This window comes from Ziziphus jujuba, chromosome 9 (genome assembly GCF_031755915.1).
Source record: "Ziziphus jujuba cultivar Dongzao chromosome 9, ASM3175591v1".
NCBI lineage: Eukaryota > Viridiplantae > Streptophyta > Magnoliopsida > Rosales > Rhamnaceae > Ziziphus > Ziziphus jujuba.
The window spans coordinates 27,910,477-27,982,565 of NC_083387.1; the positions used below are offsets into that span (position 1 = coordinate 27,910,477).

The window sequence follows — 72,089 nt, forward strand, 5'->3', positions numbered from 1 at the left end:
TTTTCAATAAGAAATCAAGCTTGAATTTTATATAGAAAATTATTTATGAGATTGAATTCTTTTTGTTCTTTTGAACACCTAAAACACCATTAGAGAATGAGTGTTTTAGTTTTGACTTATCAATAGGACATCCATCACCTATTGTGGTGTCTTCATTATATACCAAGGTTTCTAATCGCAGGTTGGTTAGGGATCAAGGTGACCATTAGAACTTGAACATAATTAGTTCCGGGCTAATATAACACGGGTTTAGGAGTAGGTCGTCCTAGGTTTGTATCACACGTTCTCTTTCTCCATGTAGAAGGTACACTATCATTGCCACCAATATTACAGAAAGCTTGAATGGTATTTTGTAGATGCTAGAGAGATGCCAATAGTAGCATTAATTGAGCACATACAGAATTTTCTACAAAGGTGGTTTTATGAGCGACGTACTGCAGGTGCAAAATTGACGAAGCTTGTGACTGACCATATGGAAGAGCAACTCAAACTATGAAATTTGGAGTCCATCGGACTACGTGTGAAAGCCATTAATATGCATGAATTTCTTGTGGAAGGTGGGAGTTTGAGGGATACAGTTAATCTCCAATCAAAAACATGCTCATGCAAAGTCTTCGATCTTGATCAATATCCTTGTGATCATTGTATTGCCGCTTGCAGAGACTGCAAAATTGCTCTTTATGGCATGTGTTCTCATTACTACACCGTGGATGCATATCGTGAAGCTTATACTGAGTCCATTTACCCTGTGTTAGATGAAAAACAGTGGCATGCCCCGGATGACATGGTAAGTCGTATTGTTCTTCCATCAAGATGGACACGTAGGCGAGCCGGTAGGCCGAGGATGCAATGCATACCATCCGAAGGTGAAGATGTTATTGGACATAGATGTAGCCGATGCGGTGGTGTTGGACATTATAGGCAGAGATGTACAAATCCATTATCTTATGCTTCTAATTAGAATGTTTTAATTTAGTGTTATGGTTTAATATGTTTTGATAATAATATGTTTTGATAATTAGTTCATATCTTGGATATTTTATTTTCTACTCCACGGTGGAAGATGTATTAGCAATTTTTTTTTTTTTTGAATTTAATCCCAAATGGAAAGAGGCTTTCTGGAGTTGATTTTAAATATTTAGTTTACATCTCATTTTATGAAATGTCCAAATGATTTTGAAAAGAAAAAAATATATATATCATTTTTTCTTTTCTTTAAAATGGTTATTAATTTTAAATGTGAATACATTTTTTGTTAAACCCATCTTCATCTTATATAATATTTATCTCCACTCTCAATTTTTTTACCCCACTATTGACTTAAATAATCTATTAGAAATTGATTTTCCAAATGGAGGAAATTAGTTTCTGATAGGAGTAAAAATTATTCAACGATTTCTGTTGGACGAAATTTTTTCCAACAGGAGGAAAATTTTTCCACTTAGAGGAAAATGATTTCCGCTTGGAGGAAAAATTTTCCACCTAGTGGAAAATTATCCAGAGGCTTCAATTGATCTCCATATGGGATTTCCGACTGGAGGAAAATTTTTCCTCCAGGAGGAAAAGTTTTCCGCCTAGAGGAAATATTTTTCGACAAGCGGAAATTTTTTTAGAATTTGCAATTGAGCTCGTAAGACGTTTGTGCATAATGGAATTCTAATAAATAAACATGGCATATTTTCTATAAAGTCAATTAGTTATCCTTACATCAATAACACATCGTTATCTTTGTTAAATGAACATCATAAGCCACCATTATCTTTACAATTAAAAGTCTAATATAATAAAGAATATGCATCTATAAACATGACAAAAGGAAAGAAAAATACATCACCACCCAGCTTATATGCTTAGTTCTTTGTTGTAAGCCTCATATGCATACTTCCTCCTAAAGAACTCCATGTCATCTTGTGTGAATGTCACTGGTAATCTAGCATGTAAAAACTCGATGGTCTTGAGTGTAAACATGCCAGTCACCACTACAAAAAAACAATTATTATAACATATATTAGTATTATTAGAACCATATTCAATAGTTAATATTTATTCAACAAACATGTACGTATTAAGGGGCTTTACCCGTTACTTTGCTGAGGGGACTTTTGTGCCAATTCACATGTAAACTCATCAATGGAGTCTACAAGATCCGTCCGCTGCTCATTAAAGGATGCAGACCGCAGTAAATAAGGTAACATAATGCATAATTTCTGGAAATAAATTTCTCCCCTGTTTCACTTGCCAGCCTTATCTGAGTCATATGCAGTCATATGAGGCTCTTTCAAGTCCACATGCCCTACAAGCCAATGTATGTTGCGCTTGTTTAGTGGAATCAACAACTGTTAATACATTACAGGATTTCAGTTATCATAACAAATAAAGGAAGGCACATGAATAAATGAATAGTTAACATTACACAATTTGGACATGTACATTGTACATGATTTACGCATTTCCATGGCTTCGACTCCTTCATTTGAATCCCTAATACATATTCTTGCATTGCATATGAGAATTGGAACTTAGATGGATTGGCGAGGAACTTTCCATAATACTGCTCAATGTATACCTACAACAAAATAAATTATTAGTTACCAAAAATCCCAATAGCCACATATAGGACACCTGGCCTTTAATATGTCTTTACTTACCCAAAATCCTCCATCTATCACCTCAAAACTAGGATAAAAAACATCAAGGAATCGATTGGTACATACACAAAATAAGTAAGGCAGAACTTCCATATGGTGCATTGAAAGACGAGTTAATTTTAAATTACATCCATGCAGTTGAACAACTATCTATGGAATTTATCAAATTATAAAATAGAAATCTTGATCGAAAAATGCTTACATTGTGATTCAACCACTTCTCACTGGTTATAAGCAACTGGAAAAAGTCTTTACCCGCAGACAAAATGTCCATATCAACCTTTGCTGCCCAACCGGACTTCATAAATTGGTCAAAATTTTTTACAAGTCGCATGGGTACTGATTTGTATAGGTCGAACTTCAAAGTAGAAGATGCACTGGGCAAAGTGTGATGTATTTTTTTTCGCAAGCCTCCAACACTGTAAGGAGTTGTAATAGCTGCTGCCGCCTTCCTATCCCACCTACCAATATCTATACTTTGCTTAGCAGCTACTACCTTTTTTGTAGGTCTCCCGGCTGGAAACTTTGATGGAGACACTTTCTCGATAATCGTAGCACTTAGTCCTGCATCGTCTACAATGGATGGACATGACTGTCTAGCAACGGGGGTCGCATCGGGACCAAACTCTTCTTTATTTTCATCCCCTTCAATGTCTGCTTCCATCCCATCTCCCAACCCATCAGCACCAACTCCCACTCCTTGGTGCTTCATTAACTTATCAAGCTTGGTCTCCAAAAGTGCAAACTCTCTAAGCATGGTGATTCTTAAATCCTTAACGTCTTGCCATACATTAGCCACTTCACCTTCAAGGATAGTTAATCTCTCTCTCAAAGGTACCTAAAAGAAACAATAATGATTAGTACTTGCAATAATAAAAACGATAAACATTCATACAATTTATTCAAACCTCATCATGGGATGGAGTCATTGGAGGTTGGGATGGAGTCGATGGTTTAACATGAACATGAGTAGCAACTCCTGCAGTCGATGATGAAGGCTAGTCTGTCGGCTTATCTCCCATTTCCCGCCTCCCTCCTTTACCCTTATTTTCCATAGATGCTTACTTCTTCCACTACTTGTAAGTGGAACACCTTCATCTTTTTCACCATGACTTCCCTGTGGTGGCTTGTCTCGAACAGTAGGTCCAACACTGTATGGAGTAGTGTCATGATGTACATCCCATGCAATTTTTCCAATATATGCACGCTTAAATTCACTTACATTCATGAAGCCATGAACGGGATACTACAAAAGACAAAAAGGATTATCATCAAGTGATTATTAAGTAATGCTAATATTACTACAAATACTGCAAAAGTCTATAAATAATATTACTATGTTGGAATATATATTTATATATATATATATATATTTGTACATATAAGTGGAAGAACTCATATGCTTACATCACGATGATCGAAGAGTTCAGTGGCCTTCTCAAATCTTGGCATTTGTGAAATATGCCAATTAAGAATTTGAGGGAATGCCATGTCCGGCAACTTCTTTCCAAATGCTTGACCTAACGAAGGAATTGTCTCAAAACCCCAAATCTGTCAAACAATTAATTAATAATGAATAAGTAAATAAATACAGACCATAAATACAAGTGTAACAAACTTTAAATAATAGTGTAATAAACTTACCATGAAAGCCAAAGGAAACCCACAAAGACTATAACTCTTTGACTTGTTTAAAGCCATGAACTTTTTATGCTCAAAAGCACTCTTCAAAGATCTAATGGTGGTGGTATATGATAAAGTACCCCATGGATAGTTATTGAAGTACTCTAAATCATCCACCATCTCCAAGTGATTATGGGGTGCGGTGGCCATGCTTTCTTTGCCTAGAAGAACCGTCTCTAGGAAATATAATAAAGCCAACTTCAATCTATCATCATCGTCTTGACACTGTGCGGTCATGAAAGCTTTGGTTATCTCAGAGTTAGTGACCTTTCGCTTTCCGCTAAAATACGTGTCACTAATACGAGTAAAGATGTTAACTCGCCTATTGGGTTCATAACCAAACCGTAGACCTGTAATTATGGTGAAGTCTCTCCACGTAAATCTAGCACCACGCCCTTCAAAATTGAATACCATAAAATCCTTGTCGTCGCAAACACACTGCCTATACAGCATGCTGTTGATGATGTGACCACTAAATTGTATCTCGTTGGCCTTCAAAAAGTGGCCAAAATAGCTATCCTCGAACTTCTTTATTTGGGCTGGAGTCAGCTTGAACTTAATATCCAACACGACTTTCCAGAAATTTGATCTACAATTAACCTTTGCCCTTGATATCTCCGAGTCCCAAAACCTTCGCTGGTAATCTGAATCCATTTATCTGCAAAGCAAATACAACAAAGCATAACATATGGAGGAAACATTTTTTCCAACACAAGGAAAGCCTAGAGGAAAACTTTTCCACTTGGAGGAAAAAATTTTCCGCCTGAAGGAAAAATTTTCAGTCTAGAGGAAAAAATTTTCCGCCTGGAGGAAAAAAATTTTCCGCTGGAGGAAAATTTTTCCACCAAGCAGAAAATTTTCCAGAACCTAAATGACATACACCTTATGGGATTTGTGCAAAAATATAATGAAAATGGCTAAAGAATGTTTTCGAACCAGCGCATATGTGGATTTAAAAGCTACAATATCTTCTATATATTAGTGTACATTATACATTAGGAAACGAACCAACCATGGGCATGTGACATTGCTTCCTAAGGATAACCTATAGTTCTAACACATATATTATGGTTTCACATTCAAACCTCCCATTAAATTCAAACAAAAACACAACTTCATAATAGTTTTAATTTCACATTTCACATTCTAACCATGCAACACAAACATTTCCGTCACACCAAATAACACAATATTATAAGCATAGCTCATAATGACAAAGGTTCAAAATTGAGCAATTTGTAAAGAGATGACTTATCATCTCTAAATTAATCCATTATGGAAATTATCAACAATTCTGAAAAACCATTCAATACAGCACAAACAAAGGTTCTCAGATTAGTTAGTTACACTAAAGTGAAATTAGTTTACAACATTTTTCCATTTTGTTCAGAGATGCAACTTACATTAATGGGGGACAAACCGCCACCAATGCTTCTCTATCTATTTATATATATATATATATATATCTTTCTCTATCTCTATAAGTGTGTGTGTAATTTTCTCAGCAAACACTTGTAACTCTAACGATGGCAAATTTTGTGCTTCAATTTTCTGCTCATTCCATCACTTGCTCCTCCAATGCTGAAAAATATAGAACATCAATATTAGTAAAGATCCCAACAAATCTTTCCTTCGACAACTACTAAAGATGAAAGGGAAATTCCAGCACCTAAAGACAAATTACAACAACCTCTATATAAGATCAACAGGGGTAGAAAAATAAATGTAATACACAATTCATACATATTTCCAGTTGAAAAAATGCATATGTGAAAATGAAATCCAACAAGTTATATGTTTTTCAAAGTATGCTCAATGAATCCCAGAAAAGTAGAGAAGGAAATGTGTAGGCTAGACCCAAGAGGTATTGACCATAACAATGACAAGCAAATTCAATGATATAATACACCTACAATTCACGAATTGAATTAGAACAGGTTACTAATTCAGAAAACCAATTAGAATTACAGGATCAACAATCCCATATACAAACTGTTTTTTAAGAGAAAAAACCATATTTGCAACTTATGTAACCTCTTTTTTCTATACATGTATTTTTAAACGAAATCTGAATTTAAGCCACAGAAACATAAAGAGGTTAATTTCTAAACGACATCCTGTTTACATAGCCTCTTAAGTTTATAAAAGACATGCATATTATAATTGCAGATACACAGCAAGAGGCTATTCAAAAAATCAGTAAACAACTAGATCTTCCTTGCATTGTTAAACTAGAAAGTTTACATGCTTAAGCAAGCAGAAATAATTTCCTATAAGATACTCTTATGGTGATTTTAGCAATCAAAATCTTCTCATTCTCAAGAAAATCTCATTAATAGCTACAGGTGTTTGCTTTGCCTCCCACAAAAATCAAGAAAAGGTTTCCTGGAACTAGAAATAAAGAAATCCATGGACCAAGAATAATATTATGCATATCAAGCTTTTAAAATCAAGTTATGGTATCTGCTAAGGGCCTGTAGAGAATAAAATAATAATTTCTTCACTTATATGCTTCAACTATAAATGATGAGTTGCACATCTAAAAACTTATTCAAGTACTTGGAGAAGAACATGCCAAATGCCTATAGAACACCTTAACCATTTCAATTTCACACTACTTCTGTAACAGCCCAGTCCACTCGTATGCGATATTGTCCGCTTTGGGCCCAGCCTTCACGATTTTGTCAAAACGCATCGCAAGGGAAAGATATCCACACCCTTTTTTAAGGCATGCTTCGTTGCCCTTTCCAACCGATGTGGGATCTCACAATCCTCCCCCCTTGAGGCCCAGCGTCCTCGCTGGCACACCGATCTGGGTACTGGCTCTGATACCATCTGTCTTAGTCGCTCCGTGCATGACAGGTCTTCGATGCCCTTTCGTAGCTCCAATGCGCGAAATACGTTACATACCTGTGTTAACTCTTCCAAAAATGCTAACTCGTACGCTACAAAACCAACTCTTTTGCTAACCTCCTAGAAATCAAGATAACAAGAATTTAGCTTTCTCTGTCAACCATACCGTACGACTCTCTTCTACGGAGATAATTTCAAGAAACTCAATCTCGGACTTCGAATTCAAGATCTTTTCCATATACGTCGGCTTAACTCATTTATCGATTCCTGAGGGGTCTTCAAACTCTCTTGGATGACCTTCACCTTATTCATAGTCATCCGTAGGTGTTCGCACCCAATTTAGGTTGGTCGTCGTATGGTGCTTCTCCTCACCTACTTCACTCCAAGTGTATCTGTTAACCTTCGTCATAGTCTTGAAGTAAAGCTTAAATCCATCAATTTGAATATACAAATTTTTCAATGGCATAAGGTCAAGCCATTAATATTTCAATGCATAAATATTTTTAAAACATAATAATTTAAATCCATATTTTTCTCAAATTCTCAAAAATCAATTTAAATCAGTAATATGAAAAGTATATAAATTCCATATATAATTAATTCATATAATTGTGCACAATAATTGAATAATAACCATAGCAATAATTAAAATAAATCAAAACCACAATTTCTTTAAATTCCCAAATATATTCTTTTGGAACCAAAAAATATATTAAAAACATTATAAATTGGCAATACAATTCTAGATAGAAATTCTCCTAATATTGAACAGATAAACATCTTTTTGAAATATTCCATTATGAAATATTCCAACTATGAAATTTGATAATAATTACCAAAATCTCAAATTCCTTAAAACCAAAATATTTTATAATGCACAAATATTTAATTCTATTCAATTTTGGCATCAAAATTCCAAATATAAATTTACTAAATATTCAACACATCAAACATATTTTTCAAATAACCAATTAACACAAAATATATATATTTTAACATCACAAAATAATTTTGAAGGTGGGTCACTCATTGAGATGATTAGCATCTCATATTTTTAAATTTCGTTCCCCTAGGTACAAGGATTGTGAGACATTGATCGTCCGGGGCGAACCTGACGTCTTAGTTCATTGCCGAAAGTTCAAGAAGCATTTCCTCACTGTTTCCTCTTCATCTTGTATTGCTTCTTTACCTGACATTGTATTAATTTAATATTTATTTGTATAATGCTCTGTATACTGATTGGACACATTTTATTAAATATTGCGTTAGTTCCCTGTTATTATTTTGAAGTGCTACAAATTTGTGGAAACAAACTGTAGTAAGATGGGAGGAATAAGGTGGCGTATATAGAAGTGTGTTTTCAGTGCAGGAAATTTGTGGTAAGTCCAACCCTTAGGCAAAGTTCTGCCGGATTTTCCATTGGAAGGTCCGGTAGGGTTTCCCTGGGATCAGGGCTTGTCTAGGGTTCTGATGAGGAATTTTAGATGGGTCCTAACAACTTCCCAAATATATATGCGTAACATTGATGAATTCCCTTCCTCAAATCATCACCATGTGGGCTAGACTAGAGAGAGTAATTGGCACCAACTTACACAATAAAATGAAATAGTCAACATCAAATATTTAGGCATGTTATCCAAAACAAAATGCCCTCAGAACCATATCAGACACAAAGACAACCACTCTCATCATCGTCTTCATCACCATCATCACCTCCACACCCACCACCACCTTCACCACCACCACCACCACCACCACCACTAATGCCGACACTGGAGATCTCCTTATCAAACATAGACATCAACGTCTATTTATCTATTATATGTAGAAAACTTTTTTTCCTTTTCAAACCTATAAAACCCCAAATAAAAATCGACCTAAAAAAAAAAAAAACCACTTTTTTGGTACATAATGTATAAAAATGAAGAGGGAATAATAAGGAAAACAAAAACCCAGTTGAGAAGCGGAATCAAATTGAAAGTTTTTACAGGGAATAGGTGGAGATGTTAAAGTGAAGGTAAAAAATAATAATAATAATAAGAGAGCAAAACTAACCTTTGAAGAAGTTGGACTGTACAGCATAAACAATGGGAAAGGAGGAAGATTTCTAGGTCCTGAGCTTCCTATTTTAGACTTGTGAAAGTAGAGGTTGCTTCTTCAACCTCAATAACAAATCGAAAAAAAGGAACTATGAGTAGAGTCGAATGGTGTGTTTTGAAAGGGAAAGGCTAAAAGAAAAAGGGAGCGAAACTAACCTTTGAAGAAGTTGGATTGTGCAGCATCAACAATAGAAAAGGAGGAAGATTTTTGGGTCCTTAGCTTCGTAGTTTGGACTTGTAAAAGCAAAGGTTGCTTCTTCAACCTCAATAATGGATAGGAGGAAAGGAATTGTGAGTAGGGTCAAATGGTCTATTTCAAAAGGGAAAGGAAAGCCCTAGCTGTGTTTGAATGATGTGTTTCGAACGGGAAAGGTAAAGTCCTAATGTGTTCGAAGGCCTTGCTGTGTTTCAAAAAGGAAAGGAAAAGGGAAAGCAGAGAAAATAAGTGTTTTGGTAAGGAAAAAAGATTAAAAAAAAAAATAGTAATAAAGGGTATTTTAGTCCGGATGTCCTAAAAAGTGGCTAGTTTTTTTTTTTTTTTTTTTTTTTTATTAAATTGCTATTCTTCAAAAAAACCATTAATGAGATGGCTATTTTTCAAAAAAACCCTATAAACTATGCCATGCAAACCACAAAACATGTATTGCTCATGCCTAGGAGGCCCATGACCAAGCCATAATGGGCTTACATATGACATGAGCCCATGGCACGACCATTCGCATGGATAATTTATGAATACATAAACTATATTAATATAGTTATACTTTTCATTGTTTTATTATTATTATTTTAAATTTATCAATGTAATACTTTATCAAATTCATAATATTTAAGATTTAAACTTTTTAACTGTTTACTATTATATTTTTGTTTATTTATATATATATATATATATATTGGCTTCAAAGTCATGCAATTAATTATGCAATTTTTTTCTTTTTTATGTAAATATTGATTGCCTACATATTGGAGTAAATTTAAGTTATTTGTTAGATATAATTTTTAAAATTTATTAATTTCAGTACATAAATACTTACAATGAATAAAAAAAAAAAATTCCATGAACAAAAAATTTAACCGACATAAACAGGAATATATTGGCATGGGTACCACAACATATGAAAAAAAAAAAACCCTTAAGAGCATGGCACGATCACAAATAGGTCAATGATTAAACCATTGTGCCTTGCTGACCCCTCTTGGGAACAATACCAATAGCATTTACTTTGACTTGTCTATTTTAGCACATCACAAAGTCACAATGCCTTGAAGAACAAATAATGCTCAGACATTTGGAGAAGCTTGTGCTAATAATTCAGTTGGTCCCTAAATTCGAAATAATCAAACACGCATTCATAGACCAAGCGCCATAATTTTCACTTTAGCAGAACTGTGGACTAGAAAAAGAAGCAAACTTTGCGCTTGATTTTAATGCGTGACAAAAGCGTTTCAAGTCGCCACCCAGTCATGCTGCCTTCGAGAACACTAGGCTATGAATATATTGGTACACCCTCTTTTATATTCAATCAATTTTTATTTTTTATTTTTTTGATTTCTCTGATCATTTCCTCTCTTATTCAAATCCTATTGTACCACTTTTCAAATAGTATATAGGATTAAAGACTATAATTGTCCCATTTTGATTTATAAATAAAATATTATGGGAGACCAAATTAAGCATATATAATGAAAAATATTTCCCATCACTACTCATATAATAATAATATATTATCATCATCATCATCATTGTTATTATCTTATAGAATAAGATGCAATCTTCATTTGATGATTTTAGCGTCTCTTTATGTACTTTAAATATATATATATATATATATATATAATAGCATTGACATGAATATTATATCTATAGAAGACACAAAAAGTTGATCATGAATGTCACCAATAGCATAAAATTATTCGATGAAAAATTACACAACGCTCAAAAGTTCCAGAATAGAATTAGCATGGTCCCTCTGCTATAGCGACTAATTGCTGAAAGCAATGTACATTTTATGTTTATTTTCATTTTTTGATATGGTCTATTGTAAATTTAATATTTCAAGAAAAATTTTTTACGTAAACATAACTGATACTTTAATTTTCAAACTTGTCTTAGTTTGTCAATTTTGTTTCCCCTAAAGCTTTTGCCAATTACTCTATCTGGACTTGCAACATTTCTACAGGTCAACAAAAGAGAGAGGAAAAAAATAAAAAAAGACAGGCAATATCCATATCTTTTCTACGTAAATTTCGGTAAATTATCTGTTCTCTAGGCAATACTGATTAGTGACTAAACATACTTGAGGTCAAGGGTCATGTCCGTGGAAATTTCTTATGGGTCCATATATTAGGGGAACTTTTGCCATTCTAATCTCAAGCTAGTAAATACATTTTTTTTAAAATTTTTTTTGATTATTTATAATAATTTTTCCATCTTAATATCTCTTGAATCCCCAACTTCCAACTTCGCAAATATAGGTGGGACTGAGTAAACCTGACTTGACAAGGTCCAGGTCATGTCCGTGTGGAAATTTCTATTGGGTCCACATGTTGGTAGAATTTTGTGTATATATATATATATATGTGTATATAAAATTTTTTGCCATTCCTCTAGGTGATACTGATTGGTGATTAAACATACTGAAGGTCAAGGGGTCATGTCGGTGCGGAAATTTCTTTTGGGTCCACATGTTGGTAGTATTTTATATATACATATATAAATTTTCTTATTGGTGATTTTTTCTATCAAAATTTTACTTATTAATTTTTAATTTTTTAAAAAAATTTTAAATATATAAATGAGATTTAAACTATATTTAAATTGATTTATTTTATCATTTTAGAATTTTAATCTGTTATTAAATTTATATAATCTATTAAAATATTTTTAAATTTTAATCTTTAAAATAATTTAAAAACTACTAATAACAACTTTAATAAAAAAAATCATCAAAACGTTTTAAAAGAAGATTAACTTATATATATATATATATAAAAGTTAAAATTTTTATATTTTATATATATGTAAGAAAAAAAAACAAAAATAAAAAAAAAGACTCAGAATATCCAATCCTTTCCATTTATAAGTCCTCTTTTTTTTCTTCTTTTCTTTTCTTTTTTCTTTTTTTTTTATTTTTTTTTTTTTTTGCTGAAACAATTATTGGTCCTCTAGGAAGGTCAAGGGGTCATGTCCATGGAAATTTCTTTTGGGTCCATATGTTGGAATTTTATGCCATTCCTAATTTAAAGCTAGAAAATAATAGAAGAAGCTAATTTTTTTACCAAAAGGATTAGGAAAAAAAAAAAAAGAAGAAAAAAAAAATCTTAGGTTGTCCTTCAATCTATATATATATATATATATATATTTTTAGGTGAACATTTCTAATATTATATACGCTTATATATATGTGTGTATATATATTTATATATATATATATCATATTTATAGCTTAATGCAGTAATAAATTACCTTCAATCAAGTATGATTTTCAATTTTAAGTGAATTATATTTTATTTTTTATATTGAGGATGGGGGATTCACTCGGTCGTTGACCAAGAAACCAGTTTTTTTTTTATAACTCGGTTGTTCCCTTAAGGACATTTAAAGTGAAATTTTGAAGAATGATAATTTGACAGGTTTACAGAAACAATACATGCACCCCAAATGTTTATAAAATGATACTTATTGTTAATATATTTAAATAATTAAATATGGATAAGTAAGTGCATAAAAACATAAATCAATTAAATTTTGTTATATCATTTGATACATAAATTTAATGAATATCTTTGTTGATTCTGGTATTACCAATTTTGAAAACCTATTTATGATTAACATACTAATTGAGCAAAAGACAATATTTAGTATTTGTCACATAATTAGATATCCAATATAAGGTGAGAATTAAGTTCTCAATAGGTCATATATATATATATATATATGTATACAACTAGACTTCTTTTAATCGATTTAATAGTTTTATCATCAAAACATTATTTTTTAATCTTTTAATCATTTCAAAAATAAATATTAAAAAAAAAAATTATGGTTATCTAGATCCTGATAATACCCACTTTATTTGAATAGGATTTTAGCTCTCAATATGATGCAATGACTAATAATAAAATATCTTATGCAAAAACCATTAAATTAAAAGCCAATAATAAAATGTCTATGTTAAAATTGTCATATTGACTTAACATGGGCTAACTCTTTCTATATATAAATATAATCTTTCCCTTATTAGGTATAGTTGAGGATACGCTGCTAGACGAATTTGTCCCTGATGTGTATAATATACTGAGTAAAAATTGAGGCCGATTTATTGTTTATTTATTTTTATAATAAAAACAACCAACACCTAAGAGCATCCCAACCTATTCCTCAAAATAAAAAGCGAAACATTCAACAATACCCATTTTTAACGGTTGGCATTGGATTTGTGGGTTGCGAATACAGTCCATGAAATGAATGGACTCAATCGTCGGGGCCATGTTTTCTGGTTTCCTTTTTTATTTTTATTTTATTTTATATTTTTTTTTAAGGGTAATAGTAGATGCGGCCACTCTTTAATAGCGAGAACCTTTTTTTCTTTTGGTAAAATTTAATAGTGAGAACCTTGTTCAATGCAACACAATAACATATACATATATATATATATATATAATCAAAATAAAGTGGACAAATTGAAATTTTCCCTAGAAATTTAACTATATAAATTGTCATAACCTTCATATGTTCCAAATCTCTCATTCCTGTCATTTCATCTTCATTATCACTCATAAAATATTTTGTGCCAAAAAAAAAAAAAAAAAAAAACAAAAAATGAGGGCGTATGAATTCCTCTTATTTTATTTCGTCCTGGTCATCTCATCACCCTGTTTCTTGTTTGTTTCTCCACACTCTTCAAATTCCTTTTCGGTCATGAGTTTCTATTGCCTCCCTCACCAATCCTCCATTTTACTTGAGCTAAAGCAAGAATTTAAACTCGATGAACCAGATGGAACTTTTGATTCTGGATATCCAAAGATGAGAGATTGGAAAGCAGGCACCGATTGCTGTTTCTGGCGTGGAGTCTCATGCGATATGGCAACAGGACATGTTGTAAGCCTTGACCTTAGCAGCAGCTTGCTTGGGGGCCCTTTGCATTCTAACAGCAGCCTTTTCAGCTTACTTCATCTTCAAAACCTCAACCTTGCCTACAACTACTTCAGTTCAAGCCCAATTCCTTCGGAGTTTGGCCAACTTTCCAGGTTAACCCATCTCAACCTCTCTGGCTCTTGGTTTTCTGGTCCTATACCATCTGAAATCTTGAGGCTGACGAATTTGATTTCGATTGATCTTTCTTGCTATTTTGGAGCTCCTTTTCCTTGTTATGAGGATTTAGGAGATTATTATCCAAATATTCAGGATCCTGAACTGCTGCGAAGGCTTGCTGAAAACATTACGAGTTTAAGAAAACTTGATCTTGGTGGGTTAAACTTTTCTTCCAAAGTACCGGACTCGTTAGGAAATTTATCTTCCCTAACGCATCTCTTTCTTTATGGATGCAATTTACATGGTGATTTTCCAAAAGCAATATTCCGATTGCCTAACCTACAATCAGTTAACCTGCGGGATAATCATGATGTCACCGGTTCTCTTTCGGAATTTCATTCTGGCCGCAATCTTTTGTCGTTGGAACTTTCGAGTACAAACTTTGGAGGGAAATTGCCATATTCAATTGGCAACCTTACGTCCGTGAATGTTTTGGATCTCAGAAATTGTAAGTTTTCAGGGCCTGTTCCTAATTCTCTTGGGAACCTTGCAAATATCATTCAACTTCACCTGGATAGTAATGAATTTAGCAGTGAAATTCCTTCCTCACTTGGAAATCTGACACAGCTAATCGATCTGGTTCTTTCAAATAACTTTTTCCACGGAAGCTTGCCAATATCACTTCCATATCTTCTGGACAATATCGACTTCAGAAACAATAGTTTCACAGGTCCAGTCCCATTCCAAACTTTTAGTAACTTGACGTTGCTTCGGACTCTTGATTTGTCAAGCAATTTGCTGAATGGAGTCATCCCTTCATCTTTACTTTCATCGGCTTCTTTGCATGACCTATTTCTGGACGACAACCAGTTTACAGACCTTGAGAGTCTCAGCTCTATTTCAACCCAATTGGAATGTCTGTCTTTATATCGAAATAAATTAGAGGGGAGTATTCCAAGTTCCATCTTCAAACTGAAAAACCTGACATCACTGTTCCTTGGTTCAAACAGTTTCAGTGGTAGGGTTGATTTGGGCATCTTCTCAGAGCTGAGCGAGCTTCGGGATCTTGATCTCTCATATAATGCATTATCTCTAACAACAAATGTAAGTACGAATATTTCTGCTCTTCCCAAGTTTCGCAATTTAGTTTTGTCCTCATGCAACATAACTGAATTTCCTGATTTCCTAAAAGCACAAAATGAATTAGAGACATTAGATCTTTCTCACAATATACTTGGAGGCCCAATACCTAAATGGTTCTTGGACATGTCCATCATGAGCTTGAATTCGCTGAGTCTTTCTCACAACTTCATTAGCGGTTGGCAAGAAACTCCAGCTGTTCTTCCATGGATAGTATTGAGTTATCTTGATCTTAGTTCAAACATGTTGCAGGGACCACTTGTTCCTCCAATGTCCACCTCTTATTTCTTCGTCTCAAATAATAACTTGACTGGACCAATTGATCTGTTGTTCTGTAATATAAGTTTTGAAGTATTTGATGCGTCAAATAATCATCTGGGAGGCACTATTCCGCAATGTTTTGATAATTTGGATGGTTATCTTACTGTGCTCAATCTCCGAAGAAATAACTTCCAGGGGAATATTCCTCAGTTCTGCAGAACTTCAGACCGTTTAATCACATTGGATTTGAGTCACAACCAATTATATGGGAATATTCCACGGTCATTAATCAAATGCAAAGATTTACAAGTTCTAAATCTTGGACACAATCAAATAAGTGATACATTCCCATTTTGGCTACAGAATTTGCAACAGCTCCGTGTTCTCATTTTATGCTCTAACAAATTTCAAGGTCCAATATGCTGTGCTCATGATTTTGTTGGCTTTATGACATTGAAAATTCTTGATCTTTCTCATAATGGTTTTTTTGGAAACTTACCATCAGATTATTTTAGAAATTGGACGTCCATGATCTTAAGTGCTAATGCTTCCAAAAATCCATTTGAGTTAGAACAAGAGCCTTACAATGTCTCAGTGAGCATTATAAATAAGGGACTAGAAATGGAGTTGGTCAAGATCACTTTGATGGCGTTCATATCTATTGATCTCTCCAACAATAAATTTGATGGAGAAATTCCAAGTTCACTATGGTGTCTTCGATCTATAGTTATGCTCAATTTGTCAAGCAACAATTTTAGTGGACACATTCCATCATCTTTGGGAAATCTAATTGAGCTTGAATCATTGGACCTATCTAACAACGAGCTTTCTGGTAAAATCCCTCAGCAATTGACAGCTCTCACTTTTCTTGGATATTTAAACTTTTCTCAGAATCAACTTGTGGGCCCAATACCACAAGGAGGACAAGTTCAGACATTTCCAGATTCTTTTGAGGGTAATATGGGGTTGTGTGGTCTTCCATTGTCCAGAAAATGTGAAACTCCCACACCATCTTCTAATGATCACTACAATGAGAAATCAGATTTCATTTCTGGTTTTGGATGGAAAGCTGTAGTGATAGGATATGGATGTGGACTTCTGATTGGAATGGTGGCTGGACATGTAATCAGCTCAAGGAGGCCAGATTTGTTTTTCAAAGTTTTTAGGGTGAGACTGCAGAGGGGCAACTGAAATGAATTGAAGCATAGGTGGATGCACTTGCGGTTGTGGCAAGAGCGTGCAATAAGCTTTTTCTTTTATACTAGGTATGAGCCACGTGCGATGCAGGTGGACCATGGTTTAATAGTGTTAGATATACTTTTTTTTTATTTAAAATATAATTTTAATTTGTAATGTTAATTTTGCGTTTTGAATTTTATAGAAGTTATGTCATAATTATTATTTTAAAAAATATATGGAATAACTTAAAAGAAAATATCCTTAAAATATCCTCATTGTAATGAAAATGGTTGTTATATATATAAATATAAATATATATGAATATATGCAATTTAAAAGTAAATGTAATTATGATATTTATATAAGAATGAAGATGGCCATCATAAAACAAGTTATGTTTTATTTTACAATTTCTATATCTCATATAAGCATACAAATGATTGAATAAAAATGACAAAAAATTATTATATTTTCCAATTAAACTGAATTTAGAATACAATAAAAATTGACAACATAAAAAATAATAATAAAAAAAAAGGACTTCATCCATATTGAAATCCTTAACATTTATATCAACATATGAAATATAAACATATTACGGTTAAGTTGAAACTTTAATATTTAACTAACCAAATACTTTGAATCCACTCTTGTAAAAGGGAAGCCCACTCAAATAGTTTCCTTTGTAGGATGCAGTAATTGAGGAAGATTCAAATCCTAACATTTGAATAGAATTATAATATCAAATGTAAATTTCATTTAAATGAAAAAAACAACAAAACAAAAATAAAACAAACAAACAAACATACAGTAATCTACAACATTTTAAATAAGATAGAAACGTTGGAAGATACGGTAGGCCTGATGCTTTTTTTGGCTCGTAAACATGACATTTATGTTGCAATAAAAATAGATTAAAAGGTATAGTTTATTTTACCATCAAATTGTTCTGTTAGCTTTGATTAATATATTGAAGTTAACAACAATAAAAAACACACCAAGAAAATTTCCAAATTTATATAAACATATATATATATATATATATATTTACAATTTTTGGAAGAAAAAAAAAAAGAAAGGAGAAAGTTTTAAAAATATTGCAATTCATGAACACATCATTAATTATATAGTAGTATAGGCTTTTTTCTTTCCAATAAAAAATATTTCTGAAACAACAATAAAAGATATTAATAGTGTTAATTTCCCATCAACTTCCAAAACTTCTTAGGTCGTTAAAGAGTGTGTCTAACTATGAATTTAAGCTAACATATATTTTCATTTATCACCTCCTTCACGTTTGTAAAATAACGGATAGAGTCTTGCACAATATAGATAATTAAATGTTAAGTTACTATCAAACAAATCTTTAAATATGACTTTTCTCATGAAACTGAAAAGTTTTGCTTTTTGCCTTGGTCAGCCTGCTGGCGCGGGTCGTATTATTATATTCTATTATATTCTTATCTATAGTTCCAGAAACAAAAATAAAAAACTTTGATAAGAAAAAATAACAGTGTTGTTGTTTGAATTTCAGTTTGGCACTTTGATAAATAAAATAATAAATAGTTAATTACATCCTATAACATGTTTTGCAATTTACCACAATATTATAAAAATTTTAACATTGTCTCAATAACTTCTGTTCTTCTTATCAGATTTACTTAAAAATATGCATATTTAACATAAAATAAAAGATGTAACTAATAAGATGAATATAAAGTAAAATAAAAGGGAAGAGAATAATATATAAACAAAGTAACTGTAATATGAGTTATGTATGGTTAACTTGTGTGTGTGTGTGTGTTTTTTTTTTTTAAATCTAAAGTAAAGTTACATGGACTAAATTGTTAACGGTGACTAAATCGGAAGTAAAATAATATCAAATTCATTTCTAGTGTTTATATACTTATTCTTTTTAATATGACATAAAACATAACAAAAATATGAAAAATTATTTTCCTACAGTAATTTATTATTATGAAAATCAATTTTGACTATTCTAAAACTAAACCCAAAAAAAAAAATTGTGTACTAAGTTAGCTTTTTCTAAATGGAATCAAATTTTTCACTTATTCATTAACTGTTCAAAATAAATAAATAAAAAAAGTATGCCAAAAATAAAATTCCATAGCAACCTAATTTTAATTGTCCAAACCTACTATCAAACCCCCATAAATCCAAAAAATGCCTCTTTCTTGGTTTTTTATTTATTCATTTTTGTATGGTTTTGCTTGTCCAAAACCTGCTATCCAAAACCAGCAAACAATTTCTTCATTTTTTATTTTTCATTTTTTATTTTTCTATTTGATCCTTTGGTCATTTTTTTTAGAATCCTTCAAAGAATCTAACTCACTTTTTATCTATAATTGCCAAAAAAAATAAAATTGAAAGGAACAACCAAACATTAGAAACACGAAAATAATAATTAGACCATTAAAGATAAAATTAGAAAATAACAAAAGAAAACTAAAATAGTAAGAAAAAAGGAAAGAATGTGATAGAAAACATTAAAAAAAAAAGCCCAAATTCGGTCAAATGCCAAATCTTACTTTCTCTGTCTATGAGTAACCCAAAAAAAATAAAAAAATAAAAAAATAAATTGTGAAAAAACAACCAAACATCAAAAACATAATTAGAATATTGAAAATAAAAAAGGAAAAAATAGAAAAAATATAACACAATTAAGTCAGAAGCCAAATATACCAGCAAAGACAATCTAAAAGCCACAAATGCAATAGAAATTGAAAATCAAAATTTCAAAGAAGAACAAAGACATACACAAACCAGGCTCAGGGAATTCTTTTCTTCTGTTCCAGAAAAGCAACGGAAGCAAAAAACTAGGTTCAGAGAATTCTTTTCTTCTGTTCCAGAAAAGCAATGGAAGCAAAAGAAGAAATGCAATAAAAAAAAAAAAGTACAAATTCAATCCCAAAATTTCATGGCAATAGATAAATCCATTTGAGCAGAAACCGTGCCTCACTGTAGACTAGACTGTTCAGTTTCCCTTTATTGCTAGCCTCCGTGCCTCTCTCTCTCTCTCTCTCTCTCTCTCTCTCTCTCTCTCTCTCTCGGTTTCTCTTTGCCAAAAATATATATATATATAAACTGCAAATGGAAAATAGAGAGGGAAAGTAGGAATAGAACTTGTAAATTTTCAAGGGAACTGTGGGTGATTGGCCTTCAAAACCACCACAACATAAAGAGAGAGAGAGAGAGAGAGAGAGAGAGGGGCGTTGTCTAGGTTGAAATGACATTTCTGAAATGAGCGCAATATAGAAATTTCTTATAAGCTATTGCTAATCTACGCCACAGACACGCAGCGCACTGAAAGTTTATCTTTTGGGCACCATACGATCTAGGCATTTGGCTTTGAAATTTGATGGCTGCCCATTAGCTCAAGCGGGGGCAAAATGGTAAGAGAGGGGCATCTAAGGTGTATAGAATTGATACCCAAAAAAAGTGTTATCCACTTCCAAGATTCAACTATCCAAGTGCTAGCGATTGTGGGACCACCATTTCGTTTAAATATCATAAAATATGATGGAGCTGATTGGCCTTTTTTTGGGCTTTTTGGAAAAACAAAAAATGAGGAAATACATGCACATAAAAGCCTCTACTTGTCTCCCGAACGAAATAATGCTGTCAGTCTCACCCGCACAAGTAACAGTAAGAAACTGAATTTTGTTTCCCCCTTTTTTTAATATTTTTTTCAATTTCCTTGACTCATTGAATAGATACATTTGTCCTATCTCTCTAACCCTCCATGAAAAGCATCGATTTCTCCTTCGTGTAGGTCAGCCTAAGCAAATTTTTTTTTTCTTTTCTTCAACTTGATATTTCGATTTTGTTTCTTTCTATTGCCTCAGTTTTCCATTTTATTTTTTTATTTTTTTATTTTTTTATTTCCCTAGCCTTCAATAGTTCCACTATCGATATTTTCTTTCTTTCTTTAACAGACCTTTTTTTCTATTTTCACCAAATTATTGTGTTTCTTCATTTTATTTTTTGAAGTATTATAACTTAAAAGAAATTTTTCAAAGGCACTCATGGACGTCTATGTATGCTAACAAAGTACAGAGTGTAAAATTATCTTTTTCCAATACAAAGCATAAAGGAGTGTCCCATCATACACAGTATTATAAAAATAAAAAATTTATTTTACATATATGGGAGAGTCCCATCATATACAGTATTATAAAAATAAAAAATTTATTTTACATATATGGCCAAAAAACCCAAGAAAAGAGAGAAAGTAGAGAGCAAGAGTGTGTGTTCAGTCTTTTTCTTCATTTTCATAGAGAAGCACACATCGAGAGAGAGAGAGAGAGAGAGAGAGAGAGAGAGAGAGTTCGTTTTCACGGATAAGATACATACACCTTAAGCAAAAGAGATAATAATGCGAATACACAAGTGATGGGTATTTTGGTAATTTTAGGGGTTCAAAAATTTGTAATGGTACCCCTTGCAAAATAGTGTTAAAATAACGTAATTTGAGAAGAAAAAAAGGCATGTTCGTATTTTCAAGGGGATCTAAAAATTGGAACAGTATTTGGCATTTCTGCTTATAGATATTATGTGTCTTTTTTGTATTAATTGTCTTTTAATATGTAAAAGTTGTGATTGTAGCAAAAGTTTGCAGTATGTTTAATACGTAACTGCTGTGTTTGTGGCAAAGTTGTGTAATCTTCATTTGGTTGTGATAAGTGTCTTTTATGCAGCGTTTACTATTTTGCATTGACACACACACACACGCACATATATATATATATATATATATAGTGCATCTATAATGCGGTAAAACCACACTCTACCCATCTGGACAAAAAAAGTTCTTTAATTTCACAGTCGTTGGATTTGAATTTTGGATCTGGAGGGCTGAGATTGAAAGTGAGCTCACGTGTGAAATTCTTGGCAAATCTCCCCTTCCCGCTCGCAAAACACCACACCAGGCCGCAAATCTTCACTCGCACCAGCTCTCTGATTCCCTACACCAGCTTGCACAAAATCCAGTTCCTTTCCCCTACTTGCGAAACTCAGACCACCATCTCTTCTCCCCGTTTTGATTCCCACACGAGCATAGGCCAACTTTCATCACTATCACTATTAGCTTAGAATGTTGGTATGGCTTTCTTTTTTCTTTTTTATTTATTTTTTATTTTAATTATTTTCATTATGTTTTGATAGAGAAACAATAGGAATTTAGTTCTTAATCTCTAATACCCCATTTTCTGTTTTTCCATAGTTGTGTATAGAACCAGGGGTCAAGCATTTCAAGGTTTGGCCAATCCTAATGTATGCATCCAAACAAGGCTTCCAAATGTTTAGCACCAATATTATTGGTTAGAATATGGTCAAAGATATTACAGGTATGTAATTGATGGTTCAATAATATCTTTTGTCATAGGAAGTATTTAGATTTAGATATTGATGTTCCACTTTCACTTCCAAGGCATTATTAATATGCTATTTAGATTTTCTCGAAATTTTGGGTGTGCTTGAATAATATTTGATTAATTCCTTTTTTGTGCATAAAAAACATTTATAAATAAATATAAAAGTCCTTTTTATTTTTATTTTTAATGCATTATGTTTAAATGTTATGCATACAAGCTAATTCTGTACATAATCTTTTTTTTATCTAAAATACTGATGCTATGCTCATAGAAGTACTTGAGATGGTTTCTAATATGCTTGAAGATATTGAGTGTGGGCTCTATGTGAAAAGAAGAGATAAGAGATTGTCCTTTCATCTAAAACCTCCGTTTTACTGCTTCAAGAAATAATTTTGGATGATTGCAGATAAGATTATGGGGTCCACAATGTGATTGGCCTATTATAGAAGTGGAGAGAAATATGATTAATAGAAAACTTATTTACTCTTTTTATTTGAGGGAGTGGGGAACAAGGTATTTGTCTTTTTACTAATCTATAGTTTTAATAGTCAATATGCCTTCAGGAAGTGGTTGTGGACCACAAACTTGTCTAATTAGGTACAAAAAAAGATGATTAATGAATAATTAGAGTATGGGGAGGTCTTTGTTTGTGGTGTCTAATACTTGTAAAGGCTATGTTCCCTGCAGTCATTTATGGGGTCAGAAAAATTGTTGATCTTTGTTCCAACACATTTTACTTTTTCCCACTCAAAGTAAAAAAAAAAAAAAAAAAAAAAAAAAAAAAAAAGTGGGAAAAGAAATACCTTTCTCTACTTTGGAGTTATTCTTATTAGGAATTTTATGGCCTCTGCTTAGGTGTGTTTGTCAATGGATAGATTGGCATCTCAAAAAAAGACCTGAAAAGTCTTAAGCTAGATGAAGCACACAGAAATATCCTATGGGACATTGATAATCAAAAAGAAAAAAGAAAGTGCTCTAAGGAATAGGATGCTTAATGCTATGGTAAATTCTGCAGAAACCAAAAAGTTGATATTTTGTTCGTTGGTTTTGTAGAAAACTAGATTATTTTCCTGGGATTCTATCTTTGCTTGGTATATTTGTTAACTAGGACAAAAAAGCCATAGTACAAACTAACACAGAAAAACTTAAGAAAGCAACCTTCAAAGAAGCAGGTATGCATAGGCTTAATACTCATAAAAACACCAAAAAATAAAAATTGCCCAACAATTCGAAATGTCAACTAAGTGGGGAAGAAAAATGCAAAAATTTATCCAACTCCTGCAACCACATCAGTATAGGCTTCAACCTATGTATTCATATTACTTATTAACATGCACTCTCAGAAAGTGAATTTAGAAAAAGCATGGATGTATGCATGTTGTTTTTTTTTTTCTTGGTGTATAAATACCACTGTTTAGGCATACTGTTTATGATTAATGTTCATGTGAACTGTTTACCTGTGCTTAAATGTCTTTTTTTTTTTTTTGGCTAAAATACTTGTGTATAAACATCAATCTCAATAAACAATCTGCACTCTTACTGAACTTCTGTTATTCTTCAAAATCCCCTCAATTAGAGTACTTTTCAATGTCCTAATACAGTAATATATTGTAATGAGCATTTATATGTTTATATATATTGCAATTTCTTTCCTAATCTGATATGTCTGTAACATCCCACATCGGTTGGAAAGGGGAACGAAGCATGGCTTATAAGTGTGTAGATACATTTCCCTTCAAGAGGCCTTTTCCTGTGACCCACCGTTGTACTGGGGTCGGGAAGAGCAAAACCGTGTAGGCCGGGCCCAAAGCGGACAATATCTTGATGCGGGTGGTCTGGGCTGTTACATGTCAATTTATCTTGTAGATTTCAAAACAGTGGCTGGTGACAGAAAGGGCAAAAGCATAGTTGGAAAAGATGAATGTAGAACAGTTAGCAGCAAATTCTGATCCTATAGGAGTTGAAGATATTTCCCTACTGTCATGTTCAAAATCTGTTGATGATGTTTACATTCCCTAAGTGTCTGAAAACTGCAAACCAAAAGTTGGACAAGAGTTTGAATTGGTAGATGAGGCACATAAGTTTTACATTAAGTATGCAAAAGAGGCTGGATTTAGTGTTCGTAGCAATTCTAGTAAGAGATGTAAAGATACAAATGAAGTTGTAAGGAAAGAATTTATATATTATAAGGAAGGAGTATCTTCTATAAAGGAAGGTAAGAAAAAAAGGTGTCGGAGGAAGACAAGAGAAAATTATAAAGCAAAACTTGCCATGGTTATATCCAAGTTTGGGAAATCTATCATAAGTTTATTTGCTGAAGAACATAGTCATCCATTATCAACCCCTCGAAGAGTGTATTTATTGAGGACACATCGTAATGTATCTGAAGCCAAGAAATCACTAGCCTTGCAGTTTTCAGCAGCAAATATGCCAACTCACCAATAAATAAGTATTCTTGAATTTGAAGCTGGAGGTATAGAGAATATTGGATTTACGAATAAGGATATCTATAGCCAGGAAGCTAAGTTGCGTAATGAAATGAGAGGACAAGATGCAGAACTATTGAAGGAATACTTCCTAACTGAGCAAGAAAATGATCCATCATTAATTTTTGAAATAGATGTAGATGATAATTGTCAATTGAAGTGCTGTTTTTGAGCTGATTTGGTTTCCAAAAGAGCTTATGGATGTTTTGATGACGTAATTGTATTTAATACAACTTACAACGCTAATTAGTATGGTATGATTTTTGCCACCTTGGTTAGGATTAACAATCATGGTCAAACAGTGGTATTTGCATGTGCATTTTTAAGTGATGAGAAAACTGAATTGTTTGTTTAGTTGTTTGACGTATTAAAGAAAAGCATGCCTATTAACAACCTAAAGATAATTATCACCAATCAAGATCATGCAGTGGCGAAGGCTATAGCACACAGCTTACCAAATACATTTTATAGGTATTATAGTTGGCACATACTCGAGAAGTTTTCTACACATTTGAATGCAATTACTTACAAAGATTTTTATAAGGAATTTCTACAATGTATTTGGGAATCAAAATGTCCCAAATAGTTTGAAAGAAAATAGGTGACTATCATTGAGAAGGCGAGCCTATATGATAATAATTGGTTAAGGTCAATATTTGAAATACATAATAGATGGGTGCCTGCATATGTGAATCATATATTCTCAGCTGGAATGTCAAGTAGCCAACGTGCAGAAAGCTCCCATGCATTCTTGAAGAAATATGTTTCGAAGAAGAACTTACTGATGGATTTCATACTTCGATTTAATAGGGCCTTTGCACATCAACGTCACGAAGAGTTAGCTACTAATCACGTTGATATTAATGAGAAGCTTGTTTTAAAATTGCCATTGGAAATGGAAAAGCAAATGGCTGAGATTTAGACACGCAAGATTTTTCTTAAGTTTTAAGATGAGTTATGGAAAAGCTTATTATTAATGCCACAACTTGTGCATGAAAATGATACCCATAAAATATATACGGTCAAGAGCGATCCTCATGAAAGTGCTCGTAGAGCTCAAGAAATTGTTTATGACAAAGGTTTGAACTATGCATCTTGTAGTTGTAAGAAGTTTAAGAGTCAAGGAATTTCATGTAGTCATATTTTGGCATTTTTACGACTCTTTAATAATATTCCTTTGCCAAATAAATATATAATGAAAAGGTGGACTAGAGTTGTAAAATCTCAAATGATATCCGATAAGCAAGGTGTAAATATAAGTGGAAAAGATACTTCAATGTTGATGTGGCGAGCTAAACTATTCCAACTAGCTTCAGAAGTCATTGACAAAGCTCTTACAAATGAGGAGTCAAGTGTAATTTTGAATGATAGTCTTCAAGGTTTGCTTGAGAAGTTTAACTCTGTAGGTGGCAGCATGAAGAGTGGAGGCATGTCTGTAAAAGGTAATAATGTTCATGACACAACTTTGAAAGATCCATCTCAAGTAAGGGCAAAAGGATGTGGACAAAGATTAAAAAGGGGGAAAGAGATAGCAACAAAAATAGCAAAGTATAGAGGTCGACGTTGCAATGAATATGGAAAAATTGGAGAATCATATGACAAAAAAAACTGTCCAATCCTCAACAATCGGTAAGAAATTTATACATTCATTATCTCTTATTTTTATGCAACTGAAATGATCATACCATATGCAAACTATTATTATTTCTATGTAGGCCCTCACAAATTGGGGATATTCCTTAACAAGAATGGAAATTTTCATCACAATGTGACAATTTTACTTCTATGGGTATGAACGAGGTGTCTTGCTTTGTTTTAAATTATCCACATTACGAATCAGGGATAATCCTCATCTAATAACTTGCTTCGTTTTTAGCAAGTCAACATTAGAAAACTAAGGGATGACCCTCAGGTGTGACCAGCTATCATGCAATAGCTTTGTGGAAATATAACTTCTCTTAGTCTCCAATGCTTGTTATCCTAGTTTTTGTCTTTTTTTTTTTTTTTTGTTTTGTTTTGTCATATTGCAATAACTATCATATATTTGAAACTAAAAGAGAGTTGAGTTATGATAATAGACTCCTTAAATTGCCATGTATTGGAAACGTGAAGTCTTGTTTGATTATTTGACTGAATGTATACTAGTTTTCCGTTTATTTTACCAATGTGGTTTACTTCAGTTAGTAGGAAGGAGAAGCTGGAGAAGTCATCCTCACTTTGAACAGTCTCAATTTCTATTCTCCTTGTTTGACAACTTTATAGTCATATTGATATAGGAAAAACATATTAGGCCATCAATTTGCACTAGGCCACATGATGAAGTAAAGAATAATTGATATTTTGTTTATTGACATTGATGTTTATACACAGGTATTTTAGCAAAAGAAAAAAAAATATTGAAAAAAAAAAGATTTTTAAACATAGGTAAACAGTTCACGTAAATAGTACATGTGAATAGTCATATGAACAGTGGTATTTATACACCAAGAAAGAAAAACAAGATGCATACATCCATGCTTTTTCTGAACTCACTTTCCGGGAGTGCATGTTAATAAGTAATATGAATACATAGGTTGAAGCCTATACTAATGTGGTTGCAGGAGTTGGATAATTTTTTGCATTTTTCTTCCCCACTCAGTTGACATTTCGGGTTGTTGGGCAATTTTGAATTTTTTTGATTTTGGTGTTTTTATGAGTATTAGAGATCGATTACTACCAAATAAATTAAGGATATCTATAGTTTCAAAGAAGCAGTATTTGAGAGTTTTTTTGCTACTCAATTTAACAATATAAGCGTGAACAGTCACATAAACAATGGTATCTATACACTTGGAAAGAAAAATAACATGCATACATCCATGCTTTTTTTTAATTCACTTTCTGAAAGTGCATGTTAATAAGCAGTATGAATACATAGGTTGAAGCCTATACTGATGTGGTTGCAGGAGTTAGATAAATTTTTGCATTTTTCTTCCGCACTCAGTTGACATTTCGGGTTGTTGGGCAATTTTGATTTTTTTTTTTCATTTTTTGGTTTTTTTTAGTATTAGAGACCGATCACTAGCAAATAAATTAAGGATATCTATAGTTTCAAAGAAGCAGTATTTGAGCATTTTTTTGCTACTTAATTTAACAATATAAATTCAACAAAATGTTACTAGCATCTTTTATTACAATTACTCATTTAGTACATTTCCATGTTACTTTCATCAGCCTCCAACTTCATATAGCTACAAACCGAAACCAGTGTTTTCATACAAAACAAAGTTTGAAATGTAGATACATATATCATACATGTTACTTTCATAAATTACCAACTGAACAAACACATATATTACTTGACTACATCACTAGGCAAACATTTTAAAGAAAATAAATAATAAAAGTACAAGCACTATAACAGTCTTAATGTCATATTGGTTGCTCATCTTAGTATTTTTTTGAATTGCTTCAAGAATATTATTAGATTTCTCCACTTGCAAAGATAAACGCCGAATTTCACCGATAAGAACATCTATTTTGTCAAGTTTAGCCTCCCTTTTCTTTGCCCAAATAAATTTACCACATCTTTTTTCCTGTGTCAAGTAAACACTGTGAAATCCCACATCGATTGGAAAGGGGAACAAAACATGCCTTATAAGAGGGTGTGGATACCTTTCCCTTGAGAGGCCTTCTTGTGAGGAAGCAAAACCGTGAGGAGTAGGATTAGGCTCACCACCTAGCTTCCAAAGCGGACAATATCTCGGTTGGGCCTGGGAGGCCTGAGCCAGTGGGACTGGCAGGTATAAGGGTTGGAAGAGGATTCCCCCTAACTACTGAGAGGACTTTTAAAGTTGTGCGGGCTGGGTCCAAAGCGGACAATATCTCATGCGGGTGGACTGGGCTGTTACAGATGGTATCAGAGCCGGATCCGGATCGATGTGCCAGTGAGGACACTGAGCCCCAAGGGGGGTGGATTGTGAGATCCCACATCGATTGGAAAGGGGAACGAAGCATGCATTATAAGAGGGTGTGGATACCTTTCCCTTGAGAGGCCTTCCTGTGAGGAAGCAAAACCGTGAGGGGTAGGATTGGGCTCACCACCTAGCTTCCAAAGTAGACAATATCTCGGTTGGGCCTGAGAGGCCCGAGCCAGTGGGACTAGCAGGTATAGGGGTTGGAAGAGGATTCCCCCTAACCATTGAGATGCCTTTTAAAGCTATGCGGGCTGGGCCCAAAGCGGATAATATCTCATGCGGGTGGACTGGGCTGTTACAAACACGTTCAATGTTAATTATTTTATAAGCAAAAAGAAATGAAAACTCAATGCATTAACAATTATATGCAACCTGTTCTCCATCTAAGCATTTCCAGAATTAACGATTTGGATTCTTATCAATCCTTGATGTTTTTAAATGCATATATTAGCCACACGAGCACATCTTAATTGGCTAACCATCACTACTACTTGTTGACATGCTTACACAACTAGTTTCCAGCTTCACTTCCAAAGAAGATAAGGCAAGATTTAATAACCTATAGAAAGGCAAAATACATATATAATAAACTCTAGTTCTCAAACAGTCAGGCTACTTTCAGATGTCATGAGAGATGTACACAATACAACATTAACACTACTAAGCAATAACTTGTAAAGTCACAACAAAAGAACTCCATATGATGTAGCTCAGCCTAAAAAATCTTGTAACTCTGATAAAGAAATATTTATTTTATGCGCTATTGCTTCACTGTTCCTTTTGTTCCAACTAAAACAATGCAAAGAAATTGGATTCCCACTTTCAAACATTTAACCCCTGCCACCCAAATGATCAACTATACAAACCAAATGGAGGTAACGAAGGGATAGTGGGACATAATAACAATCAAAAAGGCATAGGGAGACATTTTTTTCCCTCTATAATGGAAATATACCATCGCTGTCCACAAAAGTAAACAAGCAGAATCAATTGGAACTACATATATGGTGATAGACAACAAATTTATCTAGCAAAACAAAATCCAGCAACTAAATTATTTCTTTTGTAACCAATAACATAGAAAATAAACAATGTGTGTCAAAAAAAAAGGTATACATTTCCAAAAGAAAAAAATTGACAAATCAATTGGGAAAACATAGATTTTAACCGATGTAAACTTATAGAAAGAGTGCACGGGAAATAAATAAGAGATGTAAAGCATGATTTAAATCTAACATGTCAAAGAAGCATAAGACAAAAAAGCGAATAGAAAATGAGAGCGGATGATCTTTTGGTGCAGCACATAAATCTAAAAACAGAGGATGTACAAGTCAACCCAAAAAGCTATAGGAGAAAGCATCTGCTTCTATTGGATTGGATGATGTGGTGTGGTCAGACCTGATAGTAGACAGTTTGTGCAGCTAGAAATCTATCAACATCTTACAATAAATAAAGATGGAAGAAAAGCATACCATTCAGATTAGACAATGCAACATCAATAGTTCCTCTAACTATTCATATAATTTAATGAAGTAACAAAGAACATCCAGTAATTGAAGAGAAAGGAGAAATCGAGAGAGATGAATTCATAGAAAACTAGAAGTTATTCTCTCTATGAGGATAGTACACTCCAAAATGAGAGTACAGCAAATGCCAATGAAAACAAATGCTTCACAAAATAACCTTTGGTTTTCTCCAAATTCACCCAAAGATTGAGTTGTTACTCTTGGGTTTATAATTATGTACGTTGCAAAAGCCTTATAGTCCTCCAAATACTTAACCAGACAATTCAACTGGATTCTAACATTATATGAAATATCAATGCCAAAAGGATAAGTGGTAAAATAAAAAAAAAAAAAAAAAAACGCCTTTCATAAAGTATTAATGTGACCAGCAACCTACAATATACCAGTACCCTCATCACGAGTAACATGCATAGAAAGTTTAGGGGTTCAGCAGAAGCCCTGCTATGGAACTTAAACCCCCAACTAAAAATTCCACCTTTTAATCACCATCTTCTTCTTTTTTACTACAATTTGGTATCAAAATTGTGCACGCAAGGATTCAATTCAAAAAAAAAAAAAATTCATCTTGCCCTAACTCCAACAAATGGGGCTAAGAATTTTACTTTCACAGAAGCCCTATCTATTTCTCACATCCCATTGAAATTCAAGGAGCATGAATCAAAACATTCATATATACTAGCCTTAAATCCATAGTCAAAGAACCAAAATCTAAACAAAAAGTTTCAATTTAAAGCCAAATAAGAAAATAATAATAAAAAAATCATCATGTTAATTACACGAGCATATAGTTAGAAAAACACATTAGAAAAAAAAAAGCGAAGAACAGATCAGAGGCAACGAAAACAGTACAAATTATTGGCAATCCAAAAAAAAAACTAAGAAGTAAAATTGGCGGAAACAAAAACAATCAAAACAAAGGGGTAAAAGAAGAGGAGGAAGAACAACAAACCTGAATGGATCGGCTTCAGGAATCAGTATGAGATTGGACTTTTTGTTTTAGGAATGTGATATTTGATTGGGTCGAGAAAATCAATGGACCGGCATGGCAATAAAAATAAATGAGGGAGCTGGTGTGGGGAATTAGAGAGCTGGTGCAAGTGAAGATTTGCGGCCTGGTGTGGTGTTTTGCGAGGGGGAAGGAGAAAGTGCACGGGAAGGGGAGATTTGCCAAGAATTTCACACATGAGCCCACCTTCAATCTCAGTCTTCCAGGCCCAAAATTCAAATCCAACAGCTGTGAAATTAAAGAACATTTTTGGTCTACATGGGTAGAGTGCATTGTAGACGCACTGTATATATATATAATACATATATCAAACAGATAACATGTAAACTTACCATGAATTTCACCCATATCAAGAAAATAGCCGATGAAAAGATACAAAACCTTCAAAAGTTTATGTGTTTAGGAGCTTGAATCCCTTGATCTTTCCTATAAAAAGGAGAGATCCCTCCTTCCTCCTTCGGGACGAGATTTAGGGTTGATTGGCTAGCATTTTTGCTAGGATATGCTAGTGCACTAGAAATTGAGCCCCCAAAAAGATAGAAATAAAAGAAAAATCAAGTGCACACCATTAACAATAATCTAAGATCACAAGAAATCCATCGCCCAGATGAGTTTGATCTGAGGTCAATTTATCGAACGGTGGGGGTTGATTGCCAGACGCAAATGTGTGCGATTGATAGCTCCTAACATCGACCAAGTGATCTCATGGAAATGCGAAGACAGAAACTCACGTGATCAGTGTGTGGGACCATATAGAAGGAAAAGTCAGACCCTGAGCTGTATGCCTTTCGTGGTAGATACTTTAAATGTAAAAACGAACCAGGTAGAACTCAGGTGCACACTTTTCCCACTTTGTCATCCAATCAAGTGGAGCCTACTGCCATCATCATAAATCACTGATTAAAAAAAAAATGCAGTAAAAAAATAAAGATGTGGGTCCTTTTGGAATTTTTAACACGTGTCCAGATTCTGAATGGTAAACGAAGGAAGGTAGTTTTTTTTTTTTTTGGTGCCTTTTTCCAAAAAAGGAAAAAAAAAAAGAAATTCCCTGAAAAAGTTTTAGAGAGAGAAAGAGAGTAAGAGATAGAGTGTGGCCAAGTGGTAGTTCAAGCAGAGGATCTGGGAGGACGTGATCACCTTCAACCTTTTTTATTTATTTAATTTATTTGAATTATTATTAATTTTTAATGGAAATTATTATTATTATTTTTTAATATGTCATATTGTTGTTGAGAAAAATCAATACTTGTTTTTGAAGATTTTCTGGTTTTGGCAGCTAAAAAGGAGAATTAGAATAAGGAGGGAGTTTGAAACTTGAGTTTATACAATATGCAGCATACTCCTGACCGTGTTACCAGCTATGTGGCTTCCTTCCCCCTCTTAATTTATTTTATTATTATTATTTTTTATGTTTTTGTTTTGTTATATTCTTTCTAAGATTTTCCTTCCACATGTTCATCACAACATAACAGTTTTAATGTTATGTCTAACATACAATTATTCAATGGATCTCTGCTGCAGCTTTTAATTACTGAAAACGATAATGTTTAGATATATTTTCCTTTCTTGATCAATTCAAAATTTTATATATTAAGATAAATTTATTGTGTATATATAACTGATACTTTAATCTTCAATCTTGTCTTTTTCTTATCATTTTTTTTAACCTGAATTATATTCATAGCTTAGCTTTTGCAGATTACTCTATTTTAAAAGGACTTGGAATAGTTTTACGAGTTTCTATTCCCTTCTTCAATTGCTCTATCTTGCAATACTTGTTTTGATCTCTATCTCTGTTTCCGTTTCTTTATTGTGCCCTGTTTTTGCACCTCTTTGTTTATCTTCATTTTAAATGAGATTGGAATTTAAAATTTGTATTTCCATGCCATGAGCTTGACTAACTTAATTGTTTCATGGACCCATGCTTGTTCATTCATAATCAAATTAACAACCTACGGTATTGATAAGGTTTTCTATAAAACCCTTTTTTTTTCTTTTTTTTTTTTTGTGATTGATTTCTCAAGCAATAGGTTTAAAGGAATAGATTCTAGAATGCATTGGGAGTTTACGAGGGCTTTGAATTCTTAAACTTTCCAAAAACATTCTCGTTGGAAGTATGCCATCAGCATTATGTAAAATATCTGAGCTTCAATGTAACAACCCAGACCATCCGCGTGAGATATTGTCCTCTTTGGGTTTAGGAAATCCTTTTATAACTTAGCCCCTCAAAGTTTTAAAAGGCCTTTCAAGGGAAAGATATTCACAGTCCCTTATGTTCCCCTTTCTAACCGATGTGGGATCTCACAATTCAACCCCCTTAGGGTCCAGCGTCCTCCCTGGCACACCGACCCGAGTACCGGCTCTGATACCATCTGTAACAGCCTAGACTACCCGCATGAGATATTGTCCGCTTTGCAAGCTAGGTGGTGAGCCAATCCTACCCCTCACGGTTTATAAGGCATGCTTCGTTTCCTTTTCCAACCGATATGGGATCTCACAATCCAACCCCCTTAGGGTCCAGCGTCCTCTCTGGCACACCGATCCGAGTACCGGCTCTGATACCATCTGTAACAGCCCAGACTACCTGCAAGAGATATTGTCCGCTTTGGAAGCTAGGTGGTGAGCCCAATCCTACCCCTCACGGTTTTACATTCCCTGTTAGGAAAGCCTTTCCGGGCTCTTTTGGGGAAGGCCTCTCAGTGGTTAGGGGTCCCACCCCTTCATACCCCTTCACCTCAAGGTTTTAAAAGGCCTTTCAAGGGAAAGATATCTACAGTCCCTTATGTTCCCATTTCCAACTGATATGGGATCTCACAATCCAACCCCCTTAGGGTCCAGCGTCCTCCCTAGCACACCGATCCGAGTACCGGCTCTGATACCATCTGTAACAGTCTAGACTACTCGCATGAGATATTGTCCGCTTTGCAAGCTAGGTGGTGAGCCCAATCCTACCCCTCACGGTTTATAAGGCATGCTTCGTTCCCTTTTCCAACCGATGTGGGATCTCACAATCCAACCCCCTTAGGGTCCAGCGTCCTCCCTGGCACACCGATTCGAGTACCGGCTCTGATACCATCCGTAACAGCCCAGACTACCTGCAAGAGATATTGTCCGCTTTGGAAGCTAGGTGGTGAGCCCAATCCTACCCCTCACGGTTTTACGTTCCCTGTTAAGAAGGCCTTTCTGGGCTCCTTTGGGGAAGGCCTCTCAGTGGTTAGGGGTCCCACCCCTTCATACCCCTTCACCTGCCAGTTCCACTGGCCCGGGTAACTAGCTCTGATACCATCTGTAACAGCCTGCATGAGATATTGTCTGCTTTGGAAGCTAGGTGGTGAGCCCAATCCTACCCCTCATGGTTTTATGTTCCCTGTCAGGAAGGCCTCTCTAGGCTCCTTTGGGGAAGGCCTCTCAGTGGTTAGAGGTCCCAGCCTTTCACTTGCCAGTTCCACTTGCCCGAGTAACTAGCTCTGATACCATCAGTAACAGCCCAGACTACCCGCATGAGATATTGTCCTCTTTGGACCTGGATAATCCTGTTATAACCCAGCCATTAAGTCTTAAAAGGCCTTTCAAGGGAAAGGTATTCACAGTTCCTTATAAGGCATGCTTCGTTTTCCTTTCCAACTGATGTGGGATCTCACATTCAATCCCCTTGATTTTTCCCAAAACAGATTTCATGGAAAGATTTCTCATCAACTGAAGCAACTTTCTTGCATACTTCATAGAAAACTCAAGGAATCTAGCTTGCTTCCATCTCTGTCTGTCTCCGTTTCTTAATTTGTAGCCCTGTTTTCCCATCTCTGTTTTCTTTGTTATCCCATCTCTGTTTCTTAACCTTCTTATTCCCACCTCAATCTCAGTTTAGATATGGTCAATCTTTTATGAGCAACTGATGTTGAGGAACTTGTCATCCCATTTGCTACATGGGAAACAATTTTCAATAAAAATTTAAAATATATTCAAACAACCACTTTGGATAATTATTAGTTTTTCTTAAAACATCATTACACAACAGATTAGAAAGCAGCATGGGACTGTCCACTTAGCATACTGAACAAGAAGTAGAATCGAAGCCATAATGTATAAGTGCATGAGCAACCGAATTTGTAGTACGAGGATGGAAAACACATTCAAAATCTGGTAGCTCACCACCTTCAATTTTTACTTCATATCCGTTTTAGAGGTAATAAACTGATTTTCTAATCAAACTTCAAAAGATAGGCTCGGTCCAATTAAACAAAGAAAATGCAACAGTTGTGATTAGTGATATCAGTATACCATTATCAGGTCGTTCTAATTACAGACATTTTTTTTGGGGGGGGGGGGGCGAATTCTAATAAGTTAGAAACAAAAATTCTAGACGATGCAGCATTAACCCAATAAGAGACTTGTTGTATATATAGTTAGAAACATCAAACAACAATTCTAGACGATGAAGCATTAATAACCCATAGTAATTGCCATGGCATTTGAAAAAAATTTGGTTTTGAAATCTTTAGAAACTTTCATACTAATTAAGTAGATACAAAAATAAATTAATCAATAAAATTTCTACCAAAATAAGGGAAAAAAATTAAAGCAATTAAGAGAAAAACACCTTGGAACTTTTCTCCAACAAAATTTAAAATGCACGAGCAACTCTATTATAACTTGTTGGAAAACTATATAGGATTAAAAGTATGAAATAGCTGGCTTGACTCAAGAGTCAACAATGTGTCAATGTCACCTCATAAATCCTTTCCATTTCGTTGAGTCTATCTTTTTCGTGTGAGTCCAATCCAGATTAGAAGAGTACTCTTATGCTTTAGTAGGTAGGTTTATTTTTCCCTCGTTCCTTATACATAAATCTTAGTTTAGTTCTTTAATGTTATCGTAGTTGCTTATTTTTCCCATCATTGTTTTTTCTCTTTTTCTTTTTTTATTTTTTATCATTGTTCTTGATGTTATCATAAAAACAAAAATCATTGTTCTTAATGTTATTTTAATTTGTTAAAGTGACTTTAATATTGAGGAGTACAGCTGTTAGCTAGATTTTATTTGCACAATTTATTTATTTATTATTTTGTTTCTTTGTGCTTTCTAAAGACCGGTGCTTTTTAAATTTGTTAACATTGAGTAGGTTATTTCCCCTTTGTTTACATGCAAAGTTCATGTGTAGTCTTTTCCTGTATAATGTATTCATTCCCTTGAACGTGGAAAGACCTCTTTTAAGTCGTTCACTTTTTCTTTTGTAAACTTACCATTTCATGGACCCTCGTATTAACTTTCACTTTATTGTTCTGCCTACGAAACATTTCAATTTTTTTTTTTTTTAAATTTTTTGAGAACCGGTCCTCATACAGTATAACAGATACACCATTTGATCCTGGATCACTTTCAATTATTAAGTGTAGTGGTGTAAACCAAACAATCTATAATTATGTACGATCAAATAAAACATGTGGGCGATCTAAAATAATTGTTAAATGTTCAATAATTAGTTACTTGTGATACCATATAGAAGTACAACTTAATAAACATTTCTTACCGCACCTTTGTGTCCAATTGTACTAGAAGAAAAGTCTCGACATTTCCAAAAATTTTCTTTACAAGTTTTGACAGCAAAAGGTTTAAAAGTTTAACAACTATTAATCCATTGCCACCAGCAGTTTCATAACAAGCCAAAACACATTAAGCTACTAACCAACAAATCCGTTATTAACTTTCCCAATTTAGATTTTTTGTTTAAAAACCAAAACATAATTAAATACATCAAGTTAATGCTTGTAATCTTAGTAACGAATTCTACTCGTATTCATCACCAGGGGCACAACATAGCAACGACTACCATGATACTTGAAAAAAAAATGGTTTTGAAATCTTTAGCATTTTCCAGAGTAATTAATTTGTTATTAAGTTAATTTAGTCTATAAAATTTCTACCAAAAGAAAGGAAAAAAAATAAAAAAAATGGATCCTGCTAGTGTTCATCATTAAGGGCACAACATAATACTTACCAAGACATCAAAATATTTCCAAAGTTAATTTGATCTATTAAATTTTAAAGACAAAATGCTTTGGGACCTTCCTTCGACAAATTAATTAAATAGCATGTGCAACTCAATTATTTTAATTTTAATTTTTTATTTTTTAATCAAGAATTACAATGTATTCTAAATTAAATGGGGAATTTATGGCCTACGTCTTAGTTAAAAATCAGATTTGGTGGTATACTACCAATGATTTTACCACTAGGCCAAGCCTATGAATACAATTTAATTATAATTTGTTGGATCATAAATGAAATATAGGTTTATAAACTGCCTTCTCAATATATTATGTCAAGTTTTTTGTTTTATGCCTTCACAAATATACAAATTGTTATTTACTTTTTCAATCGTTTTTGTGCTATTTTAATTTGTTAAATTACGTTAACTTGGAGGCCTTCAACTGTTAGATTTTATTTCCATATTTTTTTTCTTTTAATTATTTTGTGCAAAGTGCTATACATATAAGTAGGTCATTTCCCTTTTCTTTACATATATGTTCCATTTTCCAGTATTTTCTTATAGGACTTATTGAAGAGTACAAAAGGTTTACTAATGTATGTACCAAAATAATACATTGTGCAAAATTTATATGGAAAGATTGGTTATTCAGTCTTTTTTTTTTTTTCCTCTTTATATATATATATATATATATAATATAAATTTTAACTTTTATATATATATATATATATATATAAGTCAATGAACCTTTTTTAGTGGCTTTTAAATTATTTTAAATGTTAAAATTTAAAAATATTTTGATAAATTTTATGAATTTAATGACCGATTAAAATCCTAAGAGGAAAAAATAAACCTATTTAAGATATCATTTAAACTTTAATCATATGTTTAAATTTTTAATTTTGAAGCAATCTAAAAATTAATAAATAAAATTTTAATAGAAAACCTAATAAAATATCTTTATAAAAGATTTTTTTATGTGTGTATATATATATATATATATAATGAGGAAGAAGCTAAGATGTACAGTCCGTCTATGGTGCAGACAGTTCTCATGCGGACCACACTATTAGTGACGGTTTTTCATAGTATTGGTGACGATTTTCTAAGAAACCGTCGTTAATACTATGAAAAACCGTCACTAATACTGCAGTCCTCATGCGTACCGTCCTCACCATAGAATTTCCGCTAAGATGTATATATATATATATTTTTTTTTTGCCCCCCAATCCTTTTGGTCAATAAATTAGCTTCCTACGGTATTTGCTAGCTTTAAACTAGAAATGGCAAAAAATTCCAACATGTGGACCCCAAAGAATTTCCCACACGGACATGACCCCTTGACCTCCACTATGTTAAATCACTAATCAGTATCACCTAGAGGAGCAATAATTGACCAAAATTTATATTAGAAGGATCTGGATCCTATCAATTCAGGTTTACTCACTCACACCCATCAAAATATTGCGATGAAAAAATTATTCTAAGTGATAAAAATAATAAAAAAATTTTGTATTTACTAGTATTTTAAAAAGCGAAAAAAGGCACCGTCTAGGCATATTTAGGGGTGATGTTTTTAGATGATACTTCGTATAGTAACAAGGTTTAGAAAAAGATGGTCAATGCTATGTTGACCGCCTGATGCACGCCTAGGCACTAAAAGGTGCAAACCTTTCTGTTTAAATTTTTTTTTCTAAGATTATTTTTTAAAAAATGTTAAAAAACAATTAATAAGAAATTAAAATATATATATATATATATATATTGTTATAAGATGGAAACTTTTTTAAGATTAAGTTTTTTTTTTCTTAAACAAAAAAAAAATGAAAATGATGAATAAGAAAAAGAAGAGTAATAAATTAGAGACTCTACTAGTAAGTGATGCTAGTAATGCACAATCATGGATTGCCGAAGGTTGTAATGATGATGAAAATGATGATGAGATGGAGAATGATATGTTACAACCTTAAAAATATTCTAGAAATGCTCAAGTTGAAATTAGGGAGCTCAAAGGAAATAGTTTTGTATCGAATGGCACGAAAAATGAATTGGATGAAGATGTAGATATTGAATTGGAGTCAAATAAAGAATTAAATAAGAGGTAGATTATGGTTAAAGTATATATTAATCTAGGAATTATTAGATATTTGTAGGTTTGTAATGTATATGTTTTGAAATTAATATGTTATTGGAAAGTAGGAAAACATGAATTTTCATAAATCTAATATGATTAATTACATACTAATTCATATTTATTGTACATACAAAAGTAATATAGACTCATATATATTTTGACATTTAAAATATGAATTATTTTGTTTATTTAGTAGTCTTATAATAATTAAAATAATAATATAGTAGTAAAACATCTTTTCACGTCTAGGCATATCTAGGTTCGTTAGGCTTAAGGCTTGACCTTGCCACTTTATAATGACTTATGCCTTTTAAAACATTGGTATTTACTAGCTTTAAATTAGGAATGGCAAAAGTTCCCCCAGTATATGGTCCCAAGAGAAATTTCCACGGACATGACCCTTGACCTCAAGTATGCTTAATCACTAAGAGTATTGCTACTCTAGGAAACAAATAATTTGCCAAAATTTATATAGAAAGGATCTGGTTCTGTGTCTTTTATATATATATATATATATATAGACCTGTATATATGGATATATATATATATATATATATTAGTTAATCTCCTATCAAAATATGAGAAATAATAGGAATTGATATATCTTCATCATTCTTTTCTTTTTCTTTTTTTTTTTAATTCTTTTCACAAAATATATTATGAGTGTAATGAAGATGAAATGATAGGAATGAGTGACATATGAATCTGGTAGGTTCAAACATGTGAAGGTTATAACACTTTATAAAGATAGTTCCATGCCTCATTTGTAAAATAATGGAGGGGTGAGGGAATGAAGTATTGAAGAGCATCCATTTATAGTGTAAATCAAGGAACGAAAGTCTTGAGGATAATATTGGTGTAAAATGGTGTAGTCAATTATACATCAGAATGGTACCAATACGATACGGCGAATCAGGTACGATGCACAAAGAAACGAAATGGGTTTGAATCTTTTTGTACTTGTATGAAACAGTAGGGAGTATGTACGTGTAGAAATACTAATGTGTTCCTGGTCCTCAGCTCTGCTCTCAGACTTTGCTAGCATTTTAGTCAATGGGGGGTAATGTCACTCAACAATGACTGAAAATAGACAAGTCAAGTCAAGTCGACGCTGAATGTATTCACCAAAAAAAATAATAATAATAAAAATAAATGAATAAATTCTAAGGCTGTATGTATTGTTCCCACTGTAGATTGCACTCCACTGAGTCATCGGGTTTTTCTACATTCTAACATCATATTTGATCTCGACAAGTTAGGATGATATTGGGAAAATCAAATAAATATCATGCAACCAAAAAAACAGAAATCTATATATATATATAATCTAAATTTCCCTAAATTAAATTTATCTATACGACCCTTAAATTGTATTTACCACATGTATTCTCAAATTAAGATGCCATCCAAGCACAAGATTATTTATAAGCAACAAAATATAATATAATAGTTGGAGAGCCTATTGCAAACAACAAAGCCTCACTTCTTTGGGCTTCTTCAACCCTCCTCCTATTTTCTTGGAGCATCCTTTCTAGCTCTTTTTTTTGCTCTTTGAGCTTGTTCTATCAACCAAAAATCAACACTGCCAACAATTCTCATGACAGCCCAACAAAATAAACTGTTTTTTTATTTTTATTATTATTATTTTTTAATCACTTGAATTGATTTAAACGCTTGATTAGAGAGATGAAGAACAATGAATAAGTTTCTGAATATAAATGCCTATATCTTCAAAAAATAAGGGTGGGATTGTAATGCGAACCTTGTTTTCTCACAACATCTCCTACCTCATTTTAAGCCAAGTTGAAAACAGAGGTGGGAAAACAGGGAACAAATTAACAATCAGAGATTTATGTATGAAAAATTATCCCATCATGGTGGTTTATGATTTTCAGAAAAAAGATTATAATCTGACTTTACCCATCATTCTTGTCTTTTTTTTTTTTTTTTTTTTCCCCCTTAAACTATTTTCACACCTCAACTCTTGCCAATTACTCTATTTCAAATAGACTTGACAATTTTACAGGTTTCTATTCCCTTCAAGTGCTCAATGATACAAGACGAGTACAAACATGTCCCTTGAGGTCGTGGGTTCGAAAAAAGTGCTTTGCTATGCAAGACCACTTTATTTGTTAATTTATTTTGTGGTCGCCTATAGGGTCAATTGCTTGTCATTCCCGAGTTTTCACTCTACATCTCTATCTCTGTTCTATTAGTTCGGTTAAGGACCTAATTTTTTTCCGATATGGTATTGAACAAAATGACGGATGTTCAAAAATTAACAATAACCCAAGATGAAAAAGTAAGTAAAAATCATTTCAAAAATTGAATTTTGTAAATTACTTTGATGGCTTTTTTTTTTTTTTTTAAATCACATTTACTAATTTATATATTGATTTAATGTATAAGGAAAAAGAGAAGAAAAGGAAGCAGAGAAATGAAACGATGGTTAAGTCATGAAGTTCTGTTGATCCACAATGTTTTGAGATTAAGAACAGCATAGAAACAAAAGTATCTTTATATTTAACTCTTCTTACTATTTTATGTCTCATCTTTAGTTATACATGTTACTCTAGTTTACTGGGCAAACAGCAATCTAAGTTAGGGAAAGGAAAAATAGTTTTATGACATGGTAACATAGTTCTTGAGATTTAATATGAAGATTCGGACAGCAAAGGTAATCCTTATTTGTCACCCCTCAAATCTGTTACGATTATCAATGTGATAACTTGTATTTTGAAACGTTTTCATTAAGAACCTAATAATTATTATATAAATTCAAGCAATGGTTGTGAAGTCCTACATTGGTTGGAAAGGAAAATGAAACACTCCATATGTGGGTGTGGATATCTTTCTCTTGCGAGGTCTTTTAAAATCTTGGGGGCCAAAAATGACAGTATCGCATGCAGGTGGTTGGTGTGCTAACTAGGATGCTAGGCCCTAAAGGGGGAGGATTGTGAAGTCCCAGTCCCACATCGGTTGGAAAGGGGAACGAAACACTCGATGTGGATACCTTTCCCCTAAGGGGGGAGGATTGTGAAGTCCCAATCCCACATCGGTTGGAAAGGGAAATAAAACACTCCATATATGTGGGTGTGGATACCTTTCCCTTGCGAGACTTTTTAAAACCTTTAGGGCTGGATTGTAAGAGGATTCCCCAAGCCCAAAAAGGACAGTATCGCAATGGAAATTAATATTTAACAACAGAGATTAACAAAATTGATCGAAGAATATCGTATGCAACTTGTCTCTTTTTCCAAGATCTAAGCAGTTAGTCTCCGGAAACAGTTAGTCTCCACATGTTCATGCAATAAACAATTGTAAGTAGGATCATTTCCTTTTTTTTTTTTGTGTTGCTAATAGAGTGAACGAATTAAACACCTTTTCGTTGACTTTATGTTAATTGGTTTAGTAATTAAGGTAATAAAATCGATGACCCCAAAACAAAAAAGACAATGTTATTAAAAAAATATGGTAACGAACAAACGAGTAAGTTCAAAAGAACTATAATACATGGAAAAAAAATGAGATTTTTGTAAATTGCTTTGAAGACATTTGTTATAGGTATCATGTGAGATCCCACATCGGTTGGAAATAGAAACGAAGCATGCCTTAAAAGAGGGTGTGGATACCTTTCCCTTGTGATACGAACCTAGGACAACCTGCTCCTAAACCCATATTATATTAGCCCGCATCCTAAGTTCAAGTTCTAATGGAATGGACCTCAACCCCTAACCAACCTGTGGTTAGAAACCTTGGTATAATGTAGACGCCACAATAGGGGATGGAAAACCTATTGATAAGTCAAGCCAAAACAACCAATTCTCTAATGGTGTTTTAGATGTTCTCAAAGAACAAAGAGATAATTAATCTCATAAGTATTTTCTTAATCAAATCAAAGTTGTATTCTTATTGAAAAATAAGCCTTTAAATAGGCTACAAAGCCATGAAATAAAACCCTAGAAACAAAGGGAAAACCGGCCATACAAAGTAGTTTCCTATGGTGGCCGAAATTCTCACTCCTTTCCTAATCTAATTTGGATTAATTAATTCCTTTATTTTGAATTAGGAATTAATTAATTTTCAATGAAAATAATAAAATAATACTTTCCTAAACTTATTCTTCCAGAAAAAAAATAAATAAAAACTAAAAAGTAATGGTAGTTTCCTAAAACAAAAAGTAAAAACAAATTAGGAAACTAAAAATGCTAGCCTTTTGATCAAGTTGACTTTGATTAATCTTTGACCTCTTTGAGCTCCAAATAAGCTTCTAGATGCTTTGTAGGATGCCAAATAAGCTGTATATGAAGTCCCACACGTTTCCCATGCTTGGAAAAAGAAGAAAAGGCTAATACAGTAAAATACAGTAAAGCCAGCAAGCAATACAGCAAATTCGGCCAAATTGTTGATGCTATCCGTACAAGCCCTTTTTGATTGCATTTGAGGCTGCTTTAAATTGATTCCATGACCTCTTAGGCATATGTATTGAACTCATAAAGCATTGGAACCATTTCATGCTTCCCGGACTCCAAAAATGTACCAAAACCGTCACCCGGGCCCGTTTTGGCTTCTAATGCTTGTATGAGTAAAACAGGCCTTGGTTCTTTAGATATGGTCAACTCCTCTTGACTATGAATTATTCCTCATATAAAGACAGCAAGATTGTCTTTAAACTTCTTGGCTAGGGCTCTAGTGATCGATCCCACCTTCATCCGTAACGGATCGGCACCCCAGCGGGTTGTCGGTTGTATGGGTTCGGGAGGATTTGCATCACCTTGCGATGCGTTTTGACAAAACCGTGTGGGTTAGGCCCAAAGCGAACAATATCGCATGCTAGTGGACTGGGCTATTACAGATGGTATCAGAGCCAGTACCCGGATCGATGTGCCAGCGAGGATGCTGGGCCCCAAAAGGGGAGGATTGTGAGATCCCACATCGGTTGGAAAGGGGAACGAAGCATGCCTTAAAAGAGGTTGTGGATATCTTTCCCTTGAGACGCGTTTTGACAAAACCGTACGGGCTGGGTCCAAAGCGGACAATATCGTATGCAGGTGGACTAGACTGTTACATATCACACAACTAGTTTATATGGAAGAAGCAGAGTAGCGGAAGCAAAGGAAACCGAGGAAGAAGAGAAACCGAATGATGGGTCAAGTCATGTACTGAAATTAAGTACTTCATGGATTTCAGTTTAAGAAAAATAAGTTAAACCAAAATAAAATGCATTGATGACATCGAATGGTAAAATGAAATGTATTCAATTATCATTTTTGCTTTTAATTTATTTGTGTTTCATGTCCTCAAAATTCATGAATTATAACATGCCCAAAACCATAATCACCTACTTCCCCACTACCATTCTTTACCATGTCTCTCTATCTCACTCTCGCTTTCGTAATTCATTATTTGCAGGTCAAATAATCGAACTGTACTATCTCTCCCTTTGTGAAGTCCCACATCGGTTGGAAAGGAGAACGAAGCATGGCTTATAAGGTGGTGTGGATACTTTTCCCTTGAGATGCATTTTGACAAAACCGTGCGGGCTGGGCCCAAAGCAGACAATATCTCATGTGGGTGGTCTGGGCTGTCAATGATGGTATTATAGCTGAACCCGAATCAGTGTGCCAGCAAGGACGCTAGGCCCCAAAGAGGGGAGAATTGTGAAGTCCCACATCGATTGGAAAGAGGAACAAAGCATGGCTTATAAGGTGGTGTGGATACCTTTCCCTTGAGATGCATTTTGACAAAACCGTGCGAGCTGAACCCAAAGCGTACAATATCTCATGCGGATGGTTTGGGTTGTCACACCCTTCCTCCTCCAATTTCATACCTTATATAAATGTGTATATGCATAGTAATAAGCAGTTGTACTTAAGTTTAATAAAGAACTGGTACGCTAGTAGCTAAAATTTGTAATAACTAAGCTTTTTATTTTATTAAATAAGATGTAATCATTCATTAGATGAATATTTTTAGTGTCTTTTATGCAGCTTTTGATTTTTATTTTGCATTGAATTATATATATATGTATATATATATTAAACAAGAGAACACAAAAAGTTGATCATGAAAGTCACAAACTTCTATTGACAGGATAGGCCAATCTATCTCTGTTTCGTAGTTTCTGTCCTGTTTTACCACCTCTATTTTCTACTCACTCCAATACTCCAGAGTCTTGGAATGAGTAGAAAGTTTGTACTCCCTTGTGGTTAATTAGTCTATAATGGACCGCTGAGACCCTTTCATACTATATTTTTTGAACAACAAATTAACTTGTTCTTTTTTTTCCCCCCTTTTTTTTTGGTCTTTATCATCCATGCTGTGCTTATGCCATTTGGACATTTGAAATTACTTGGGATTAATAATACACGTGCAACTCTTTAATAGGCCATGTGTAGCAAATCAATTTCCATGAGTACACATTGTGTATTGAAAAATTTCTCAAAGATATAATATCATGTTTAATGTAGGTAGGATTGTTCCGTTTCTTTGTGTTAGTGACAGAGGGATGAATTTAATATCACAAAATTTCATTTGGATGCCCTTCAATTTTGTCTTGATTATGGTTAGATCCGCTTTTATGAAAAATTATACTCAAAACTAATTTTTTAAGTTTATTTTTAGAGTCAAAATCATAAATATAATTACAGCAAAACTGAGAGGGTATGTATAAAATTTTCCCATTAAATATCTTGTCACTGAATGCTCGCACAACAAAATGGATGTTTAGTGGTTTGGTAATGAATGTAATTGCCAATTGATTACCCAAAAAAAATAATATATATATAAATATAGATATACATACATTACAATCTGGTAAGGGACGTAATTAGTTACAATTTTATGGTGTAACAAATGAGGTATGTTCCTTAAAACTATAACACAAGGAGAAAGTAATTAGAAACTTTTTAAAGAAAAAAAATTGAATATGTAATGCTTGAAGCCATTTTGTTGCATCATTTTCATAGTTTACATAGAATTCAATACAAATAAGGAAACGAAGAAGTTAATGAAACAGAGAAGAAATGGAAGCAGAGTAACAGAACGATGAGTCAAGTCAAATTCAAAACTTCTTAATAATCACAAACCAACTATCATATGATGAGATTGATTTTGCATCTCTATCTCTATTTCTTAATTGTTGCCCTATTTTTCCCACCTCTATTTTCAACTTGGCTAAAAAGGAAAACAAGTTTCATATATTAATCCCACCGTATTTTTTAAAAAATCCAGGCATTTGTCATTAGAAACTTATTGATCTTATTCTTGTTTGAATAAACTCAAATTGTAAAAAAAATTAAAAATTAAAGAAACATTTAATTGGGATTTCATGAGAATCGTTGACAGCTATGATTTTTTGGTTGATAGGAACAAGATTAAAGAGAGAAAGAGGAGCTAGAATGGATGCTCCTAGAAAATCGAAGGGGTTTGAAGAAGCACAAAGAAGGCTATGTCGTTTGCAATTGGCTACAATACAAATAGTATTCTATTTTGTCGCTTATTTATCAAAAATTATCTTTCGTGGCTTCTAAATCATGTGCTTGGGTTGCATATCTGTAATTTGAGAATATATGTGGTAAATTTAATTTTAGGGTCTTATAAATAAATTTAATTTAGGGCAATTGAGAATATATTTTATTTTTCTCTTTCTTTCCTTTTTTTTTGGGTGGGCGAATACATTCAGCGTTGGCTTGAGTTTACTTGACTTGTCTGTTCACATTCGGCATCTACTAAAATGTTATTAAAGTCCAAGAACAGATGCTGTGGACTTGAAACAAATTTGTTACCATTTTTATTTTTATTTTTATTTCTTTGATTTGTATATACTCTATTTAGCCTATTACGAGTTCATGTCCTGCCTTACCAAGACGGCTAAAACCATTTCATACCTTATTTTCAGAGCAACAATTTTTTTTTATATATATTTTGGTTGGAAAAGAAAAAAAAAAGAAGCCTCCTCCTGATATCATACACATCATTGCAAAGGTTCTATGCCATGTCGTATAGCTTTTTAAAACTATGCAAGGCAATAATAAAGTTTATCAAGACTCGAATTTCAACTTATACGATGGTTTATCGGCTTTTTTCCATTGAGTTACCCGTTTTTGATGATTTTAGAACAACGAATGCGGTTGTCTTTTATCAAACCTTTAGTTTATCAATATTGTGTTTTTGTGTCATATTATTGTTATAATTTGCTAGCTTACCCATATAACACGACGAACATGCTCTCAAGACTTTTCATTCAACTCTCTACCCAATTAGCATGACTAATATGCTCTCAGGACATTTCATTCAACTTTCTACATAAGAAGATGAGCCTGAATAATATGCTCTCAAGAATTTTCATTCAACTCTTGACCTATTTAACACGACTAATGTGCTCTCAGGACTTTTCATTCAACTTTCTACATAAGAAGATGAGCTTGAATAATATGCTCTCTAGATTTTCATTCAACTCTTTACCCATTTAACACGACTAATATGCTCTCAGGACTTTTCATTCAACTTTCTACATAAAAAGATGAGCCTGACTAATATGCTCTCAAGACTTTTCGTTCAACTCTTTACATAAAAAGACGAGCCTCCAACATGAATGCAAAATATCCATGATATATCGATATTTCCATCGATATTTTCATATTTTTTTATATTCTTTATCGACAATAAGGATAAAATATATCCATCAATATGTTCAATATTAATCAAGTGTAAATTTATCTATTGCCAATATCAAAGGAAATATTGAATTTATCGATAGTTGTCCATGATGTCAACAATTATTGATGGAAATCGAAAGAAAAAAATGGATTTTTATGGAAATATTCGAGAAATAATGTACATATCAATAATCATCGGTAGATGTGTCATTGGTGTCTATATCTACTATTTTATTACCAATTATTAATAATTTTTCTCCATTTTATAATAAAAATAAAAATTAATCACTATAGTTTGGAATTTATATCTTTTAGATAATATCGGTTTGCAAATTTTTCACAATTACATAGAAATTTTTTCTAATATGATGACTTGAAATGCTTATTGTTACACTTGCGAAACATTTGGATATGATATCAATTTGAAGCACTAAGGAATTCTTTTTGGTATTAATGATGTATTATAAATTATATTTGAGAATTTCATATATCTTAGTATTATTTGTTAAATTTTCTATACTTTAGGCCCAACAAACACTGTAGTTTCTTTAGTTACAATAATTTTCAATATTTATGGACTATTTTATTATTATTGTATTTTAATTATTATATTTTTTATATTATTTTACTATATTAATTATCTCATATGCAAAAATTTATATTCTAAATTAAATATTTATAGTTTCCGTAATTTTATCGACTTTCTATCGCTATCGACATTTCCATGATTTTTTATAAAATCGTACCCTCGACGTTTCCATCAATACTGTATTTTCATCACTCGCCTCCAACACTTTCCCCCACCCCTCCATTATTTTTATAAAAGAGACATGGAACTACCTCGATCATTGTGGTTATACTGTGGCTAGTCTATCGTGAACCACGTCACATACGTTAACATTTACTATCAACTAATTAATTGATTGACAACAAAATTTTAGCCCAATATTATACTCAAGACTTTTGTTCCATGATTCACTCTATAAAAAGATGGTCTTCAACACCTCACTCACCCACCCTCCCTTGATTATACAAAAGCGACATGGAACTATCTCAGTCTTTGTTCTTCATCTTCATGCAATCTTTTTTAAAACTCACATTGCTTCATCTTGCATAATATTAATCACTTTCCTTTTTTCTTGTGTTCAGCCACTTTGCCATAATGATGAGAGCATTGCCTTATTGCAGTTCAAAGACAGCTTTGTTATTGACAAATTTGCTTCTTATGTTGAACCTTCTGCTTATCCGAAGAGAGCATCTTGGGCACAAGGAAAGAACCATGATATTTGTTTTTGGGATGGCATTGATATGAACCTAGGACGACCTGCTCCTAAACCTGTATTATATTAGCCCGGATCTAATTATATTCAAGTTCTAATGGTCACCTTGACCCCTAACCAACATGTGATTAGAAACCTTGGTATATAATGAAGATGCCACAATAGGTGATGGAAGGCCTATTGATAAGTCAAACTAAAACACTCATTCACTAATGGTGTTTTAGGTGTTCAAAAGAACAAAGAGAATTCAATCTCACAAATAATTTTCTGTATAAAATTTAAGCTTAATTCTTATTGAAAAATAAGCCTTTAAATAGGTTACAAAGTCATGAAATAAACCCTAAAACACAAAGGGAAAACCGACCATACAAAGTGGTTTCCTATGGTGGCCGAAATTCTCACTCCTTTCCTAATCTAATTTGGATTAATTAATTCCTTTATTTTGAATTAGAAATTAATTAATTTACAATGAAAATAATAAAATAATAAATTTCCTAAATTTATTTCTCCAGAAAATAAATAAATGAAAACCAAAAAGTAATGGTAATTTCCTAAAACAAAAAGTAGAATCAAATTAGGAAACTAAAATACTAGCTTTTTGACTAAGTTGACTTTGACCAATATTTAACCTCTTTGAGCTCCAAATCAGCTTCTGTATGCTTTTTAGGATGCCAAATAAGCTTATTATGGAGTCCCACATGTTTCCCTTGCTTGGATAAAAGAGAAAAAGCTAACTCAGCACAATAAAATAAAGTCAGCACAAAATACAGTGAAAATAGGCCAAATTTACTAACTGTCCGTACAACCCCTTTATGGACGACTTTGAAGCTGCTTTGACTTGATTCCATGTCCTCTTATACATATTTATTGAATGCATGAAACATTGGAACCATTTCATGCTTCCCAGCCTCCATAATTGCACCAAAACTGGTATCCGGGTCCGTACCGGCTTCCACTACTTGTATGCTCAAGATAGGTCTTGGATCTTTGGGTATGGACAAGCCCTTTTAAATATGAATTACTCCCTGGATAAAGGCAGCAAGATTTTTCTTAAACTTCTTAGCTTGAGCACTAGTGATCAGCCTGGTCTTCATCCGTATTGGGTTAGAACCCGAGCAGGTTGTCGGTTGAGCGGGTTCGGGTGGAATCACATCAGGTATCAAGTGCGATGAGGAAACCGGCCATGTCATCGCACTTCATCTCAACAGTAGTTGTCTTCATGGTTATATCAACTCCACCAACACTCTTTTCCAACTTTTTGAACTCCAAGTCCTTGACCTTTCCAACAATGATTTTAATCAATCTCAAATCCCTTATGCTCTAGTAAATCTTTCAAAATTAACATATCTCGATCTTGAGTGGAGTGGGCTCTCTGGTTTGATTCCTTCATCAATAGGTAAGCTAACCATGCTTACTTATTTGTTCTTTTCAAAATATGGTGAATGGTCAAATACCATACGCATTTGGAAATCTTTCAAGATTATCATATCTGGGCCTTGGAGGTTGTAGTTTTTCTGATTTTTTTCCTCTAGTTTGTAAGCTAACTAGTACTATTGATTTGCACATTTTAGAAAATTATTATTTGAATGGTCAAATCCCATCTTTTCTTCCAAAACTCACCCAACTCAACTCTTTAGATATTAGTTTAAATAATTTAAGTGGTCAAATTCCACCATGGCTTGGAAACCTGACCCAATTAACTTCCTTGAGTCTTGAAAAAAAACAAGTTGCAAGGTATCCTGCCAAAATCATTTTCTAGATGCAAGAATCTTGAAAATCTTGATCTTGTGTTGAATCAGTTTATGGAACTATGGATTTTGACATGTTTCTTGGCATGAAGAATCTCAAATGACTCTAATTATCAGGTAACAAATTGTTAGTGCTCACTACTGAAACCAACAGTAGTACAAATGTTACTAGTACTATTCCTCAATTTGATATTTTAGGATTGCATTCATGAATATACGTAACTTCCCTGGTTTCTTAAGGTACCAAAACAATCTAATGTTTTTCTCACTTGAAAGAAACCAAATACATGGTAAAGTTCCCAATTGGGCATTGAACATTAGCTTGGAAACCATGGCAGTTTTGCTACTTTCTGGAAATTTTTTTACAGGCTTTGACCAACCTCGATTTGCTATTCTTCCATGGGTTTGTCTTTAGATGTTTGATATTTCCAGAACATGCTGGAAGGATCACTTTCAATTCCACCACCATCCACTCTGAATTATGTGGTTGCGTTTAACAAACTGAGTGGACAAGTTTCACCAGCATTCTGCACTTCAAGTTCCATTCAATATATCGATTTTGGGCATAACAAATTGAGTGGCACGCTTCCAGATTGCTTGGTAAATCTTAGCGATTCACTTTTAGTTCTAAATGTGGTAGATAACTCTTTTGTTGGTAACATTCCTAAAATCTACATAGATGGAAGCCAGCTGAGGATGATTGATCTAAACTATAACAAGTTCAAAGGGTGCTTACCATGATCATTGCATAGTTGTTTGAAGCTACAGTCTTTGAATCTTGGGAATAATCAATTAGGAGATGAGTTCCCTTCCTGGTTAAGGACACTTCCTGATCTAAGAATACTCATGATAAGATCTAATCACCTCCATGAAAACATAGGGAAACCTATTTCCAATTTTGTGTTCTTTCCTAAAATTCGAGTTATTGATCTATCCTATGATGATTTTACAGGAAAGTTGCCATATGAATACTTCCAAAAATGGAACTCCATGAAAGCTTTTGTTGCCACCAATTCATCTTATATGAAAGCAGGCTTGAATTTCATTGTGAGGACGTCGACTAACGTCGGCTTTATGGACCCAATATTATCCAATCCCAATCATGTGGATATGGTTTTTTATACGATGCAAGACATTTTTTTAGTTATTGATTTCTCAAGCAACATGCTTGAAGGAGAAATTCCAGATTCCATTGGGAGCTTACAAGGGATTCGAGTTTTTAACCTCTCTAACAACATTCTTAATGGCAGCATACCATCAACCTTTGGGAACATGACGATGCTTGAGTCACTTAATCTTTCTCAAAACAAGCTCCATGGAGAGATCCCTCTTCAACTGAAGTAGCTCACTTTTCTTTCCTTCTTCAATGTATTTTATAACAATATAATGGGACCTATACCTCAAGGAAACCAATTTGCTACATTTGAAACAAGTTCATATGATGGAAACTTAGGGTTATGTGGTTATCCATTGGCCACAAAGTGTTGGAATTCTGAGTCCCCAAAATTACTACCACTAGCTTTTGAAAATAAGGGAGATTCAGGGTTTCCATTTGAATTTAATTGGATTACAGTCTTGCCAGGATATGCAAGTGGGCTAGTAGTTGGAATTATTGGTGGGAATTTTGTTTTTGTGATGAAGCAGTGTTGGTTTTTGAAGAGGCAAATGAAAAGGAGAGTCTGAAGGATAAGAGGATTTAGAACTTGAATCTAGGCTGCAAGCATGAAAATAATTGGGGCCTTTCACCTGCTGAATCTTGATTGAGTTAGTTACTGTTTATCTTTGTTTGAGTTTTATGTTTCTGTTAATGCTTTTGCTTTGTCATTGTTTGTACATTATTTTAAATGTGGTTTACTTTCCAATACATGTTCAGTGTAATAAATAGTTATACTATTGTTTTTTTATGAATTAGGTAGGATTATTCCCTTTCTTTGTGTTAGTGAGAGAGTGAATGAAAATGCACTGTCCTTGAATGGATGATAAATTGATTTGGTAATTAAGGCACTTAAAATTGATGACCCAAAAAAAAATTATTACAATTTGATAAGAGACTTGATTGGGGTCAATATATGGTAATGGAACAAATTATCAAAACTACTATAGCACAATGACATAATAACTAAAAATTACTTTAAAAATTAAATATGTAAATTGTTTTGAAGCCTTTTTTGCATCAAATTACTAGTTTATGTAGAAATTAATATAAATAAGCAAACAAAGTAGCAGAAGCAAAGGAAACAGAGGAAGCAGAGACAGAGAATAATGGGTCAGGTAAAGTTGCTGTTTTTTCAACATGTTTTGAAATTAAGCACTGTAAGGATTTCAATCAAGACATCTTATATGAAAGCAGACACAAATTTCATTACCAGGACCTCAGCTCGCTTCAGTGCTTCATGGACTGAACGTTATCCATTCTCAATCAAAATAACAATCAAAGGTGTGGATAGGGTTTTTCGTAAGATCCAAGATGTTTTTGTAGTGATTGATTTCTTAAGCAACATGCTTGAAGGAGAGATTCCAGATTCCATTGGGAGCTTAGGGATTCAAGTTCTTAACCTCTCCAACAACAATCTTAGGGGCAAAATACTATCAACCTTGGGGAACATAACGGTGATTGAGTCGCTTGATCTTTCTTAAAATAGGCTCCATGAAGAGAACCTTCCTTAACTGAAGCAACTCACTTTTCTTGCTGTCTTCAATGTATCTCATAACAATCTTACAGGACCTATACCACAAGTAAACAAGTTTGCTACATTCGAAACAAGTTCTTATAATGAGAACTTGGGGTTATGTGGTTATCCATTGGCAACAAAGTGCTGGAATTTTGAGTCCCCAAAATTACCATTGCCATCTTCAGGGTTTCCATTTGATTTTGATTGGATTACATTCTTGCCAGGATATGCAAGTGGGCTAGTAGTTGGAATTGTTGGTGGGAATTTTGTGTTTGTGAAGAAGTAATTTTGGTTTCTGAAGAGGTAAATGACAAGGAGAATCAGAAGGAGAAGGGGATTTAAAACTTGAAGCTACGCTGCAAGGATGAAAATAATTGGGGTCCTTCACCTGCTGATTCCTGATTGTGTTAGCTACTATTTATCTTTGTTTAAGTTTCATGTTTATGTTAATGTTTTTGTTTTGTCATGGTTTGTATGCTTTTTAAAATGTGGTTTACTTTCCAATACATGTTTTGTATGTTTTTTCAATGTGGTTTACTTTCCAATACATGTTTTGTATGTTTTTTCAATGTGGTTTGCTTTCCAATACATGTTCAGTGTAATAAAACAGTTATACTATTGTGTTTAATGAATTAATGTAGGATTATTCCCTTTCTTTGTGTTAGTGAGAGAGTGAAAGAAAATGCATTGTCCTTGAATGGATGATAAAGTGTTTTGATAATTAAGGTAATTAAAATTGATGACCCAAAACAATTATTACAATTTGATAAAAGACCTGATTGGGGTTAATACATGGTAATGGAACAAATGATCAAAACTACTATAGCACAACGTTTTAGTAACTAAAAATTACTTTAAAAATTAAATACAAAAATTGTTCTGAAGCCATTTTTGTGTCAAATTACTAGTTTATTTAGAAATTATCATAAATAAGCAAACAGAAAAGTTGAAGTGGAAGAAACAAAGGAAGCAGAGAAACAGAATGATGGGTCAAGTAAAGTTCTGTTTTTCCAATATGTTTTGAAATTACGTACTGCATGGATTTCAATCAAGAAGAAAATAATTTAAACCAAAATAAATGTTTCTGATAATATCCAATGTACTTACTTTTCAGTTTCATTAATTTATTTATTTTCCTTGTCTTCCAAATTCATAATTTACCAGATTTTATACAAACTTAGGAAAGAAATTTATGTTGTGAAGAGTCTCCAAGTTGGAAAAGAAGCAAAAAAACTTCAAGTTTTAAAAATCAATTAATCCATTCCCACAAGTGTTCCATAACAAGCCAAAAACCATATTCACCTACTATACATCCAATAAAACCTTTATCATTAATTTTTTTTCCCCATTTTGGATGTAATTAATTACTTTCCCACATCCATTTCTTTACCATGGCTTCCTCACTCTCTCTGAGTCTAACTCTCTTTTTCCTATCACTTTCATTTTTTTCAAGTTACCACTGTAGCAGTTCATTTTACTTTGAGATATATAGATATATTCTTCATTTCGTGCCTTTCAACATCAAAGAGATGCCCCAATTTACAAATGAGAAAACCAAACAGCTTTCTTCTCCTCCATTTTCTTCATCTTCGTTATTTAGAATGGTTCATGAATATCCTGATGCTATAGAGAAGGTAAGAAGATACAAATTCAGGTGTAATATCAATTGGTGAAAATAAATAGTAACCATATATATATATATATATTAATGTGTTTGTGAAAGGTCAACATGTTTCTTTTCCCATTGAAAATATTAATTACTTGTTGAGTGAGTACGTACTTGATATTTTTACTTTATTTAATTTGCTTTTCTTTTTGTTTTCCCTTGTTTTTTGTTCTGTTCTTTTCTTTTTATGTTTTAACTTTATTTGTTGGTATTTTCTGTAGAGCTCTTGCATATTAGTTTAAGAGATATATACTCTAGATAAGCGCAAAGAGAATATATTGAAGAATGGGAAAACGAGGGCCTTGTTTTCATTGTGGAATAGAGTGTAAGTTCCTCTTCAGTAAATCAATATATATGATTATGTGCCACGTGTCATTTGTCTGCCAACCCGTGAGTGCATAGTGGCACCCACGAGTGGCATTTTAATTGGTTGAAATGAGAAGGTGGGGACGAGAGAGAGGAGAGAGAAGGAGATGAGAGACTGAGAAAACCGGCCACTGTCAATCATTGTTTTCTAGCCACCACCCAGTCACAAGGGCTGGACCACCTTGAAGCCCACCTCAAAATCGGCTAGCCAACCAAAAACCCAGATCGGGGCTTTTTCAGGCAACGGTGCCATTTCCTTTCACCACCAATTTCTCCAAAACCACCCATCCATTTTCAACACCGCTGGTCCCTTGAGTCATTCATTCCTCGATCTACCTCCCTACCAAAATTCACATCCATTGGCCACCGGATGAGCCACCAGCGGTGAGCTTTTCCAGTGGGCAATGTGGTTTGCCGAGAAATGTGGTATCGGCGAGTTTCCAGTGATCCCACCTACCTTTTCCCACTAATTTGACCTCCCTGAACTTTAGTTTAAGGTATTTTTTTTCCCAATTCTTGATGGATTGAGAGATTCGAGAGCATTAAATCCGAAACCTTTCCGGCGAGATTCCGGCCACCACAGATCCAATCTCTAGAAAGTGCTCGTGTAAGTCGTGGGGCCAATCTCGTTGAGGATTGTGATTGATTTGTGTGCTTGAGGTGAGTAACCCACCTTCAAAATTATTTTGGGTTGATAAAATTGTATACATTTTGTGTTGATTATATATTTGGAAATTATATTTTATGTGTTAAATATGTTGTAAATTTCTATTAGAAATTTTGATGCCAAAGTTGAATGAATTAAAAATATTTGTGTATTAAGAAATATTTTGATTTTAAGAATTTTATGGATTTGGAATTTTGTTAATAATTGTTAAATTTAATTGTTGGAATATTATGGAATTAAAAATGTTTTCATGTGAATTTTAATATATGTTTAATATTGAAGAGAATTTCCATTTAAATTTACAATGCCAAATTATGGTACTTTTTAACATATGTGACGTTACCAAAAATATATTGGGGAATTTAAAGGATTTATGATTTTAAATCCTTATTAATTATTTTTTTGTTTATTATTGAATTTATGATGCATAATAAATGTATTTATATGAATTTAATTGCATATGAATTTTATATGAATTTAATATTATTTTTGGTATAATTGATTTTAAGGATTTGAAGAAAAATATTATTTAAAGTTATTGTGTTCAAAAATATATTTATGCATTTGTGGATTTTTATGCTATTTTAATGCAATTTTATTTATATTGAATTTTGAGGATTGGAGGGAATATTGTTTTAAAATTTTTATGTTCAAAGAAAATATTTATGCATTTGATTATTTGTGGATTTGATTTAGCTATGGTGAAATTTATGGATTCCGGTCATGGATTTATGAAGAATGATTTAAAAGAAAGGTGGAATTTTACAGGTTTAAATGGATGAAATATATTTAGTGGTATTTACATGAAATATTGATATTATGATTTTTAGATGCACCATGCAGTACTGATGTTCTGTACTGTATATGTGGTTGTGATTAGCGTATAGGTTTATAGGGTCATCCTGTCAGATGCTATGGACCTGAGGACTGGCAAGATTTAATGCAAAGTGAGCATCAACCGGCCCCCCTCCATGGCCAAGATGACCATGATAGCAGCGGCCCTGTTCGGATGCCAAGTGACTATATGCCGATTTCTCTCTTTAACCTCCCCGTCAGGCGATGCTTGGGATGCTGGGTACCATCGGGCATCACTGATAAATAGTTTGGTGTATCAAGTGGTTTTCTCGATATAATTTCCAAAATAAAAATGTTTTAAAAGAGTATTTAAAATTAAAATGAATTTAATTATGCTCTTATCATTTATTCAGATTAATATTTTAAAAATGCATTTTACCATGATTTTATTATTTAAATTGATTGGATGATTTAAATGGATTTTATTATATTTTTACCATTTATTTCAAATAGACATTTTAAATTGATTTAAATATTCCTTTGATTAATTAATTGATTTATTCTACTTATTTTAGCTTGATCGTTTAAATGCATTTTATCATTTTTATTATTCATTTCAATTTGAGGTTTTAACATTAATTTTATTGTATTTCATTATCTATTTCAAAATGAGGTTTAAAATTAATTAAAATATTTCCTTGATTATTTCATTAATTTACTTGATAAATTTTGTAATTTATATATTAAGTTTGTTTTTGTTTTTATGCCAAATTTCTCTAGCACAAGTTCATTTATGATTTTATCTTACCTTATGATATTTAATTCTAAATTTAATAAATTATTCTTAAAGTATTTCCAATGTTAATTTTATTTGTATTCTATTTGTATTTTGCTTATTTATGGAATTCCTTTGTAACACTCCGTCCCAAAGTACGTCGGAATTTTTGCACGTTGACCGAGAGGATCAAAATTTTGACTTTTTGTTCTGGATGGAATTTTGCGTTGATCGGGCCATCATTTCAAAGTACGTATCGTCCCGAGCTCGAAGACTAGTAGCACGTCGAAATCGGAGCTACCGTTTGAAAGTTATGCACAAGGCAAGTTGCGGTCCAATCTGTCCAAGGGTGCCAAGTTTGACTTTTTATCTATGTAGAATTTTGATTTGACTCTTGTATGGTTGTAAAGTACTCATCGATACAAGTCTATAGACTAGTGGCACGATTAATTTGGACATCCAATTAAAAAGTTATGGACTCACAAAGTTTTTCAGACACAATATTATTTTATATTATTTTTAATTAAATGGCGCTATTGTGAAAATGTGCGCCACATGTCAAGCCCTCAGCCTGTCACATGACTGCACAGTGGCACCCACGGGATGGCCTCTTATTGGCTCAAACCCGTGTGTGAGCCGTACGAGCAGAGAGAGAGAGGAAAGACCACCATTGGCCACCACCGATTTGCCATTTTCCAGCCACCCTTTCCGTACACGGGCCACCCCACCTTGAAGTCCACTTGAAAACTGGCCGGCCAGCCAGAAATCATGGCCAACCCACCGCCGAAATGCCCGGATCGAGACTTGTTTCGGCGGCGACACCGATTGCTTCAAACCCAGATTTCTCCCCATTTCGGCCTCTTTTTGCCACACCGCTGGTCCCATCCGTTCGCCCATCCTCCGATCTACATCTCCTCCAAAAATCACGATCAGTGGCCACCGGAAGCACCACCAACAGTGACGGGTTCCGGTGACCACAGCAGCTCATCAGGAAATCGACTTTCCAGCAAGTTCCCAATTGCATCCCCAATCCTTTCCCACTAGTTTTGACCCCCTGAACCCAGATCTGAGGTCAGTTTCCTCCAACTCATGGTGGTTTATGAGATTCGAGATCCAAAATCCGACACCTTTCCGACGAGATTCCGACCACCTTGGGTCCAATCTCTGGAAAGTAAGACTAGATTAGTAATCTTCGTTTCACAAGCTTCGATTTGATTCCTGGGTACCTATTTGGGAGTTACCCAATTAAAATATTAAAATAATTAGTTTTGTGTACTGTGGATATTTTAGGTGCACGTGTGGGTAGTAAAGTTGATCCTACAGAGGATCTCGATTGATACACGTGCTTGAGGTGAATGACCCACGTTTAAAACTATTTTGGGGTGATTAATTATATTTATTTTGTGTTAATTTAATATTTAGAAAATATGCTCATGTGGTGGAATTTATTTATAACTATGGTAAATTGTATTATCAATTTCGGTGATTTCTTATAGATATATATATATATATGCTTATTGATTCTAAATGAAAGTTTGGTTTATTAAGAAATTCTTGATTATTATTATTGTGATTTAATTGAATTATTATGCATGAGCAAGGTGTTTTCATTTAATTAATTGTATTTGGATCTTAATATTATTTTTTGGGCATGATTCGATTTTAAATATTTCAAGAAAAATATTGGTTTAAGTTCGATGCTTTCTAATTATATAATTATGCCCTTGAAATATTATTTGATTGATTTTATGATTTGGGAAAAGTTATTTGTATATTATTATTGGTGAATTTATGCTGGAGATATTAAAGAAAAAAATGTGGGAATATGAATTTGAAAAATGGTATGATTCCCACGGTGAGTTTTGGAAAAATTGTTATTTTTAAAATAATATGGTTATTTGTTTTATACGCACTCATACAGTACTGATGTTCTGTACTGTGTATGTGGATGAGCACGTAAGTTATAATGTCTGCCGCGAGTTGCCATTGGACCGAGGGCAGGCAAGTTTGATATTGGCCATAAGCCCCCCCCCCCCCCTTCCATGGCCGGGTTGACGGTTTAAGCAGCAGTGCTGTCGGTACGCCGAAGCGACCGTATGCAAGTTTCTCTCTTTAACCTCCCGCCAGACGGTGTTCAGGACGCTGGGTATCATAGGGCATCACTGATATATAGTGTGGTGCGTCAAGTATTATTTAAAATCGTATTTAAATTAAATGTATTTAATTTGTTTTATCACCTATTTCCAATTAGTATTTTCTAAAATGTATTTATTCATATTTTATGTCACTTATTTTAAATTAATATTTTTAAAATGTATCTTGCTATATTTTTATTATATAGATTAACTGAATATTTCAAAATGAATTTTATAATATATTTTTACCACTTATTTTACATGATTGTTTGTAATTATTTAAATTATATTTTTGACACTGTTTATTTTAGTTTATTAAATCAAATTTTACGAATTATATATTGAATTTCACTTTTATGTTATATTTCTTTAATGCAAGTATTTTAAATTATTTTATTGTATTTTATTCGTATTTGGATTATGTAATTATTTATTAAATTAATTATTCCTTGATTTTTGGGGCCTAAAAGATTGGGTTTTGCAAAAATGTTTTAAAAGGGGAACCTTTCCAACGGACTGAATGGTGAGGGTTTTGAGAGAAAATATTATTTTCAATTAATTAATATTTTGTTTACTTATTTATTCTTAATTATTCAAGTGTACTATGATTATCATTACTATTATAATTGTACAGTAGATAGGGTCACTCACTGAGATGATTAACATCTCATATTTCTTAAATCTGTTCCCCTAGGTACAAAGATTGGTAGACGTTCATCCGGAGCGAGCTTGATCTTCGTTGCTGTCATATTTTGAGGAGTTCTCTTTCTTTTCATTTATTTCTATTGTAATATTTCTTTCCATCCTTTGTTGTATAACTTCCATACCTAATTGTACCCTATGATGCTCTATATATTGTATTGGATATATTTTATTAAATACTGCATTAGTTCCCTGTTTAATTTATGGAAGTGCTGATTATTGTGGAATTAAATTGTAGTAAAGTAGAGGAATAAGGCGGTATATATATAGAAGTGTGTTTTCAGTGTAGGGAATTTGTGGTAAGTCCAACCCTTAGGGGAGGTTCTGCCAGATTTTACATTGGAAGGTCTGGTAGGGTTTCCTTGGGATCACGGCTTGTCGAGGGTTCCGGTGAAAGATTTTGGACGGGTCTTGACATCCTTGCTTATTTTTGGGGTATACAAATATTGGGTTTTGTAAAAATGTTTTAAAAAGATAATTTTTCCAACTTAGTGAATTGTAAGGGTTTTGAAGGAAGACATTATTCTCAACTAATTATTTATTTATTTATTACTAATTAATCAAGTATATTATATTATTATATAGTAAAGTGGATCGCTCACTGGGATGATTAGCATCTCATGTTTTTAAATCTATTCCCCTAGGCTTAGGTTTGGTACATGTTGATCTGGGGTGAGCTTGACTTCTTAATTCGTCGTCGTCTTTCGAGGAGTTCCTTTCTTTATTTCCTATCTTGTAATATTTCTTTCTATCTCATGTTGTAATAACTCTTATATTTGGAAATTCTATAAATGCTCTATATACTATGTTGGATGTATTTAAATTATATTGCACTTATTCCCTGTATGCTATGAAGTGCTGTAAACATGTGGAAATAAATTGTAGTAAGGTGAGAGGAATAAAGGAATATCTTAAAAGTGCGTTTTTGTGTAGGGAATTTAATAGTAAGTCCAACCCTTAGAGAAGATGCTGTCAGATTTTTCATTGAAACGTCCGGTAAAGTTTTCTTGGGATCAGGACTTGTTTAGGGTTCCGGTGAGGGATCTTGGATAGGTATTGACAAGAGTATTTTGGAGACTGTTATGGAGAAAAATTTCCTCATGTTAATTATTTTATAAGTATAATTTTGTTTTTATATCATAATTGACTGGTCAAGTTTTCGTTACATATACATAGGCAGTAGTGGCCAACCAGAAATTTTGGAATTCTCAAATTCCTTTAAAGAAGATATCAAAATTGGTATATCATCCATTATCACCAATTGAAAGGCTCCAAAGAGACCTCTATAGCATTTTGAATTGCTCAAATACCTCAAATTCCATTGAAGATATTCTTATCTATATTGTGAATGAGAAATATTTGCCCCTCAATGAAATTGGATTAGGAGGGATTCTTCTTAAATCACCAATGTTTGGTGCTAAAACCAATCACCACAAACAACCAAAAGTATGTTCTTCCATGGTAGTTATCAAATTTCCTTGCTGCAATGGTGGTAATCATCAAATAGAATCTTCATCTTTGCAAGTGGTAATTCTTCTTCTTTCTTTTATATGTTTTTAATGAGAAGATTTCAATTAGACCCCTTTCGGTTTTGTATTGGATGGGTAACTTATATTTTCTTTTTGAGATGAGATAAAATTTTATCATTGGTCAGATAAAAATAAAGGCAAAAAATCTTCATACTTTTAGATGGCTAACTAACTTTTGTTTCTATGGAAAATTTGCCAGTGTCCCAAGTGCTATTATAATTTGGTAATATTGGATATATGTTTTTTTCAAAAAACAAAAAAAAAAAAAATTGGAACCATTTCTTTTTGTTTATCTTTACTAGAAATTAACATATACAGGGCACAACCTCGTTGAAGTGATAAAGGACTAAAGGAGAAACATCCTCCAAGTTTACACATATTTAAAGGTACAGATATGACATACCAACTATGTAGACTTCTACATTTGTTTCTAATATGTTATGTTAATATATAATCATGGATTTTGATTTTGTTTTGTTCGTAATGCAAGATTAAAAATTGTTTTGGTGAATACTTCTTTTTTATTATTAAAATATTATTTTCTATTAAAATGTTCCCAAAATATTGAAGTGACTTAGGAAAAACAAAAATGGAAATGAAATATTAATATCACATTTAATTGGAAAAAAATAATTTCAACTGCATTATACTTATATGGTTTTAGTATTTGATCAAATGCAGCTAGCTTGCTTACGAGTGGAATTCTCAGCAAATGATCTTATAGATTTTGCATCTCTATCTCTCTTTTCTTAATTGGTGCCCTCTTTTCCCACCTCTGTTTTCAACTTAACTTAAAAATGAGGCTGGAGATGGTGTGGGAAAACTAGGTACGTATATAATCCCACCCATATTTTTTGAAGATCTAGGCATTTGTCTTTCAGAAACTTGTATTTGATCTTGTTCTTGTTCTTCATCTCTTTAATATAAAGCGTTTGAATCAATTCAAGTGGTAAAAAAAATAAATAAATAAACATTGTATGGTGTAGTCTTGAGAATCATTGACAGTGTTAATTTTTGGTTGGCAGGAACAAGCTCAAACGGAGAAAGAAGAGCTAGAAAGGATGCTACAAGAAAAACGGAGGGTTGAAGAATCTCAAAGAAGTGAGCTTTTGTCGTTTGCAATAGGCTCTCCAACTAATATTATATTTTATTGCTTATAAATACAAGTCTTGTGCTTGGATTGCATCTGTAATTTGAGAATATATTTGGTAAATACAATTTTAGGGTCTTATAAATAAATTTAATTTAAGGCAATCGAGTGTATATATTTATATAGCTTTTTTTGTTTTTGCGTCGCATGGTATTTATTTTATTTTTCCAACATTAACCTACCTCCTTAAGATCAAATATGATTTTAGTATGTACAGTAGATGGAACAGTATATGTCAGGACCCATCCAGAATTCCTTCCGCGGAACCCTAGACAGCCCTGATCCTAGGGAAACCCTACCGAACCCTCCAACGGAAAATCCGACAGAGCCTCCCCTAAGGGATTTACTTACCACAACTACCTGCACTGAAAACACACTTCTAAAAACATCCCCTTATTCCTCCCACAAACTACAAATTGTTCCACAAATTTCAGCACTTCTCAAAACAACAACAGTCCAGTGCATAAATAAAACAGAAGTATCCCAATAGTATACAGAGCTTTAAGAAGTTCTAAACAATAGAAATACAACAAGGCTGAAAAGAAATAATACACTGAAATGAAAGAGTACAGAAGTACTTCTCGAAACACAACAGCAGCGGAAAACTTGGTTCGCTCCGGAAGAACGTCTACCACCACTTGCACATAAGGGAACGGAATTTAAGAGTGTGAGATGCTAATCATCTCAGTGAGTAACCCGAACTACTGAACACCTTTTATGATAATAAAAATAATAGTAATAGCAATTAAGGAATAGAACAAATACCAACAATTAATAAATAAATAATAATAACTGTTCGAAAATAGTAATTTCCCTCAAAACTCTCACCAATCGCTCCGTTTGAAATGTTCCCTTTTTAAAACCTTTTCGCAAAACCTAATGTACATACCTCCCAAAAACCAAGGGATTAAACCATTTGATACACGATAAATACATAAAAACATACCCCAATATATAATAAAAATATAATAAATTATAGTAAATAATTTTGAACACCTTTGGTGTTTAAACCATTATTTGCAATTTACACTGACGCACCACACCATATACCGGTGATGCCCTCCGATACCCAGCGTCCCGAGCACCGACTGGCGGGAGGGTTAAAGAGAGAAACCTGCAACGGTCACTTCGGCGTCCCGACAGTACCGCTGCTAAAACCATCAACCCAGCCAAGGAGGGGGGCGGCTATGCGCAACAATAACCTTGCCTGCCCACGGTCCAATGGCAACTCACGGGTGAAGTAATAATCGTGCACTAAACCACATAATAACCGCGCACTACCACGTGTCCATACACCATACACCAGAACACCAATACTGTATGAGTGCGTCTAAAAATAAACATTAATAACCAACCGTACCGTTTTTCCAAAACCACCGTGGGAAATACATTAAATTACCACACTTACCATCCCACACATTTTTATTCAATAACCCGGTACGAAACATTGATAACCAACAAACCACAATTTTCTCGAAATACGAAATTCAACCATAAAAATACCGCGGGCATAATTTATAAAATATAACCAAATATTTTCGTAAAATATTTAACCCAATTATGCCCGGAAAAATTAATACTGAAAACCATGTACAAATACCACCGAAATACACTTTGCTCATGCATAATAATTTAAACCACAATATAATTCATAAATAAATCACACCACATGAGCATAATTTAAATACCAAATTAAATACCAATTAAATATAATTAATTGTCCAAATTAATTTTTGAAGGTGGGTCACTCACCTTGAGCGCGTAAATCAACTAAGATCCTCCTCGGGATCAACTCCACCACTCGTACGCGCACCTAAACAACTACAGTGCACCAACCAAAAATATTAATATTTTATTCGGGTAATTCCCAAATGGGTACCCGGGGAGCGAACACCAAACGATATCTAAAGGGTTACGAGTTATATACCGAATCGAAGCTCGCGTGATGAGGATCACGGATTTGGTCTTACTTTCCGGTGATCGGACCCGACGGGGTCGGAATCTCACCGGAAAGCTTTTCGAGTTTCGGCTCCGCAATTCTCCCAAACCGTCGCGAATTGGCAGAAACAAAAGCCGGATTCAGGTTCAGGAGGTCGAACACAGCGGACTGAAGCCGGCCGGAAAACTGGGTACTCGCCGGAACAGTACTTTCCGGAGAGCCGCCGCGGTCACCGGCAACCGTCACCGGCGGCGGCGCGTGCGGTGGCCGTTGGTCTTGAAATTTTGAAGACTTGTATATGGTGAGGAGAGCAACCCAACGGGACCGGCGGTGAGCAAAACGGAGGCCGGATGGCGGAGAAATCACCGTTTGAAGATTTCCGACCCCTCACCGGAAAATGCTCCGATCCCTGTGCGTTGGTGGTCCAATGGCCGTGATTTTTGGTGGGTCGGCCGAACTTGAAGAGAGGATTAAGGGTGTACGGCGCGTGTGGCCAAAAAATGGCTAGAAGTGGGTCGATTTGTGGTGGCCGTCGGTGGAGGGGAAAAACTCGCCGCCGATCTTCGGACGTCCGATCCGGGCGCGTCCGGCGGCCGTTCGCCGAGGTTTTGCTGAAAATGGGGAGGGTAAGCTTGCTGGCCGGCACGTGTACAGTAGATCGGCCGGAACAGTGGAAAAATTCCGGTGGCCGGCGGTCTCTCTCTCTCTCTTTCTCTCTCCTCTCTCTCTTTCTCTCTCTTCCCCGAGAATTTTATCAAATAAAAACCCCTGTGTGACATTGTTCATGCCACGTGGACCAATCAAAAGCTGACACGTGGTGTTTCACTATTCATCGACCCAAAAACATTAAAATATTACGGTATCCGGTAAACTTCAAACGTCCATAACTTTTTAACCGGATGTCCATTTTGAGCGTGCCGCTAATCTGTGAACTCGTATCGACGAGCACTTCACAACCATGCATGAGTCAAAGCTCATTTCCCCATAAATAAAAAGTCAACTCCGGCACCCCTTGGACAGTTTGGACCGCAACTTGTTTCGTCCATAACTTTCAAACCGTAGCTCCGTTTTCGACGTGCTATCAATCTACGAACTCGGGGCATCGTGCACTTCGCCACGGTATCCTAGTCAACGTGAAATTCCCACCGAGTCAAAAAGTCAACTTTTGACCCCTTCGATCAACGGTCAACAGTCAACGTGCACGGATTCCGGTGCGATTTGGGACGGGGTGTTACAGTATATGTAGCATAAGGTTGAATTTACTTCGCTTGTCTATATTTAGTCATTGTTGAATGACTTCATGTTAGGACCCCGTTCAAAATTCCTTACCGGAATCCTACACAAGCTTTGATCCTAGGAAAATCCTACCAATCCCTTAAATGAAAAATCCGACAGCATCTCCCCTAAGGGTTGAACTTACCACAAAATTTCCCGCATAGAAAACACACTCCTAACAATATTTCCTTATTCCTCCCACCTTACTACAATTTATTTCCACAAAGTTCAGCATTTCAAAAATTAATAGGGAACCAATGTAATACTATATAAATGAATCCATATAGTATACAGAGCATCAAGGGTTTACAAATAATTATGGAATTTAATGCAATAAAGTATAAAAGGAAGTAGTACAAGGTAGGAAGGAAAAGAAAGAAAGGACTTCTTGGAATTTGGCAGCAACTAAAACGTCAACCTCGCTCCAGTCGATCACATCTACTAACCTAGGTCTAGAGGAACAAATTTAAAAAACTGATATGCTAATCATTTCCGTGAGTGACCCTAACTACTACACAATTATAATAATAATAATAATAATATATCAATAAAAGGAACTTAATAAATCAATACTAAATAGATAATTAAATAATAAATAGTTAAAATAATATTTTCTCTCAAAATCCTCACAATTCACTCCGTTAGAACGGTTCCTCTTTTAAAATATTTTTCACAAAACCCCATAATTGTATACCCAAAAAATCAAGGATTACTAAATAAAATAAATTACAAATAAAATTCAATAAATTAAAAATCCCAAAATTTATAATGGAATTAATAATAGCAATAGAAATAAAATGATTTTTATAACAATTACTAAATGGTAAATAAAATATCATAAACAAATAATACAAAATCACAATAAGATTTACATAAGAAATAATCAAGGAAATATTAAATAAATAAGATGAAATAAATTAAGATGCACACAAAATGCAAATAATAATTTAGACATCAAGTTTACATTGAAAGCATTTTAAAAACTACTTATTAAATCTAGAATAAGATGAAATAAAATAAAATCATAAATAAACTTGTATTAAAGGAATTTGGCACAAAAACAAAAATAACTCAATATATAAATTATAAAATTTGTTAATTAAATCAATGAAATAATCAAAGAAAACTTTAATTAATTTTAAACCTCAATTAGAAATAGATAATGGAATATAATAAAACTCATGTTAAATTCTCAATTTAATATAAATAATAAAAACACCATTAAATACATTTTAAATATAATTTTAAAATATTTTGTTACGAAAATCATGTCGAAAATATCTTGACGCATCATACTATATACCAGTGATGTCCAACAGTGCCCAGCGTTCCAAAGCACCGCCTGATGGGAAGATTAAGAGAGAACCTGCATTCGATCACCATGGCGTCCACCACGCCAATGCTATCAACAGTCATCCTGGCCATGGAGGAGGCGGCTGATACTCACTGTGCATTATACCCTGCCAACCCTCAGGTCCATTGGCCTAATCATGCGCACTAATCACATCCATGTAAATACAGTACTGAACACTAGTACTGTATGAGTATATCTAAAAATCATAAAATTAATATATTTAAATATCAAAATCTAATAAATACCACCGGGTTTATTCAATCCATTTAAACCCATAATTTTCTACATTCCTTTTTAAATCCTCATCATAAATCCATCAATGTAAATCCAACTATTTGAATCCATCAATCTTATCACAATGAAACCAAAATCATAAATATTTGGTACATAATTTTGTTTTTGAACATAATACTGTAAAACAATATTTTCCCCAAAAATCAATATATAATTAAATCTCATAATTCATCAATATATAATAAATTTAAAATAAATAATTTCATTCAAATCCATACAATCAATCCATGCCAAAAATAATATTAAATCACATAATAAACATAACAATTACTAAAGGAAATTGAAATCACAATTTCTTTTAATTCCCAAATATATTTTTGGCACCCAAACATCTTTTTTTTATTTTAAATAACATAAATTGGCAATATAATTTAGATGGAAATTCTCTCAACATTAATTACATAAAACATATTCTTCAAATATCTAATTATAAAATATTCCAACAACAAAATTCAATAATTATTAAATTAAACCTCAAATTCAAGAAAATTCTTAAAACCCAAAATATTTATAATACACAAATAATTTAATTTCCTTCAATTTTGGCATAAAATTTCAATTATAATTTACTAAACAATTAACACATGAAATATTACATTTTCAAATAATCAATTATCACAAAATATATATAATTAAACACCCAAAATTAAGTTTGAAGGTGGGTCACTCACTTCGAGCACGCAATCCAACCAAGATCCTCCATTGGATCGATTCCACGACTCACATGTGCTCCTAAAACAACAATATTACACCAGTTCAAATAAATTAATATTTTAATCGGATAACTCACAAACCAATATCCGGGGGAGCGAACACAAACGACAACCAAAATTTACGAATGATATACCGAATCAAAGCTTGTGAAATGAGGATTACAGATCTGGTTTTACTTTTCGGAGATCAAACTCGTGGTGGCTGGAATCTTGCAGGAAAGCGCTCGGGTATTAGGCCCTCGATTCTCACAATCCGTTAAGAATTGGGGAAAGTGGACATGGATTTGGGTTCAGGGGGTCGAAATTAGTGGGAAAAGATAGGTGGGGTGATCGGGAACTCACCGGAGGTGGGTTTTTGGGCGAGCTGCCGTGGTCACCGAAATCCACCACCTCCGGTAGCGCATCTAGTGGCCACTGGCCGTGAAATTTGGTGGGGAGATATATCTGGTGATGGATAAACCAATGGGACCGGTGGTGAGGCCAATGGAGGTCTGGTTTGGGAGAAATCGGCCGGAGAAGGAAATGGGCCACTCGCCGGAAACACCCCGACCCAAGCGCGTCGCCAGCCATCTGGTAGTGATTTTTGGTTGGCTGACCGATTTTGATGGGTGGGTCACCGTGGTCAGGTGCATGTACTGTTCTGGTGGTCGAAAATGGGTGAACGGTGGTTGGCCGGTCCTCCCCTTTTTCTTTCTCTTTCTCTCTCCTCTCTCCCCTTCTCAACCAATCAAAACACCCATGGTGCCACTGTGCACTAACGGGTGGGTCCAATTTTTGTGACACGTGGCATCACTGTTCATCCATTTAAAAATAATGGTATTCGGAAAAATTTGCAGGTCCATAACTTTTCAACGAAATGTCCAAATTAGGCGTGCCGCTAGGCTATGGACTCGTATCGACAAGTACTTCACAACCATGCAAGATTCAAAACTCAATTTTTACAAAAATAAAAAGTCAACTCGGACACTTTCGGATAGTTTGGACGTCAATTTGTTTTGATCATAACTTCCAAACCATAGCTCCGATGTCTACAAACTTGGGATGACACGTACTTCGCAACGGTGCCTTGTTCAACTAAAAATTCTATCAGAATAAAAAAGTCAACATTTGACCCATCTCGGTCAACGATAGTCAAACCCGGTCAACCTCGGTTAATTTTGAAACATTTCCGGTGTCCTTCGGAATGGGATGTTACACTTCAATTGACCTGTCTTTTTTAAGTCATTGTTGAGTCATATTCCCAGTATCAAGTAATTGACTAAAATACTAGCAAAAAGTCCAAGAACATACTATACCTAGCCTATTATGAGTTCATGTCTTGCCTTACCACGAAGGCTGGAACCATTTTATACCTTATTTTTAGACCAAAAAATTAAGAAGTTTTCTTTTATCACACCTATAGTTATATCATTCTGTATGCTTGTGCCATATTCATGTCATAATTGGGTAGCTAGCCCATTTTACATGAATATATGCTCAACAGTCATGGAATTGTCTCTCATCTTTGTGCTTATGCTGTGCGTAGTCTATCATGCATGGATTACACCTAACATACCTTAACTTCCATAATCAACTAATTACAAAGATTCAAAAACCCATGTCATTCTTTTTGCATCATACCTAATTCACTGTATTGTATCCGTATCATCCTAATGTATAATTGTCTACACCATTTTAAACAATATGCTCAAGGCTTTGGTTCCTTGATGCGCAATATAAAAGATGGTTCAATCCTCCACCCTTCCACCCTTTTACAAAAGAGGCTATGGCATTATCTGTCTGTATTCATCTTCAATTGGTTCTCTTTAAATCTCCCACTGCTCCACCTTGCACTAATGTTGATCACTTCATTTTTTTCTTGTGCAGCTAGGCCACTTTGCCATGACCATGAAAGCATTGCCTTATCGCAGTTCAAGGACAACTTTGTTACAAACAAATTAGCTTCTTATAAACCTTTTGCTTGTCCAAAGATAGCATCATGGACACAAGAAAAGAAACAAGATTGTTGCTTGTAGGAGTGTCAATTGTGATGAGGAAACCGGGCATGTCATTGCACTTCACCTAAACAGTAGTTGTCTTTATGGTACATTCAATTCCTCTAGTAGTCTTTTCCACCTTTCTCAAGTCCAAATACTTAACCTTGCCAATAATGACTTTAATCAATCTCAAACCTCATCTGTGCTCTAGGAAATCTTTCAAAATTAACATATCTCGACCTTGAGTGAAGTTTGTTTGATTTCTTCATCAATTGGTAAGCTAACTATTCTTGATTATTTATCCCTTTCAGGAAATAAATTGAGCAGTCAAATCCCATCTTCTTTTCAAAATCTCACAAAACTTACACATTTACGTACTGGTACTAATAATCTAACTATTCAAATTCCACCTCGGCAGGGAAACCTTACTAATTTTATGTCTCTCGAAGACAATAACTTGTTTAATACTGTGCCAAGGTCAATTTCTAGACTCACGAATCTTCGAGTACTTAGCCTTATGAATAATTAATTAAGTGGAATTGTAGATTTCGACATGCTTCTTGGCATGAATAATCTCGTTGTACTTGTATTATCATATAATAAATTGTCACTGCTCATCACTGAAACCAAGAATAGTACAAATGGTACTAGTACTGAGTTTTACGATTTTGAATTGGCTTCATGAAATTTAACTAACTTTCCTGGTTTCTTAAGGTACCAAAACAATCTAATGTTTTTGTCACTTCATCAAAACCAAATATAGGGCCATGCACCTAAGTGGGTATT

The 72,089-nt window shown here is 33.6% G+C and overlaps 2 protein-coding genes across 2 annotated transcripts; both read left to right on the forward strand.

Moving 5' to 3' along the window:
* The first annotated feature begins 14,207 nt into the window (after positions 1 to 14,207).
* On the forward strand, positions 14,208 to 17,132 carry LOC107427836 (receptor-like protein 7). The gene has a single exon (XM_048481112.2). It carries the CDS (start codon positions 14,208 to 14,210, stop codon positions 17,130 to 17,132), a length of 2,925 nt encoding a protein of 974 aa, XP_048337069.1.
* A 9,095-nt stretch (positions 17,133 to 26,227) lies between these two features.
* On the forward strand, positions 26,228 to 52,639 carry LOC132799444 (receptor-like protein 35). The gene is made up of 3 exons (XM_060811268.1): positions 26,228 to 26,482; positions 51,728 to 51,931; positions 52,064 to 52,639. Exons 1-3 carry the CDS (start codon positions 26,228 to 26,230, stop codon positions 52,637 to 52,639), a joined length of 1,035 nt encoding a protein of 344 aa, XP_060667251.1.
* Positions 52,640 to 72,089: the final 19,450 nt, after the last annotated feature.

Excerpts from the sequence above, each read along its gene's own strand:
- LOC107427836 (XM_048481112.2), top strand. The coding sequence starts at position 14,208 with ATGAGTTTCTATTGCCTCCCTCACCAATCCTCCATTTTACTTGAGCTA.
- LOC132799444 (XM_060811268.1), top strand. The coding sequence starts at position 26,228 with ATGATATCCGATAAGCAAGGTGTAAATATAAGTGGAAAAGATACTTCA. Across the intron at positions 26,483-51,727 it reads CTTTGAAAGATCCATCTCAA|AACATGCTGGAAGGATCACT; the intron begins GTAAGGGCAAAA and ends TGATATTTCCAG. Across the intron at positions 51,932-52,063 it reads CACTTTTAGTTCTAAATGTG|TCTTTGAATCTTGGGAATAA; the intron begins GTAGATAACTCT and ends TTGAAGCTACAG.